The sequence below is a fragment of the Macrobrachium nipponense genome, chromosome 44 (genome assembly GCF_015104395.2).
Source record: "Macrobrachium nipponense isolate FS-2020 chromosome 44, ASM1510439v2, whole genome shotgun sequence".
NCBI lineage: Eukaryota > Metazoa > Arthropoda > Malacostraca > Decapoda > Palaemonidae > Macrobrachium > Macrobrachium nipponense.
This window is the reverse complement of record NC_087221.1, coordinates 47,229,844-47,282,495: the sequence shown is the minus strand read 5'-3', so window position 1 is coordinate 47,282,495 and position 52,652 is coordinate 47,229,844. Positions and strand designations below refer to the sequence as shown.

Below are 52,652 nucleotides of genomic sequence, written 5' to 3'. Positions count from 1 at the left end.
TGAAGGTCTCACCTTTTGGCATGGACCCCTCAAAGTCCCTCACCTTTTTATGTGACCCCTCTAAAAGTCTCTCACCTTTTGATGTGGGCCCCTAAAGGTGGCCCAGTCGCCACAAGTCGACTCGCCATACACCCGTTTAATCCCGGCCAGAATTCCCCTCGGAGTCGAGAAGAACCCGGGACAGGAGATCGGCAAGTGAGCCCTGATGGACCGCTGGCAGGAGCACTCCTCCAGATCGAAGGTGATGTTGCACAGGGACGAGGTCCTGTTCAGGGAGCAGACGATGGACATGCGCTCCTTCAGGATGTGTAGGGCGTCCTCCATGAGGTAGAACTTCCTCTCGAAAGACACGAAAAGGACGGTCACGGCCAGGACGCTTAGCGCAAGGGCCAGGCGTTTTCGGGCCGCGAAGACTGACGGCATTTTTCTGAAAATATGTCGGTAAATAATGAATGAATATAGGCGACATTTCGAGGTTTAAAGGGGAAGACTGGTCATATATGTTTTGTCATTTATCAAATTCCATCTTAAAATCGTCATATTTTGAATCGTTTACCAAAGTTGGGAAAACGTAACTTAAGTTAAATTCGTATTTAACACAGTAAGATTTAACCTTCACATTCTATTTAGATAAAGTATATCAGCTTTTATATTCATTTGTCACTCGATGTATAGATACATATTATCCCCGCTTCCATTTGTCAAACGGAAATCAATCCAAAATCTATATTCTTCGCAAATTTTTCTTATTTAATACCAAAATCTTGCGTATCTACGCCAAATCTTGGCGTAACTTTCCTACCCTTTGCGATTACGAAATTGTGCCGTACTCAACGGAAATGTACCGTGCTCAACGAATGTGTACCATAATCACTCACCTCTAATGAACACAGTTTCAAAATTAATATTTATCGTAAACCTCTATTTTATTTCTAACCAAATTAAGCGTCAGTTTCCTACCATTTCATTCACGAAATTGTATCATACTCAAGAAAAATGTACCACGCTCGACAAAAGTGTACCATACTCACCCACGTCGATGTACACGTAGTACCATACTCCGGTAGAAATCTACCATACCCAAATGTACCGTGCTCACTGCGTCTACGTAGTACCATACTCGCCATACCCATAAAAAAAAAAAAAAAAATCAGGCCATAAAAAATCTAAAAAAAAAAAAACATGACTCGCCTACTCCGCATAAATCTACCATACCGAGCAAAAAAAAACGTACCCTACTCCCTCGCTTCCGGGCCGTCAGAGGAAAATTGGGGCCGAGCTGTGACTAATAACATACGCCAGCTGAATTTCAGATAACAGTAGGGACGAGAGAGTTAATGATTGAAGAAAATAATATATATATATATATATAATGTCACAAGTGTTCTCTGAATCCAGTCTAACCCGGCTACTTCCTCATTATATGCAGAACGGCTTTTCACGTTGCAGTAAAATTATTCGATATCTCGTCTCCAGGCGAGTTTTTCTGTTTGTTTTTTTTTACTTAATGGGAGTTTTATTTATTTATTATTTTTATTTTTATCTCTGGTGAGTAGCAGTTGTATTTAGCAAGGTTTATATGAAGGCGATGAAGATTATGTATGTATATATATATATATATATATATATATATATATATATACATATATATATATATATATATATATATATATAATAGTATGTATATATATATATATATATATATATATATATATATATATACAGGGACTTTAGTAAAAAGAGAACATACATCAAAACTAACGAATCTATCAGTAGGGCAAAGAGCAATTTTGTTTAATTTATCAACTAAATCTAGAGAATTATATATATGAGAATCGGAGATGGTTCCAAGTAACGGGGACAAGATCTTAGTGATATATTTCGAAAGTTTATATGAAACTGAACCAACAGTACTGATAATAGGCCGCATAGAGGGTTATTTTCTTTGTGCGTTTTGACTAATCCATATAAGTAAGGTAGCGAAGGAGATTTGACTGACAATTTGCCTAGTAGTTCTGTTTTATCTTTAAGGATATTTTTCACTATGGTATTGAAGTTTAATATATATATATATATATATATATATATATATATATATATATATATATATATATGATATATATATATATATATATATATATATATATATATATATATATATATATATATATATATATATATATATATATATATATATATATATATATATATATATTATATATATTAAACTTCAATACATAATATATATATATATATATATATATATATATATATATATATATATATATATATATATATATTAAACTTCAATACCATAGTGAAAAATATCCTTAAAGATAAAACAGAACTACTAGGCAAATTGTCAGTCAAATCTCCTTCGCTACCTTACTTGTACGGATTAGTCAAAACGCACAAAGAAAATAACTCTATGCGGCCTATTATCAGTACTGTTGGTTCAATTTCATATAAACTTTCGAAATATATCACTAAGATCTTGTCCCCGTTACTTGGAACCATCTCCGATTCTCATATATATAATTCTCTAGATTTAGTTGATAAATTAAACAAAATTGCTCTTTGCCCTACTGATAGATTCGTTAGTTTTGATGTATGTTCTCTTTTTACTAAAGTCCCTATAGACTTTATTTTAGAATATCTTAGTAATGAACTAACTCAGCATGAATTACCTCTACCTATAAGTCACATTATTTCACTCACGAGTTTGTGCATTTGTGATTGTAAGTTTATATTCAATGGTGAATTTTATCAACAAATATTTGGCATGGCAATGGGAAATCCTTTATCACCACTACTCTCAAACCTGTACATGGAATTCTTTGAAAAACGCTACTTACCTAATATCATTTATATTCCTGTAAAGTGGTATCGTTATGTTGATGATATCTTAGCTGTTCTTCCTGTCGGTATTGATGTAAATGATTTACTCTCTAAATTAAATAACCAGGTACCATCGATTAAGTTTACTCTAGAATTAGAAAAAGACAATTGTCTCCCTTTCTTAGATGTTTTGATACATAGAGAACCATTTCAATGTAAATTCAGTATTTATAGGAAACCGACCAACAACTTAACTTATGTTCATTTCTTCTCAGGCCACCATCTTAACATAAAAATATCAATATTTTCCTCTATGTTTTTACGATCATTGCGCATTGTCAGTCCACAATATTTGGATCAAGAAATTGAATACATAAGAAAAATAGGGAAAGATTTATGCTATCCTTCACATATATTAGATATTTGTTATAATAAAGCCCACAAAAAGTTTTATAGTGTAAGTAACACGCAGAAAGAAAATTCTAAGAACAATCTCAGTTTGCCTTATTTTAACGGATTTGAAACCATTAAATCATTGTTAAAAGCTCTTAATGTCAACCTTGTTTTTTCCTATAATAACACACTAAAAAGAATGTTAATAAAAAATGGCCCCAGAGAAAGCAACAACATAATATATAAAATTCCATGTATGGATTGTCCCTCATTTTATCTCGGACAGTCTAGCAAAGGCCTAGAAGTAAGGCTAAGCCAGCATAAATATTTTGTAAAATCTGGGCAAACATCTAATGCAATATTCATTCATTTAAGTGAAAACAACCACCGAATAAATTGGGTTGGTAGTTCAGTAATTGCAAGGTCAAGAGATGTCTTATCACGAAATCTTTTAGAATCGCTTTAATACAACTTACTTTTCATTGTAATTTCAATGTTAGTCGTGGCCTTTTTCATTTAGACCCTTGTATTTGTAACATGTTTAAAAATGACCTCAAAGATATAATTACTGACAAATAAAATTCAGTTGCCTTAGAGTTATCTTTGTTATAGTGTATGTCTGACATGTATTGTGAATATGGTTTTGTTTACCAAGTTCTGAATAGCTGTCACCTATAATCCTTTAAGTGTCTTGTCCTTGTATCTGAGATGATTGTCTTAAACCTTTAATTGCACCAATTGTTTATGCTTGTTTGGGAAGGTTTCTCATCTTCCAGGTGTGTCAGATTCTAGGTACTAATCTCTTTATAATCCCTATCTGTCAGTTATACGAATCTTCTTGTATTGTCTTTTGCCCCATTTATGTCAGTTTCTGCTAAGTAAAGGACGTTTAACGTCGAAAGGTCTCGCAGATCCTCCTTCGTTTATTTTATGTATATATATATATATATATATATATATATATATATCTATATATATATATATAGATATATATATATAATATATATATATATAGATATATATATATATATATATATATATATATATATATAGCATATATATATATATATATAGATATATATAGATATATATATATATATATATATATAGATATATATATAGATATATATATATAGATATGATATATTTATATATATAGATATATAGATATATATATATATCTATATATATATATATGATATATATATATATATATATATATCATATCTATATATATAAGTATTATTATATATATATTATATAATAAATTATATATTTCTTATAGAATATAATATATATATATATATGTTATATAAGCTAAGATATGACTATATTTATAAAAAGAATATATATAAAAGGAGATAAAAACAATATAGGGATATAATAATATATAATATATAATATATATATAGATAAATATATTATATATATATATATATATATATATATATTATAGGACTATAAATATATATAATATGTATATGTATATTACAAAGATATTTCAAATGTAAAAATAAAAATAGGAGAAAATAATTATATGGATATATATATATTATATATATAATAATAATAATAATAATACATGTTAGATATTATAATAATTAATTATATATATATATAAGATATACAAATATATATATATATATATATAAGATATATAGTTCTATATATAGAATTATAAATTAGATCTAATATATCTACTATCTATGTTTATTATATATATATATATATATAATATAATATTATATATTTATATATATATATATATATATATATATAATATTATTATACATATATAACAATTTATTAATATAGATATAGTATATATATGTATATATACATATGTATATATATATGTGTGTATGTATATATATATATATATATATATATATATATATACATATATATATATACATATACATGTATACCAATGTCTCAACGCTGGAGAATAAAAAAATTTCACAGAGATATTTGTAACCCTGAATAAAAATTGCTCACCCACCCTGGGATCGAACCCATACACCCTCGATGGAGAGGACCCTTGGTTCGGTCCCAAATTTGGGTTCGAAGTTTAATTCGTCCTTGAGTTAACCATATTTGACATTCTGGGTCTAATGTAAATTATTATTATTATTATTATTATTATTATTATTATTATTATTATCTTTGGTGGTCGCGCGTGGCAACACTGCGTCCTGTGCTTAAATAGTTACGTTATGGCTGAACTTTAAGGAAAGTAAAAGGATATCTGGGTGTACATTTGCAACTGAAAAGTGTTTTAATAATTTACTGTATGCGAATTACACCGTTAATATTCGAAATAGGATATTATATAAAGCCCGGGATGCAGTGTTGCCATGCGCAAACACCATAGGCGGATGGACAGATGGAAAAAAAAAAAAAAAAAAAAAAAAAAAAAAAAAAAAAAAGAGAGTATAGTCACGTGACGTCACCTGGACCGGTAGCAGAGTCTAGATCACTCTAGATTTTCTACGCTCGTTTATTATCTTTCAACAAATGTGTCTCGTTTTTTCCGTTTCTTTCTTTCCGTTGGGTCTCATTTTCGGGTCTCATTTGAACCCGTTGCCTGTCATACCTGTCCCCCTCCCCCCCTAAAAAGTCTGCTGTGAGTTGGAATTATTTTACGAGAATCAATTTAACAAAACTTATGATTTTCTGTCAAATAATAAAAATGAAAGTATAAATTTAAAAATTTTATCACCTTTGTTTTATTTTTATTATTTTCATTTTTTCCAGTGTGTAACTTTCAAAGGAGAGGGTGGTTTTTTGGGGGGAGGGGGAGAAATGTCCCGTTTTCCTTATTAAACCAACACCCCCTACCCCACCTTAGAGTTTCTTCGTTCCTGGTAATCATTATTTTCAAAATATCTTGTTTCAGAGGTTAACACATATCTTCCATAGCGTTACGTGGAAGAAGCTATCGGCTAGTGAATTTACCCTTTATTCACATGTGGCTTAAGGTCTAGAATACTAGTGTTAACGGACAATGGCAGAATGTGCAGTACTTACAGCAGGTGGAGACAGATATAGACCAATTATTGTTTAGCTCCATTCCGAGGTCACTACTAGACATCCTAAGAGACACCCGCTCCCCTCCCCCCCCCCCTTTTTTTAACACCTTTAACTACACACACACACACACACACACACACACGCACACAGGCCGCCCGCCCAGGGGTAAACGAGTGTTGGCATAAGCTTAGCTTTACTATATACTTTGATCAAAGACCGGCTCCACTAGACTCATGGTCTGTTTGGAAGTTTAAGTAACTTTATTATTATTATTATTTTTTTTTTTTTGCTCTATCACAGTCCTCCAATTCGACTTGGTGGTATTTATAGTGTGGGGTTCCGGGTTTCATCCTGCCTCCTTAGGAGTCCATCACTTTTCTTACTATGTGTGCCGTTTCTAGGATCACACTCTTCGCATGAGACCTGGAGCTACTTCAGCCTCTAGTTTTTCTAGATTCCTTTCAGGGATCTTGGGATCGTGCCTAGTGCTCCTATGATTATGGGTACGATTTCCACTGGCATATCCCATATCCTTCTTATTTTCTATTTTCAGATCTTGATACTTATCCATTTTTTCCCCCTCTCTTTTCTCTTCACCTCTGGTGTCCCATGGTATTGCGACATTATGAGTGATACTTTCTCGCGACTTTGTCAGTCAATCGTCACGTCTGGTCTATTTGCACGTATCACCCTATCCGTTCTGATACCATAGTCCCAGAGGGATCTTTGCCTGATCGTTTTCCATCACTCCCTCAGGTTGGTGCTCGTACCACTTATTACTGCAAGGTAGCTGATGTTTCTTGCACAGGCTCCAGTGGAGGGCTTTTGCCACTGAATCATGCCTCTTTTTGTACTGGTTCTGTGCAAGTGCCGGGCATTCACTTGCTATGTGGTTTATGGTTTCATTTTTCGTATTGCACTTCCTACATATGGGAGAGATGTTATTTCCGTCTATCGTACTTTGAACATATCTGGTTCTTAGGGCCTGATCTTGTGCCGCTGTTATCATTCCTTCAGTTTCCTTCTTTAGCTCTCCCCTCTGTAGCCATTGCCAATTGTCATCGCTGGCTAGTTCTTTAGTCTGTCTCATGTATTGTCCGTGCATTGGTTTGTTGTGCCAGTCCTCTGTTCTTTCTGTCTTTCTCCTGTCTCTGTATCTGGGTCTTCGTCTACTTTTATTAGTCTTCTTCCCATGCACTCTTTAGCCACTCGTCTTCACTGGTTTTCACATATTGCCCCAGTGCTCTGTTTTCAATGTTGACGCAGTCCTCTATACTTAGTAGTCCTCTCCCTCCTTCCTTTCGTGTTATGTATAGTCTGTCCGTATTTGCTCTTGGGTGTAGTGCTTTGTGTATTGTCCCATTGTTTCCTGGTTTTTCTGATCTATGCTGCGGAGTTCTGCCTTCGTCCATTCCACTATTCCTGCGCTGTATCTGATTACTGGCACTGCCCATGTGTTTATGGCTTTTATCATATTTCCGCCGTTGAGTTTTGACTTGAGTATCGCCTTGAGTCTCTGCATATATTCTTTTCCTGATCGTGGTCTTTTCATCTCTTGGTGTTTTATATCTCCTCCTTCCATTATTCCCAGGTATTTGTATCCTGTCTCATCTATGTGTTTGATGTTGCTCCCATCTGGTAGCTTTATCCCTTCAGTTCTCGTTACTTTGCCTTTTGTATGTTGACTAAGGCGCATTTTTCTATTCCAAACTCCATTCTGATGTCCCCAGATACAATCCTTACAGTCTGGATTAGGGTATCTATTTCCTTGATGCTCTTACCATACAGCTTGATGTCGTCCATGAACATCAGATGGTTGATTTTGTTGCCTCTTTTCTTGAGTTGGTACCGGCATCCATCTTCTGTAGTGCTTTTGTCATGGGAATCATGGCTACTACGAAGAGTAGTGGGGACAGTGAGTCGCCCTGGAAGATCCCTCTCATGATATTAACCTCTGCTAGTCTTATTCCAGAGCTTGTAAGTATTGTATTCCAGTTGCGCATTGTATTTTGAGGAAGCTGATGGTATTTTCCTCTGCCCCATATATTTTCAGGCATTCTATTATTATTATTATTATTATGTAATTTCTTATTATTATTATGATTATTATTATTATTAATATTATTATTATTATAGCAGCCGTAAATAGGGCCACTTATTGACCCAATAGCCGTAAATAGAGGTGCAGGCTGACCAAGCAGAGGTACTTTAGCACATAATGCATGCGTGTGAATTTCGTTGTATCAGCCAGCACACATTGCGATAGAGATGAGACGCCATTTCTTTGTCAATTCCACACAAGTATGTGTGTGTGTGTGTGTGTGTGTGTATGTGTGTGTGTGTAGATACAGTAGAAACCTTTGTATATTTTGTTTACGATCTGTAATGCGAATCAAATAGGGAAAATAAGATGGTTCATACTAGTAAATTGTCTACATCGGCCTACACACGAGAGAACATAAATGGGCGTGTATGACTGAACCGGGAACGCGAACGTAGTACATACGTACACCTTGTGTATGTAAAACCAGTAAAAAGGTTAATCCATGATTATCAACTTTTCTCGTTTATATCACAATTATTAATTTAAATAATCATTGAACAGAAGTATACGTAGGTGTAGCCGCGTCATCGCTTAGAACGTACACAAGTGCGCAGATTAAACGGCACATTAGTTATTTGAGCGTTCCGTAATGATCCATTTTTGTTGTGTGTGTCGGCTCTTTAATTTTAACAGTTCGAACGGCTTCTCAAAGTTAAAAAAATATATCTCGAATGTGTCAGTTTGTTCACACGTTCTGAACACTTGTCTACGACTAAATAGCCTCTAAAATGCGTGTAAAGTGTAATGCACTTGAAATTACACTCACTGCACAAATGTCGACATATTGCTGCTGGTTATTTATATTTGTTTTTAGGTATATTTTGTCAGCAAAGTAACTACTAGAGTTAACTGTGTGTTAACATCGGGTTCCTTGAGCAGAATCGATACACAATGTAAGGAACAAATACATACAAAGTCCGCTAGACTCATATTCTGTTAAAGTTTGAATAACTTTTTTATTATTAGTTATAATATGTAGGCTAAAAGTATTATATATGCTAATTATAACATTTAATTGTGTACTTAAGAAGCATGTCCCTTTCAGAACTCAACCTCCAGGCAGGACAAATAGTACAGAAGGTTTTGTCGGATTCATTTTCACAACCCCGCAAACATATCCTGCGAAAGAGAAAATTTTGAACCACAAGACAGGTGTTAATCGGCTCCTCAGGTGCGTGTTCAATATCTGGTTTGAACGGGAACTTCCTCCAATTGTCGGCTCGAGCCCAAAGAGCGCCATTGTTCTAAGAGGAAGACTGCGCCATCACTTGGCGTCAGGACACAGAAGGGTCACATAGCATATTAAGAGTCGTCGAAGACTTCTATATATTTTCTATATACCTACTAGCTTCTATTTTTTTAGCATTTTCCCCCTGTGAAGTGAATAGTGAGTATCATTATTTCGTGAGTTTTTTCTGTCCAAAGCCTCATAATTTTTTTTTATTCATGTCCCCGTTGAGTGAATAGTATCATGGCGAGAAATACTTCTTTAAAAGAAGTAGTAGCCTTAGAGAGATAAGTGTCTCCCTCTAATAGGAAAGTCTTGGAGAGATAAGTGTATCCCTCCAAAAGAACAAGAAGAAGAAGATGAAGTCATTAGAAAATTCCAGGATTCTAAGGAAGGCAGAGAACAATCACTCTTCTCCCTGGAATCAGTTAGCTGGACGGTAGAGAATTATTAGAGTTACGGCAAAAAGATTTATAGCTGTAATTGTTGCTAATCTTCTTTAACAATAAAAATGGGCACAGTGCTGAATGCCTTTATGTTAATTATTGCTATTATTATTATCATTCACTCGTGGTGTGGTTATTCTCTCTCTCTCTCTCTCTCTCTCTCTCTCTCTCTCTCTCTCTCTCTCTCTCTCTCTCATTTGCAACCATGGCAGTCTCGTGCAATGGAAGATACATAAGTCTAGAGGCCTTGTCGTTAAGGAGAGAGAGAGAGAGAGAGAGAATCAACGGTGGAGATGGTGACGGATTGATAATTAATATCGTGATAGTGAATGTAGCTTTGAAACGAGTGAAACTTCATAAATTCCATTTAAATAAGTCGTTCTTAAATTGAAACATTACATTCTGTAGTTTTTTGTAGAATTCGTCCTAAAATTGCAGCGTTTTATATATTAAAGTTAATTCGTTAAAAAATAAATGGAAGCATTCTTTGGTTAATTCTTTTTAAACGTCGTTCTACAAATTGAAACATTTACTTCTTTTATTTAATTCTCTCTGAAATTGAAGCATTCTTGATTTTTTTAAGAAGTCGTTCAAAAAATTTCAGCATTTTATAGTTAAAAAGTTATTTCGTTAAAAAATTGAAGCATTATATATTTTTTAAGAAGTCGATAAAATTGAAACTTATATATTCAAATCCTTTCTAAAAAAAAAATAGCTATAACAGCTTATGAAGGAGGGTTATCAACAAGGGTTGTGGTAGCATCTAATCAACAAGGGTTATATACCCGTATATCACAAGGGTTGTAGTAACAGCTTATCAACAAGTGTTATGGTAACTTCTAATCATGCATGGTTTTAGTACTAACTTATTAACAAAGGGTTGTAGCAAAAACTTATCAACAAAGGTTACAGTAACTTGTAATCATGTATGGTTTTAGTACTAACTTATTAACAAAGGGTTGTAGTAACTGTTTATCAACAAGGGTTGCAGTAACTTCTAATCATGAATGGTTTTAGGACTAGATTAATAACAAGGGTTATTATGACAACTTATCAACGAGGGTTGTAGTAATCTGTACAAAGACACCTTATTTACTCATGACAACCTTTAGTGATGTACAGTGTCATTCCAACATGACCGGAAACATTATCTCCGATAGTGAAAGATTTTAAACTGGTTTTTGGGGGCACTGAATGGTGACCATTAGAAAAAAAAATTATGGTGAACGGGACTATAAAGTGAGATGCATATTGTGACGTGTTATGGTGACGTGGTTTAGTGTTGCTCTGGTCTTGTTGTGGAAAGTGTGGTGATGCTTTTACGTTTGTCCTTCATTCTCCTAGACTCGTGTATAGTGAGGGTTAATATCCTTCAGCTAGACTCATGTGTATAGTGAAGGAATATACTTCAGCTAGACTCATGTATATAGTGAAGGAAGATATTTCAGCTAGACTCATGTGTATAGTGAAGGAATATACTTCAGCTTTAGACATGTGTATATGAAGAATATACTTCACTACTCATGTGTATAGTGAAGAGATACTTCAGCTTAGCATGTTCATAGTAAGGAATATACTCAGCTAGACTCGTGTATAGTGAAGAAGGTAATCACTAGCTCATGTATGTTCAGAATATACTTCACTAGACTCATGTGTATAGTGAAGAAATATACTTCTAGACTCATGGTCCCAATGAAGAAATATACTTCAGCTAGGCCCATGTATATAGTGAAGGAATATACTTCAGCTAGACTCATGTATATAGTGAAGGAAGATATTTCAGCTAGACTCATGTGTATGTTGAGGGAATATACTTCACCTAGACTCATGTGTATAGTGAAGGAATATACTTCAGCTAGACTCATGTGTATAGTGAAGGAATATACTTCAGCTAGACTCATGTGTATAGTGAAGGAATATACTTCAGCTAGACTCATGTATATAGTGAAGGAATATACTTCAGCTAGACTCATGTGTATAGTGAGGAAGGATATCAGCTAGACTCATGTGTATGTTGAGAAATACTTCAGCTAGACTCATGTGTATAGTGAAGTAATATACTTCAGCTAGACTCATGTATATAGTGAAGGAAGATATTTCAGCTAGACTCATGTGTATGTTGAGGGAATATACTTCACCTAGACTCATGTGTATAGTGAAGGAATATACTTCAGCTAGACTCATGTGTGCAGTGAAGGAAGATATTTCAGCTAGACTCATGTGTATAGTGAAGAAATATACTTCACCTAGACTCATGTGTATAGTGAAGGAATATACTTCAGCTAGACTCATGTGTATAGTGAAGAAATATACTTCAGCTGACTCTGAGTGAAGGAATATACTTCACCTAGACTTCAGTAATATGAAGGAATATACTTCAGTAGACTCATGTGTATAGTGAGGGAAGATACTTCAGCTAGAATCATGTGTATAGTGAAGGAATATACTTCAACTAGACTCATGTGTATAGTGAAGAAATATACTTCAGCTAGACTCATGTATATAGTGAAGGAAGATATTTCAGCTAGACTCATGTATATAGTGAAGGAAGATATTTCAGCTAGACTCATGTATGTTGAATATACTTCACCTAGACTCATGTGTATAGTGAAGGAATATACTTCAGCTAGACTCATGTGTATAGTGAGGGAAGATACTTCAGCTAGAATCATGTGTATAGTGAAGGAATATACATCACATCACCTAGACTCATGGAAATTGGGAATATCCAAAAGGTGCAAGGAAGAATTAAAGACTGATTTAGCGGCATAGTTAGAAATGGGAATGCGCCTGGAATTCTACCAAGCGGCCGTGTCTTGACGAAAGAGAAATGCTCTTGAGGCTGGAATCACTAATGGCTGGACGTAGCCAGCTCAACCAGACAAGTTTTTCAACGTTCTGTACCAGAATTTGAAGGCAGTGTGGATGAGCTGAGAGATAACGTAGTTAGGCCTTCTTTTTGGGTGCGTTTGTGTGTGTAAGTGTGTGTAGTGTATGCGTGTATGTGTGCGTGTATGTGTGGTCTGTGTATAGCCAGGGAGTAGCAGCTGTATTCAGCATTTTATCTAGACTGATGACGAAAGTGGGTTGATTAGTTCTAGGCAGATACGTCTGCACAGCTGAGGCTACACAGCTGAAACTACCTATATATTCGTACCTTTATATAGATCCTCGTATATAGAATGCGTCAGTTATCTTACAATGTCAATTAACAGTAAACCTTAGATTGCGTTGGGCCATAAGCTTATACTTCTCTTTTTTATGAATGAAATGTTATTCTTTTAGCAAATTCAGTCCAGTTTTATTTTGGTGCCCGTTATAGGTGAACACAACACACATATAAAGTGAAGAAATACTCTTCACTTTATTTTTACGAATTTCATTATACTGGAGAGGAAATTCTTCTTCTGCTAATAAGAGCTGTACCTTATGTTATTGGACCAACTGCCCTGCGGTATCTAATTCTCATTTGCTTATGTAACTCATGAAAGTCTAGGCCTAGGTTTGAGAGATATTTTGTCAATGCGTGCATATTTTGCTTATAGGTACGCGTAACTTTATTATTATTATTATTATTATTATTATTATTATTATTATTATTATTATTATTATTATTATTATTATTATTATTATTATTATTATTATTATTATTATTATTATTTGTTTATGTAATTCATGACAGTCTATAGGCCTAGGTTTGAGACATTTTGTCAATGCGTGCATATTTTGCTTATAGGTGCACACAACTGTTTATTATAATTATTAATAATAGGTACACAACTATTATTATTATTATTACTATTATTCAGAAAATAAACCCTACAAAGCATTCAAATGCGTGATATAATATCGTAAGTATAGACACATCTCTCCTCCTCCTCCTCCCCCCCTCACCTCTCTTCTTCTTCTTCATCTTCTTCTTGCAGAAAAATGGCGCGAATCGTCTTCCTGAGCAACAAGTCCACCCTCATCATAAGCTTGTACGTCATCCTCCTATTCTTCGTGTTCGAGCGGAAGCTCGACCCTCGGGAAAGACTGCGCAGGTACCTTGGCCTCGAACTGACGGCCGCGAACGCCACTCTGAACAACGACGTCTGCGAAATCACCTTCGACCTGGAGCACTGCTCCTGCCAGAGGACCATCCAGTCACTCCTGCCGAACGGGTGTCCTGGATTCTACGCCAGCACCAAAGGCATCCTCCAGAGGATCAAGGACGAGTACGGAGAGTCCACCTGCGGCGACTGGGCGACTCTGAGAGGGCCTCACCAAAATGTAATGTTTGGGGCGGTTTTCAGATCTGTATAGTACTAGTACCTTCAAGTGTCAGGTCTTTGAGATGTCGCAGTTATTTGCATAAAGTGTCGCTCATTTGCATTCAAAGCAAAGTGTAGTAGCTACTACCAGCTGTCAGTTCTTATTTTTTACTGGAGATGTACTAGTTATTTGCATAAAGAGTCGTTCATTTGCATTGAAAGCAAAGTGTAGTACTACCAGCTATCAGTTCTTATGCTTTACTGGAGATTTATGTATTTGTATTTCAAGTAACATGTAGGTCTATATCTTTAAAGTAACCAGAGTATACGAGTCTGTTTAGCTTTATCTCGTCTCTGATGCCTAAGGATACTATAGGGCCCACTCATGAATTATAGTCTTGTTGCCTTGAAGAAAAAGGTTAATTTCTTTTTTAAGTGCATTTTGACCTGACGACATGATTAGGTACTAACATAAGACTAGCTGACAAGACTTTGGTACACTTCAAGCTACCATGTTGCTTACTCGTCTACCTCACAAGGTTGCAAATGCAACGACTATGCTAGAATTATAACTGGTTCACTTAAGGTAGATTCTTGGATGATCCCTATGCCTACGAGACGTTAGTTTGGCGGCCGCTGATTGGCTGGGAGCTGCCTACCTTCCGGTACCAGCCAATCAGCGGCCACCAAACAAACGTCTCGTAAGAATAAGGCTCATCCGAGAATCTACCTTAAGTGAATCAGTTATAGTATATATGCACAAGGTCTAATGAGAAATTTAGCACACACACATTAAACTCTATAGATTTTCTACAGGACATTGACAATATAGACACCGGTGACCCTTCTGTATAATCAAAACATGATGTATGCACTGTAGTTCTGCTACAGAAAATTGAGATTCAGTATTTTATTTTATTTTAGTAACCTTGTCTTCCTAAGAGACTAAAAAACGTCTTTTTTTCTGATGTGAGATTCCAGTACAACTGGACAGATCAGACACCAGCCTACTAGCTTATTATTGACTTTTGTTGTGTAACTACCAAAAATAGGCCTCTGTCAATACCAAATTTGCCAGAAGTTCGTTCTGATTGATAACTTGAAGACAGAAGTGACTAGAATCTTTCTATTTATTCTAATTTAAAGTTCTTGTCTTACAAAAATAGCGCATAGTATTGCGCCATCCACTGATAGGCCTATATTGTTGAATAGTTTGAAACGTCGCTCCATGTACGTGACAAATTAGTTATTTACAACAACTGCTAGACCTACAGCATTTAGAATTCTGCACATATTATGGAATCAGATATTTAAATGTCATTTCTGGCTTTTGATAAACCTTCTGTACGCGTACTTCAAACTACAACCTAAAATTCTTGCCAGTTTTATTGTTGCAGTAGGTCTAATTCTTATTACTCTTTTCTAATTCTTATTACTCTTTTCTAATTTTTATTACTCTTATCTAATTTTTATTACCCTTATCTTCCAAAATGTCTGCTGCAGGTCATAAGTTACTCAGCCTTTGGAGACTTCCCAAACGAGTACTTCAACGGGATGGTGGAGATAATGCCACAGTTACCCAAGGCATACCCGGGATGGTATACCCGGTTCTATCATCGAATGAACATGCAGAACCCCATCCATCGGAACTGGCTGTGCAGCCTGGCCTGCAAATACCCTTTTCTTGATCTCTGTGATGCAGAAAAGCTTCCAGGTCAGTGGTAATTATAATTATTTTAAGGAAATTCCTTTTTGAAAAGTCTAGCTACAGACCCGAACTGATACGTAAGTTAAGGTAGGTTTACACTTACGCACTTTTGTGTTGCGGGCTGTTACGGGGTGGGACCGCAAGAAACCGTTATGCTGTTGGTCTTGGTACTAGAAGATGTCTACTTCTATAGACTCGGATATTATAGAATAAACTGAACACTCACTTGTTACAAGGATTAGGATGTCTCAAAGACTTGTTAGTCCATCCGAGGAGACATCTGGTGCTCACTTATCTGTAGTAGCAGGTTTCACTGTTCATTCAGTGTCCTCCTAATGATTTTGTCTAGCTTTCTTTTAAACTCTTCCACACTGTTGCTGTTTACAATTTCTTTCTGATGGCAGTTTATTCCACGTGTCACATATCTTGTATGTAAAGAAGTTCCCACAGTGGGAGGTGTTATATCTTTTCAGTTCTGGTTTTCATCCATTATTTCTTGTCTGATTATCGTTTAACGTAAATAGGTTACTGTCTACTTTTGTTATGCCTTTGAGTATTTTAAATGTCTTGTCATAATAATCAAATAAATTGTCTCGCCACTTTCAATGTCAGTTTTCGGCAACGTCACCGGGTCAGTGGGCCAAGTGTGGAGGTTCACCCCCATGGGAGATGATTTCGTCGACAGATTCATGATTCGAGACTCTGATTCGGCAATCATCCAGCGAGAAGTCGATGCCGTCCATGATTGGATAGCAGAGGGCACAGTGAGTTTTTTTTTACTGAATACTGAATCGAACTGTATCCTTTATTTCAGCTAGAAGCCATATATGAAAATTGGATCAGATTTGACACGAGCAAACCTTTATAAGTTTATAACTTAATAAAATCCCATTATTAGCAAAGGTCTTGAAACATATTTGCATCTTTAAACAATAATTATTCCCACGCCATGTTACTTGGACGACTGACACAGCCAAATAATTTACAGACGATATTAATTTTTCAGGCTTGGCACAGTGGAAAGAGACTCAATTCAATATCAGACAAAAGAACTTCATTTATATTCATTTTTTCATTAATTCATTTGAGAGACAGGACGCTTTGAACCCAATTGAACGTAGATCGTGGTTCTATGCTTCCATGCAAGCTACTGGAATACAAATGGACATGAGATTTCTTACCCAGAGACCAATTTCTGTTAGACCTATATGACGCACAAACCAGCCATTAAACAGTATAGCAGTTTGTACCTGTTTAAGAGTCAATTCCGTTATTGGCTACTTTCATTTTTTTTTAAACTTACCAGTGACTGTGCACCATTTCACCTTTTAAATAGATAACTCAAGTCTTTCTTGCACCGCCCTATATAGTGTTTCCACGCGATGCGAGACCACCCACTGCACAAAACGCCCATATTAGCCGGAATGTGGGGCGGCTGCAACACGTGGAAAACCGATGTGATTGAGGTCACAAAACGCATACTCCAAGGCGCGCCCTATCCTCAGAAAACTCGTTTCGCTGATCAGCAAGGACTGACTGTAAGTGACACAACGAAAGTTTAATAATTTTACTCTGATATGTCGCAGGAAAACATCTTATGGCTATATGTATGTGTCCAATCATCAGCAGACTATGGTGTAGTTTTACTATATATATATATACAGTGGTACCTCGAAATACGAAAGGCTCAACTTACAAAAAACTCGAGATACGAAAGCTAATACAAAAAATTTTACGGCTCTACATACGAAAATTGCTCAAAATACGAAAGGTTGTTGCTGTAAAGTCCGAGATTCACCCGGACCACCGATAACAATTTTGAAACTCGCGCGCCGCCAACTGAGTAGACTCGCCACCATCCTCCTGCTCTCCCATTGGTTCCTGATGCTAGTCACCGCCATGAGATCCTTCTCTCCTATTGGTCAGCATCCCTCCCATCATGCATCTACTACGTAGCGGAGTGCTTCTTCGGCCACTGCACGGCATCATCTGTATCGTACGCACGCGGTATTCGTTCGTTCTAAAGATTTCGTTTATTAACATAAATTTGTTAGTGATTTCGTTGTAGTAGTATACTTTATTGTGTTGTGTGAGAACTTTACTCCATACTTATACGTACTACATAACATAATTACGTACAGTATATACGTAGTCATGGGTCCCAAGAAACTTGAAATTCACGGAAAGAAGAGGATGCTCTCTTTGGAAACGAAGATGGAGACTATCAAGAAGTATGAACCTGGTATGCGATTGGGTGTGATCGCCAAGGAATACGACCGAAATCCGTCGACAATAGGCACCATCCTTAAGCAGAAGGATGCCATTGTGGCGGGATCACAAGCTTCTTTTTTCTCTGAAAAACAAAGCTGGCAAAATCCCCCAAACCCCCCCCCACCCCCCCCCCCCCCCCCCCCCCCCGCAACATTAACCTAATCACTCTAGCTGCCAAATCCACCCCAGTCACACTTCCCTCTACACACTACAGCATACACACAGGACAATTGACCTACAACTACACAAAACATAAAACAAAAAAACTCAAAACACATGTACTTACCAATCAATCCAGTTACTCCGGGCTATCCTGTGCTGTCCGCTGGTTAAAGTCACTGGGACACCAACAACAACACCAACAACAACAACCAAGAACCACGACACCACAACCCAACACAACAACACCAAGGACTGCAACCCAACAACAACACCAACAACAACAACAACCAAGAACCACGACACCACAACCCAACACAACAACACCAAGGACTACAACCCAACAACAACACATCAACCAAGGACAACAACAACACAACAACAATCAAGGAACACAACCACAACTCTACAACACAGCAACCAACCAAGGAACATAACCACAACCTAACAACACAACAACCAACCAAGGAACACAACCTCACATATAACAACAAAACACAACAAAAGACCACTGCACAAACAACACAAAAAATCAAAACAGCACACAGGCACAACAACTTTAAGCAAAAACACTAACTTAACAACACCAAATAAAACACAAAACTCAATCAACTTCCAATGCCTTCAATAGACTCCTCCAACACTACTACCTATCACAGGCTCTCACCAAAGATTGACTGAAAAAAACACTAAAAACACAGAACTCTAACAATCAACAGCATCAGCAGACAGCCCAGAACCCACCAACAACCAATTCAGTCATTAACTATCCATACAGTGATTACACCCTCTCTCTCTCTCTCTCTCTCTCTCTCTCTCTCTCACAGACGTTGTCAAATGGAACTCCATAACTCCTCCATACCATCAAAGCAGCTACACCTTCCAAGGGCGTCACTATTTTGTCCAGCAAGAGGACCCACGTGCACGACGAGATGGAAAGGCTTCTTCTTGTCTGGATAAAAGACAAAGAAATCGCTGGCGATACGATAACGGAGACGGCAATCTCCCACAAGGCCAGCGCTATTTTCGGCGATTTGATTGCCCAGGCCGAAGACGACGGAGGAGAAGGGACATCAACGCCAACCCCAGACGTTCAAAGAGATGATGACCAAGGAAGGCTACAGTTCTCAGCAAGTCTTCAACTGTGATGAAACTGGCCTCTTTTGGAAAAAAAATGCCTCGTCAGACGTACATCACGGAGGAAGAGAAGAAGCTACCCGGGCATAAGCCTATGAAAGACAAGCTTACGCTTGCACTTTGTTCGAACGCCAGTGGGGATTGCAAGGTGAAGCCCCTACTGGTCTAACATTCCGAGACTCCTCGAGCCTTCAAGGCTTACAAAGTGCTTAAGGAGAAGCTTCCAGTGATGTGGAGGGCTAATGCGAAAGCCTGGGTAACGAGGCTTTTGTTCACGGAGTGGGTAAATCTGTGTTTCGGCCCGACAGTGAAGAAATTCTTGGAAGAGAAGCACCTCCCTTTGAAATGCCTGCTGGTGTTGGACAATGCCCCTGCTCACCCTCCTGGCCTCGAGGAAGATATCCTAGCGGAGTATTCCTTCATCAAGGTTTTTTATCTTCCCCCTAACACCACCCCTCTCCTCCAGCCCATGGACCAGCAAGTGATATGGAATTTTAAGAAGCTGTATACGAAACATCTTTTCAAGGGATGTTTCGACATCACCGATACCACAAACCTCACCTTGCGTGAATTTTGGAAGGAGCATTTCGATGTTGTGATATGCATCCGACTCATTGACCAAGCTTGGCAGGAGGTTTCAAAGCGAACCTTGAATTCCTCGTGGAGGAAACTCTGGCCTGATGCCGTACCCGCCCGAGACTTTGAGGGATTCGACGTGGGCGAAGCTGGTGCTGCAGATTCAGAAACAGTTGACAATCCTGAAACTGTTTCGCAACCAGATCTTGATGAGATCGTTGCACTCGGCAAGTCCATGGGGCTGGTCGTCGACGAGGACGACATCAACGACCTTCTCGAGGCGCACCAAGAGGAGCTTATGACGGATGACCTGAAGGAGTTGGAGGCCATGCAACATAACGTCGTTCAAGAGGAGTTCTCTAGCAGCGGCGAGGAGGAGGAGGACGACCCTATGACAACGGCAGAAATTAAGGATGTTCTAGCTGCTTTTCATAAAGTGCAATCATTTGTAGAAATAAAAGACACCCTGAAAAGGCTTACACAGGTCGTATGATTGCGCAGTTCGATGACGCTTGCCTGAGTCATTTCAGGAACATTGTGAAAAGTAGGAAGCAATCTTCCTTGGATAGTTATTTTTTAGAGGCCTTTAGTACTAGCAGGAGTAAGCAAAAAGGACGAACCAAGTGATACTAAAAAACAGAAAGTGGTGATGAAGTTGAAATTTTGTAAAAAAAAAAAAAAAAAAAAAAAAAAAAAAGTACGAAAAGTATAAAAAAAAGTAAAAAAAAAAAATTTAAAAATAAAAAAAAGACAAAAATGACAATTTGTCGAAAATTGCATTTTTCCTAACTATACAAACCTGAGGTCCTTTAACAATAGGAAGTAGCTAGCGGCAGCTGGAACGGTCGTAAGCTTCGAACAAGGGGAGAACGATAGTTAACTGCTTGTCCGACAGTCGCGCGCCGCGCGACTGGGAGGTAAACAAATCACTTTTGCTTTTGGCCCATGCAAAATACGCAGAGTGAGGGGTGGCATGAGGAGGGACTATATGTAAAGGACCTCAGGTTTGTATAGTTAGGAAAAATGCAATTTTCGACAAATTGTCATTTGTTCCGATACGTATACAAACCATCGGTCCTTTAACAATAGGAAGACTCACTTCTTGGTGGGAGGAATCTGAGTCTTTTGATGAACAGACTGGTGTTCGTCCATCCCTGGAATGCCTCCCTGGTCGTAAGAGCGAGGGAGGGATCCAAGCCTCTGTCCGATTGATCGGGGTGTGCACCGCAGGATCAATGGTCAGACCTCTGGGCCGAGTACTAAGAGAGAGGCAAGCGTATCTCTTCGTACCAGCAAGCAAGAACTTGTTCCTGTTTGCAAGAGGCAACATAAAGTATGGGTTGTCTCAAGCTGGCATCCACTTCCTCCCCTTGTTGGAGGAAGTGGTGGATATACGCTCCTATCCCTAGTGAAAGGGATAGGATGGGGCTCTGTTGAGTAGCTCACCTGCATCTTGTCCTTATCCAGCAGGGTGACGACCGTGTCCCTCTAACCACAGGTAGAGGGGAAGAAAAAGATGGGAAGAGAAGCCAGTCACACTCTCATTCACTCATCCATTCTTACGGTCACACCAGGACTCGATGCTGTTCAGCCTGCGAGGGTCTGGGTTCGCTACACAACGTGTTGAGCAGCCACACGGGTCCCAAAGGAAAAAGGTCCAAGGACCTGTGGGCAATATGCCCGAATGTAGAAGGAAGGGCATGTGGTCTGGTTGGACCAGACCCCTGCCTTCAGTACCTGCGCCACGGAGAAGTTCTTGCGGACAAGGCAGCATCTCCTTCGCATCGAAGGCGGTGAAGTCCATTAGGGAGGGGATTGTGAACGACTCGAACCAATCGTCAGGGACCCGAAGGGGTTCTGAGTCTTGCGCTACGAAGTTCGCGGTACGAAAATCGAGCGGTCACGGATCCCCATCCCCTGGATGCTTGACTTCGCAGGAGAAGTCATGCAGTTCCTCAGAGGAAAAGAAGGAAATAGTCGCATGACCTATCCCTCTTCTCTACTTCGGTGATGTCCAGTACCCATTACTGGTCTGTCCGTTTGCCACGAAGTCTCTCGCATCCTCCTATCCCCATGCAGCGAAGTTCTCGGTAGTGGATAGGACACCGACACTCCATGGTGGGTGTCAATGGTATGGGTACTGTGACAAGCTATTAAAACGAAGTAATGGTTGCTTTGTAACAACCGAACTAAGTCAACAGCATAGTTCGTAACTGACTCGGGCGCTCTGACAGCTGCCGACTGACTGCGTTCGGTAGGAGGCAAGTTGTCAAAGCATCCGAGTAAGTCACGTGACCTTCGCCTTTAAAGGGTTATGCCGAGAGACCAAACAAATAATGTATTTGTTTGTCACCAATGCCGGACAGCGAGGTGATGATTCTCTTAAGGCATGTGCCCAACAGGCGAAAGTCAATTGCCTTCTAGAGACCGAGGTCCCTGAAGGTAAAACATCTCATGGTTGTTGAATCTCAGCTAAGGAGAAACAACACTATGTACAGTTGAAGACGAAGGTGGATATTGAATGCAACCTACGTCTTCACAGATGAATCGAGAGAAGGATTCTCAAGTTTCATAGCCTGTGCTTACAAATGACTGAAAACGCTAACCGCTATTTCATTGCTGTCCGGTGAGAAGTCGTAGTTGCAATGAAAGCGGGGCGTTCTTCAGTAATGAAAACACAGGGGAAAGCCGCCTGAAGAACTGCTTCTCATGGGCTGAACATTTGGAAGTAAGGCTGTCAGGTCGGAGAGTAGGCGATGTCTTCTGACACATCTCGTAATTCGGGTTGAACAATGAACAATTGTACACCTACGAATACGAGATATTTTGAAGACAAACTCAGATGTCTGCAAAATCATTCGCATTATCGCAGTGCGATGCAGCGGGAGACTTGTACAGATTCTGTTACCGTGCGGTAAACAGAAAGATGAAAGAGTCCAAGAGATATCTCTGTTGAAAATTCTCGCAATGTCGAAGGCGATGGAATCTAGCGTCACAGCAGTAGATGGTCCTTCATTATTGCGAGAATCCCGTTAATCAGAGACTAAGTCCATGATTGTTGGGCAGAGATACGGTTCGGTAGTCAATCAAAGCAGGGGAGAGAGAGACATACATGACCGTGAATTTCGGAGGCCCAGCTGATACTGAGCTGCTATCAGGCAGTTCAATACGCAGTAGTTGAGCCTGAGCTCTCGCTGACTCGTCATCCTGAGTTGCCAGGTAATCCATTATTCCACGAAGGAATGCGTTCGGCTAGAACTACCGAGCATAAAAGATATGCTCGAGCAATTATATTTAGGCGAAACGAATTTCGGTAAATATAAAAGTTGAAATGGTGTTGTCGTGACAAAAACCATAAGTATATAAAATTGAAACTGAAAACTCCTGGGAGGTTGCAGGCAACCCCGATTTGCAGTTCAATTAGAATACTTCTCTTATAAGTCGCAATCCGTAGATTAACTAGGATATGCGCCTACCCCTCGGACAATTCAACTGCTTAGTAGAATCATGTCGCGAGGTTAATATACGTAGTATATTTGTAGGATTCTGAACAACGATCTCCGTCCTAAATTCTTTCCTTCAAGAAAACAAAATAAGGATTGGAGATCGACCACCTTCGTTCTCTATCAAAGAGAGTGAAGGAGAAGTCTTCCTCGAAGGAAAGCTTCAATGGTGAACAGAATACTAAGACGATAGTTCAAGCCAAATTGGATATTCCCGTCCGATCTCCTCTATTCCAGGTTGGTCGCCTACTGTGAGATAGTTTCTTTCAGCAGCAGTCTTCTTCCCAATGCTAGAAATTCCAGGAATTCGAGCATAGGCAAGGTTCCCGATTATCGTGTAACATATCGGGGATTCTCGTCTCGCTCACTTTGGACCGTGGTCTCGCGTAAGTGTTTGGAGATCGTAAAAACTCGAACACTCTGAATGCGCTAGAAATTCCGTAGAATTCTAAGCAGTCTGCGAAACCCCCACCGAATTCGTCAAACGATATCGGCTGGTGGTCCTCTCGATTCCCGTAGAAATCGAGAATGGGGCAGGATTCCTCCTCAACGACCGGGGCTTACGTCAGGTAGGACCCGAAGGTCCCCCCGGTAGCGCAGTCCCGAACGTGGGATCCTACAGAGAAATCTCTGTAGGATCCCTCCCCTTTCCCTCGTAGCCGTAAGGAGAGAGGGAATGGGGGAGGAATTGGATACTCGCTCGCCTTCCCAGTGGAACTAGCAGTTGGAGAAGAGTAGGAACAGCCATCGCCTTGCGGCGATGGCCTCTCAGAGTCTGGGAAAACGTATCGTCAGGAGAAAACGTTTTCCCGCGGAGGGTTAAGAACTCTCACTGTAGGTAAGGGTCTGCCGCCACTGTGAACGTCGTCTGGGTGGGGCTGATCGACACCTGACAGGAGAGAGCCGATACCGTCCTCCGACTCATTCCAGTCCTCGTCGAGGTCGAAACCTCTCAGGAGGACCGAAGGAGTATTTAAATACGGTGTCCGAAGACACGTAGAAACGCCGCTGTTGCAGTAGAGGAGGTGGAAGTAGCTTGATCGACCGGCCAGAACTGAGAGAGCCTTCTTGTCCGGAGACGAGAGACTCTGGTTCGAGACAGAATCGGCAAGCTCCGATCGCGGCAGACCCACCGTCGGTTTGGGTTCCCTCTCGGGCCCCAAAACGACTCGAGCAGAGACGTCGGCTCTGCTGGTGGGAGCGGCAATCCTTCCGCAAGGTCTTTATGCTGACAAATCAGCTTAATGACTTCTACAACTTCCTCTGTATCTCGGGAGTAACCGCGTCTTGCGGAGTAGGACCGTCCAGTCCCTCCAACAAGAACAGATCCCAAGATACTCCTCCTTTAGAAGGAGGAACAGCGGCAGGCCCCTGACGGTCGCCTCCAGCTACTTGCGCGTATGTCCTGGTCGGTCCTAGACCCGTGCCTGGTCCATACGGCGTCATAGCGGGATCGCGAGCGGCGCACCTCTCGCGATCAGTCGTAGGTACCTCGCTCCTCCCGGTGTAGCCCGAGGAGGTTGAAGGTACAGGAGAGGCAGACCTGACGCTCCCCCCTAGCTCGCTGGCAGGACCAGCGTGCTTGGAGGGCTGCTGCTGATCGTCAACCCGCGGTGGCGATCGAGTAGCAGGCCTAGCCTTGCCGCTCGCCTGGGGCGAGAGGCTCGGCTGAGAACGTTGACACTGATCTCTAGCATCAGGCGAGCTGTTGCTGGTTACCGTCTCCGCCCGGTCCCTATGGGAGCGGCAGTCAGGTGACATGCTAGGCTCTCTGTCGCGGCGAGACCGGCCAGCGTCCTCTCGGCGCGTCAAGCCGCTGGTACCAGCCGTGGCTGGTACCGACGGCCGCGGGGACCCCTTCCTCGCCTCAACCCGTGGCTGGTCAGCGACCGTCACGTCAACCCGAGCAGCCAGTTGGGTCGACTGCGAGGAGAGTCCCACTGGCCTGGCGAGGAGTCGTGTGGGGGCATGACTCTCGCCAGTCTTCTGCTCCGCGCCGCGGTTTTGACGGCGAGCGAGCTCGGGCGTCAAACTTTGGCTGGTCGGTCTCCCGTGGAAGAGCGTCCACTCGGTACTTCTCGCGAACGAGAAGCGGCCGAGACGGAACCTGATTTAGCGGCAGGACCGCTAACACCAGGTGAGGACGTACCAGTCGAAGCTGGTACACCTCTGGTCCCCGTCGTCTTCTTCTTTGCAGAGGAAGAGACGGGCCCCGTTCCCGAAGGAACAGGAGGACCAGCAGAAGAGCTCCCCGACTCGCCTGAGCGAGACGGGCCCTAGAAGATCCCGAAGGAGTCTTCTTAGGGGGGAAAACCCGGGTTACCAGCTGGTCGCTGCAAGAGCGGCCGCTGGCCTGGCAAGAGTCACCCGAGCGTCTCTCACCAGCCTTCTGCTCCGTGCCGCGTCTTGGCGCCGAGCGAACTCTGGCGCCGAAACTTGGCTGCACGGTCTCCCGAGGGAGAACGTACACTCGGGATCTCTCGCGAACGAGAGACCGAGCCGGAACCTGGCGTAGCGGCATCGCCGCTAGCACCAGGCGAGGAAGTACCAGAGCTAACCGATACTCCTCTGGTCCCCGTCTATCTCTTCCTTACGGAAGGGGAGACGGGCCCGCTCCCGGAAGGAGCAGGAGGACAGCAGAAGGACCCCCCGTCCCACCGGGGTGGGACAGGCCCTTAGAAGTTCCCGAAGGAGACTTCTTAGGGGGGAAGGCAGCCTTCTTCTTCTTCAGCTTATGGGCCTTAGAAGTCGAAGGGGAAGAGGCAGCAGCAGACGATGAAGACGAAGATGACAGCTTCCTCTTCTCCTCTTCCTCGTCAGCTCACGCAGGACAGTCGTCAGGTCCTCCATCCAGGCCGGAGCCGGGGCTATTGCCGAAGCAACACGGCCCGACTGCACCTGTCCGGAAGGACCTGGGACTGGGGAAAACACACCGTGGGCAGGACCAGCATGGACAGGCTCAGAAACCAGGAGCGACAGGAACAGCAACCAGCTCAGGAGCGGCAGGAACAGCGGCAGCGGTAGACCCAGAAGGGACAGCCAAGCCAACAGCGGGAATCACATCAGCGGCAGGTACGGCAGGCCCAGCGATCGCCTCGTAGAATCATCGGCAGCCAGCCGGAACCTGGGTACTGGCGGCCTTCCCAGGGGCGAGCTGCTGGAACAGCGGAAGTCTGGGGCAGGCAACACGAAGAAAACAGGCGGCGGCGGCAACACCCCCTCGGTACGGCGGCGGCCCTAGTAGCGGCAGACGGCATCACCGACACAGCATGGGGAGTGTAGACCAGGAGGGGGGGGAGCAGCATAAGCGGCCGTGGTAGTAGTGGAGACCGCCCCAGACCTCGCTAGACGCTGCAGCAGCCCGTGGATGCTAGGCACGCCCTGCCGCCGCGGTGGTCCATACCTGTCCAAGGTCGTCTCCCACAGATGTAGCACCTGCGGTAACATAGATAGATTAGTAAGAGGGGTTCCCTCACGCACGGGGGAAGGACATGCCCCACCTCGAACGCAAGGAAGACCCCAAATATAAAATACAACGAAGAAGCTGAGCGGGGGGCAGGAAGGAAGACGAAGAATCGGATACCAAGGGAGTCGCGGGAGAGCTTTCCGACGACTCCCTGGCAGACCTTCGCTTCCCCTACCCCCGCACAGCAGTGAAAAGTAATATGAAAATGAAACAGAATACTGCCCTTGCGATTCACTTCATAGAACTTAAAGGGGAAAAGATCAATTCCCGGGTAAGAACGGAAACTTGATCCAAATAATATGATGCTATCATAAATTATATATGAAAATGAAACAGAATACTGCACTTGCGATTTCACTTTCACATAAAAAACGTAAGGATCAATTCCCGGGTAAGAACGAAAATTGATCCAAATTAAATTCATGCAAATAAATAAATGAAAATGAAAGAATATTGCAATTGCGAATCCACTTTCATTGCATTCTATTATACAAAATAAAAGGCTCGTGCCGAGCGCAATCACACTCTCGGTAACGAACGCACAGGGCAAAATATAATGAAAAGAGTACTTACATTTTTCAATTACACACTTTCGCCCAAAATACATGACTCGGCGCGAGCGCGCCCGCCCTCGGCACCGAGAGATAATTCAAGGGTTCAATTCATGAAAAGAGAGGAAATCGCCGCATCTACGGCGATAGCTCCATGTTGGTTCATAATTAAGTAATGAAAATGAAAACAGTGTACTTACAGTTTCATTTTCAAGTTAAACAAACCATTAGTAGAAAACACAATATAAACAAAGCATACGACGATGAAGCGGGCAGAGAGCGATGACGAACACGTCCTTCACACCCGCGGCCGAAAGCAAAAAAAGTGATTTGTATAAATCCCAGTCGCGCGGCGCGCGACTGTCGGACAAGCAGTTAACTATCGTTCTCCCCTTGTTCGAAGCTTACGACCGTTCCAGCTGCCGCTAGCTACTTCCTATTGTTAAAGGACCGATGGTTTGTATTACGTATCGGAACAAAAAAGAATTTGTTCCGATACGAATACAAACCATCAGTCCTTTATAATAGGAATGTAACTTGCGGCAGCTGGAACCGGTCGTAAGCTTCGAACGAGGGAGTTCGGTAGTTAACTGCTTGTCTGACAGTGCGCACACCGCGCGACTGGGAGGTGAAGATCCACTTTGCTTTCGGCCGTTTTGGTGGATGGACGTGTTCTGCATATCTCTCTGCCCGCTTCTTCGGCGTATGCTTTGTGTTTTCCTTCAAACTTGGTTTACTTTGTGTGTGTGGAAATTCTGTAAGTACGTGTACTTGTATTTTTCCCATTGATTATTGATATGGATTCCCATGAATTGGAGCTGTCCCCGCGGGCCCCCATCAGCCGCAGAGTTTGCCCTGATGTGGAGGGCCGTAATTGCGGGGCCTTCCGCTCCTTCCCTGAAGTGGATCCTCATTTATTGTGTGCTCGGTGCAGGGGGCATGAATGCTCTCGGGCCGAGCCCTGTGAAAGAGTTCGCCCCTGGATCTGCCACCGGTACCCAGGATGTCGCTGACCGCTGCCCCGCCTCCTGCTGTACCTGATGTGCCTGCCGCACCTGCCGCTCCTGCCGTACCTGTCGTGCCTGGACCAGCCCCTGCCGACGTCGTTCCTGCCCGTGGTGTTGCTGCCCCAGTTGCGGGTCCTTCTGGACAAGTGCAGCCGGGCCCTGTTGCTTCGGCAATAGCCCCGGCTCCATCCTGGATGGAGGCCCTGACGTCTGTCCTGAGGAAGCTGACGAAGAAGAAGAGGAAGGTGTCGTCATCGTCTTCGTTGTCGCCTGCTGCCGCCTCCTCCCCTTCAACTTCCAAGGCTTCCAAGCCGAGGAAGAAGAAGGCTGCCTCCTCCCCCCCTAAGAAGTCTCCTTCGGGAGCTTCTAAGGGCCCGTCTCACTCCAGTAGGATGGGGAGTTCTTCCGCTAGTCCTCCCGCTCCTTCGGAAGCGGGGCCCGTCTCTCCTTCCGCAAGGAAGAAGAAGACAGGGTACTTCCTCGCCTGGTGCTAGAGGCTCTGCCACTACACCAGCTTCCGGCTTGGCCTCTCGTTCGCGAGAGGCACCAAGTGTAAGGTCTCCTGCGGGCGACCGTACAGCCAAGGCTCAGGCAACTGAGTTCGTTCAGCACCAAGACCGAGGCACAGAGTGGAAGACTGGCGAGGGTCACTCAGGTGACTCCCGCCAGGCCAGCGATCACTCTCGTAGCGAAACGCAAGCTACCAGGGTTGACGTGACGGTCCCAGACCGGCCACGGGCCGAGGCTAGGAAGAGGTCCCCTCAATCGCAGGAACCAGCCTCGGTTGTTCCAGCAGTTCGACGCGCCATGAAGACAGGCACTGCTCCCACCGCGACAGTGGTCTCTGCAGGTCTCCTGACCGCTGCTCCCATCGGGACCGGGCGGGTAAGGGGACCAGCAGCAGCTCCTCTGATGCACGGGACCAGAGCCGCTGTTCTCGGTCCAGCCGCTCTCCCCAGGAGAGCCGCGCGACCAGGCCTGCAGCTCGATCACCACTGCGGGTTGGCGATCGCCTGCAGCCCCCCAAGCACACGGGATCTGCCGGTGAGCGAGGGGTGAGCGTCAGGTCTTCCTCTCCGATCCCTTCAACTACCTCGAGTTACACCAGGAAGGGCGAGGCGACCCGGAGTGATCGTGAGGAGCGCACTCCTCACAGTCCCACCACGACCCCCTACGAGCCGGGAACGGTCTTAGGACCGACCAGGTCGTCTGCGCAAGTGGCAGGAGGAGACCAGGAGGGGTCTGTCGCTGTTCCTCCTTCTGAAGGAGGAGGGTCTCGAGAGGCGTTCTTGTTGGAGGGACTTGGCGGTCCTACTCCTCAAGGCGCAGTCACTCCCGAGATCCAGAGGTTGTTTGCAGAGGTTATTGCGCTGATTCGTCAGCACAACGACCTCGGGGAAGAATCGCCGCTCCCACCTTCTAAGCCCACGTCCCGGCTCGAGTCGTTCTGGGGTCCTAAGAAGAAACCCAAGACGACGGTGGGTCTGCCGCGATCAGCTCTGGCCGACTCGGGTGGTGGGCCAGGTGGACTCGCTTGTCTCCGGACAGGAGGGTTCGCTACGGTCCGGTAGGTCATCCAAGCTACTTCCCCCACCTCTACTGCGACAGAGGAGGTTCTACGTGCCTTCGGAGGATCCGATGCCACCCAAACAGGTTAACCCGGAGCTAGCTAGGCTAACTCCGGGAGTGTCTCTGCAGCAGCTCCTGTCGGAGAACTTGTGGTTCTCGCAGCAAGAGGCACTTGCACTGGAATCCACCGCCATGGCGGCGTTCCAGGCAGTCTCCTGGTTGGACATGTGGTCCCTCACAGTGTCCAAGGTCGCGGCCACCTCGGGAAATATCACTCCTGAAGGTGATCCGGCTTTCGGGAGGCTGTGCCAGTCTGGAGGTAGAGCCATCTCTTACCTCGCCCACCAGACGGCAAACCTGTGGGCCAACCTGGTACTTCGGCGTAGGGACGCAGTCCTCACCCGAGTGACCAGGGCGGCTGGGTTTGAGGCGGCATTTGGTCTTCGCAACGGACCAGTGCGGAGCTCCTCCTCTCTCATCCCAAGAGAGGTGGTGGACGCTGCAGTGGAATGACGGCGCACTGATGACAGTGACCGTCTATTCCACCAGGCAGTCTCGAAGGCGTCTGGGCAGCCTCGATCGACTGCGGCCAAGCCCAAGAGCTTGGTTAGTGCTTCCTCGGCGGTTAAGATGATCGCATCGTCGAAGCCCCGGGGAAAGACTCTGCCTTCAACTTCTGCCAGGAGCGGTCACAATCAGCCCTCCTCCCAGCCCTCCTTCCCTCGAGGGGGAGCCGGGAAGAAGTCGAAGAGAGGTGGAAAACGCTAAGGACTACGTTCCCCCTCACCTGCTGCCGGAAGTGGGGGGTTGCCTGGCGAGCCATTGGGCAACATGGCAGCGCTACGGAGCGGAGACCTGGATAGTAGACGTCCTTCGGGAGGGGTATCTACTACCCTTCGAGTCTCGGCCACCCCTCACCTCCAACCCGGTCCATCTTCAGACCTACGTTCCTGGAACACCAAAGGACGTAGCCCTTCGACAGGAAGTCCAAGCCATGCTGAGCAAGGGAGCTGTGGAGATCGTCAGGGATCGGTCACCGGGCTTCTACAGCTGTCTTTTCTTGGTGGAGAAGTCTTCGGGGGCTGGCGCCCAGTGATAGATCTCTCTCCCCTGAACTGATTCATTCGCCAGTCTCAGTTCACGATGGAGACAGCACATTCCGTGCTCTCAGTGGATTTGAAGGACGCGTATTTCCAGATACCTCTCCATCAATCCTCCAGGAAGTACCTCTGCTTCATCCTCGACGGGACAGTGTACCAATTCAGGGCACTCTGCTTCGGTCTCTCAACCGCCCCACAGGTGTTCATGCGAGTGTTCACTCTGGTGTCGGCTTGGGCCCACTCGTCAGGGACACGTCTTCTGAGGTATCTCAACGACTGGTTAGTCCTGGCGAGCTCCCGCTCGCAGTTGCTACGTGACAGGGATCGACTCCTCGAGTTCTGCCGCAATCTGGGGATCATGGTGAACTTCGAGAAGTCCGACCTTGAGCCCAATCAGAGGATGAAGTACCTGGGTATGCTGATCGACACGGTAGCAGGGCGAGTCTTCCCCACGGATTCACGGATCAGCAGATTCAGAGAGGTAGCCGACCAGTTCCTGTCTCGGCAGGAACAGTCAGCTCAGCAGTGGCAAGTCGTGATCGGTCTCCTGTTGTCACTCGAGAAGTTAGTCCCTCACAGGCGTCTTCACCTGCGGTCTCTTCAGTGGAGACTAAAGGAGAGTTGGTCACAGGCAGGAGACCCACCGTACTTCCCTGTGTCCCTCACGGAGGAGGTGAGGCAGGACCTAGCCTGGTGGCTGGATGACAGGAACCTCTTAAGAGGAGTACCTCTCCGCACTCCCCCCCCCCCCCCGAGAATTGTTGCTGTTTTCAGACGCGTCTACCGAGGGATGGGGCGCACACCTGGAGGAGTTGCTGGCTGCAGGAGTGTGGGTTCATCACGACAGGCACCTTCACATCAATGTTCTGGACCTCAAGGCAGCGTTCCTTGCTCTCCAAGAGTTCCAGGACCGCTTGATGGGATACTCGGTGGTGTTGATGTGCGACAACACTATGGTAGTGGCATACCTCAACAAACAGGGGGGTCTAGTGTCCCTCCCGTTGCACCAGTTGACGCTGCAGGTGCACGAGTGGGCCGTGGCCCACTCGGTAGAGCTGTCAGCCCACTACATTCCAGGCAAGAGGAATGTAGTAGCAGACAAGCTCAGCCGTCAGGATCAGGTGATAGGGACCGAATGGTCCCTACACCCAGACGTGGCGGAAAGGCTCTTCAACCTGTGGGGGCGTCCAGTAGTGGATCTGTTCGCCACCCGGCACAACAGGAAACTTCAGGTTTTCTTCTCAGCCGTGCCGGACCCATGGGCAGCTGCAGAGGACACTCTTCAACACCCGTGGGATAACCTCTTCACGTACGCCTCTCCACCGTTCTGCCTGATTCGCAAAGTGATCAGCCAAGTGCTGGCCACCCCGAATCTCCGGATGATCCTGGTGGCTCCCAAATGGCCCCAGGCCATTTGGTACCCGGACCTGCTGGCTCTGCTTGCAGAAGCACCGAGAGAGATTCCCCCTTGGCACAACCTTCTCGTCCAGCCACACGTAGAATGGTACCACCAGACAGTCCAGTCTCTACATCTTCACGGCTGGATGTTATCCACCATCTCTTGCGAGTGAGAGGCTTTTCTCGCTGAGCAGCAACAGAGATGGCTGGGTACGTCAGACAGTCCTCTGCAGCTGTGTACCAGGGAAAGTGGGCCGTCTTCTGTGGTTGGTGTCGTAGACGGGGTCTATCTCCTCTCGGAGCCACTCTTCAGCAGGTAGCGGATTTCCTCGTGTTTCTTCGCCGAGACAAGCTCCTCTCTGTCCCCACAGCCAAAGGATATAGAGCCGCCCTGGCCCTAGTCCTGAAACTGAGGGGAGTGGATATCTCTAATTCGTTCGAAATCTCCTTGCTAACGAGAAGCTTTGAGAGGTCTTGCCCACCCAGGCAACTCAGGCTCCCGGGGTGGGATGTGACTCTCGTCCTTAGGAGTCTGACTCGAAGGCCCTTCGAGCCACTCCGAGAGTCATCAGACAGGGATCTGACCCTCAAGACCCTCTTCTTGCTGGCCCTGGCATCGGCGAAGAGAGTAGGGGAACTTCATGGTCTTTCCTTCGATGTCAAGCATACCAGGGGATGGGGATCTGTGACGCTCGATTTTGTCCCGAACTTCGTAGCTAAGACTCAGAATCCTTCGGTCCCTGACGACCAGTTCGAGTCTTTCACAATCCCCTCCCTAATGGACTTCACCGACAACGATACGGATGAGATGCTGCTTTGTCCTGTGAGGGCGCGACGGCGCTATCTGAAGAGAACTCGGCACCTCAGGCCTGAGTGTCGACGCCTCTTCGTTAGCACCGGGGTGACCAAGAAAGAAGTTTCTAAGAACACTCTTTCTTTCTGGCTGCGTGAGGTGATCAGGAGGGTGTACGAAACTGATGGTAGCGACGACATCAGTACCCTTTGTCCGGGAGCCCACGAAATCAGAGGTATTGGTCCTTCCCTTGCGTTCCGCAAGTACTTCTCCGTGGCGCAGGTCCTGAAGGCAGGGGTCTGGTCTAACCAGAACACCTTCACCTCCTTCTACCTTCGGGATATTGCCCACAGGTCCTCGGACACTTTTTCCTTGGGACCCGTGGTGGCTGCTTAACACGTTGTGTAGCTTACCCAGCACCCGAGCGGATGGAACAGCATCACATCCTGGTGTGACTGCATGAATGGATGAGTGAATGAGAGTGTGACTGGCTTCTCTTCCCCATCTTTTTCTCTCCCTCTACCTGTGGGCAGAGGGACGCGGTCGTCACTACGCTGGAGCAGGAAACGATGCAGGTGAGCTACTCGACCGAGCCCCATCCTATCCCTTTCAGTAGGGATAGGAGCGAATATCCACCATTTCCCCCAACAAGGGGGAGGAAGTGGAAGCCAACAAGAGACAAACCCATGACTTCATATTGCCTCTTGCAATAGGAACAAGTTCTTGCTTGCTAGTTTTAAGAGGTACGCTTGCCTCCCTCTTTTTACTTGGGTCCAGAGGTCTGACCATTGATACTGCGGTACATACCCCGATCATTGGGCAGAGGCTAGGATCCCTCCCTCTGCTCTTACGACCAGGGAGGGAACCAAGGTTGGGGGAACACCAGTCTGTTCTTAAGACTCGGATTCCTCCCACCGAGAAGTGAGTCTTCCTATTGTAAAGGACCGATGGTTTGTATTCGTATCGGAACAAATAACAATTTTTCGAAAATTGTATTTTTCCTAACTATACAAACCTGAGGTCCTTTACACATAGTCCCACCTCATGCCACCCCTCACTCTGCGTTTCCTGGGCCTAAAGCAAAGTGGATCTTCACCTCCCAGTCGCGCGGTGCGCGCACTGTCGGACAAGCAGTTAACTACCGAACTCCCTTATTTGAAGCTTACGACCAGTTCCAGGTGCCGCAAGTTACATTCCTATTGTAAAGGACCTCAGGTTTGTATAGTTAGGAAAAATACAATTTTCGACAAATTGTTATTTTTAATTTTAGTTTTTTGTAAAGTTAAGTGTTACAGTTTTGTTAATGTGCTTCGTAAACTTTAGTTTGTGTGTGTTTTCCTTACATTTTTTTGTGTGTTTCGTAAAGTTAAGTGTACGTACGTTTCTGCCGTTTGTCCTCCTCCTCTGTCGCCACTTTCGGAGATAGCCTCACTCGAAAGGTAAGCTTCCACATTTTACTACATACGTACAGTATTTCTTGTATACCATGTACACTAATACACTTTATTTACAGGTAATTAGCAGTACGTATTAAGTTAGGTATTGAATGGTCCAAATTGTTGTAGTATTTCATTGTTTATAGGTCAATTTAGCTTTATTATGAAATTTACTGGTGTGTTTTTGGAGGGCTTGGAACAGATTAGCCATTTTATATGTAAAATGCGGTCCAAGATACAAAAAGCTCATGATATGAAGGCCGCCTCGGAACGGATTAATTTCATATCTTGAGGTACCACTGATATATATATATATATATATATATATATATATATATATATATATATATATATATATATATATATATATATATATATATATAATATATATATATATATATATATATATATATATATATATATATATATATATATATATATATATATATATATATATATATATATAGATCTAGGAAGCTGGCCCAACCATCAGTAAACTATGGCAATTCAGGCTGTCTTCATTGGCATATTCTCGCTCACTTTTGAACCAGGGCCTCTTCTGATATTGTCAGTCTATTATTTATTGAACTGCTTTTATACTCGAGTATTCCCCAGCCTGCATTAACTTCTCATCATTAACACAATTCAATTACTTTCGCAGAGATTACTGTGGAATATGGCAATAGGGAACATGACAGTCCATGCCGCCTACTTGTGCAAGAAATACGGCGGTCCTGCGAAACCCTTCCCAACGCAGAGAGTGAACTTGACCTACATCGGGGAAAAGACCTACATAAGCGACGCCAAAGCGCTCTACAAGATAAATACACCGTGCCCCAAGGAATGCCGCCCGAAAGATCATCAAGACTGGCAGTATTGCTAAGCCTGGGGAAACGTTTTAAAAGTAAAATAGGTCGTGATAAGTCCAACCCTTCACTGCTGTTAAATGTATCATATTGTGAGAAAGTTGTTGCCAGATGCTTACATTACGTAAACTAAGTTGGACGGGTCTCCTCAATATGTTGCACCTTGTAAATATGCCCAATCTATGTTAAGTCTTAACCTGAAGAGGCATTGATAGCTTTGTACCACATCTGTTAGTGCCACAGATGTATCCTGCAACCTATTTATTTACATGTAGTATTTAGTGCCACAGATGTATCCTGCAACCTATTTATTTCCATGTAGTATTTAGTGCCACAGATGTATCCTGCAACCTATTTATTTCCATGTAGTATTTAGTGCCACAGATGTATCCTGCAACCTATTTATTTCCATGTAATATTTAGTGCCACAGATGTATCCTGCAACTTATTTATTTCCATGTAGTATTTAGTGCCACAGATGTATCCTGCAAACTATTTATTTCCATGTATTATTTAGTGCCACAGATGTATCCTGCAACCTATTTATTTCCATGTAGTATTTAGTGCCACAGATGTATCCTGCAAACTATTTATTTCCATGTATTATTTAGTGCCACAGATGTATCCTGCAGCCTATTTATTTCCATGTAGTACACAGAAGTGTAGCTATTGTTACACCAGATTGCATAGCCACCTGTCTACTACTATTTCCAGTGTTTACCTAACTTTTTAATGGCAGTGTACAGTACTTACTTTCATACCTTTAACATGTGCTCTTGCACCCTTTCTGCAATATTCAGGTCATCCCTTACTCCTACCCTGAGCTTGTAGTTCCTCTCACTTTCAAGTATGCTTACATTTTTCGGAATACAGGACAGTGTATCAGATTAACTCTCTTTAACACATCAAGCAGTATTGCCGGCCTGCTGGATTATTTACACAAACACTCCATATTCCCAAAGGTCTGCAAAATGAACGGTTTTCTTATGCCTTATGCATTAAGCATGTTACTTATCAAGTGTAAATACAACATACGTGTACATATCCTTAGAGTTCGCTAACATTTATGCAAGAGGGCACCATCTTTGGAGGTATACATTGCTTCTTCAATTTCCTTGGATAGATGATTCTGGTATAAAGCATATGTTAAGGGACTCGCACCATACCAAAGCATCATGGCATAACTAATCAGTTCTTGGAGATCTAAGCTGGTTGGTTAACATTTTCTTTCAAATATGCTGGGTCCAGTAGACCGCGTTATTCATTCATTTGCTGCCCTTCACTGGACTTCTGACCTCATTAGGGCTTATTTGACCATCTTTCAGTATCATGTAATTTCTGAAATTGGCAATCACTGATACTACAGCTCTTTCAAAGACAGGCCAGTCTCTTGGTTACTATTTTAGAGTTGGTTTATTTCAGAGAGATTCACAACAAGTTCTTCTCTTGATACAAGGTGACGCAAGACCAGAAAAACTTATCAGGAACTTGGCCCAGATGAGGTAGGGAGATAGCCTGGGGAGAATTTTATTATGTTGGCCTCAGAATCTGATAAATCAGTGTATCGACCTGGCACTTCGTCTCTTCTTGTTTTTCTTCATGGTCAAGATGCTTTCATTACCATAATCTTGCTTCCAGACTTACATAGGGTCTGTCTCAAGGATCTGTGTAAACATAAGCGAGTAAGTCGACTATTATGTATTAATTACCTTTCATTTTTTGTAGAAATTTTAGTTTTGTTTATACTTTTGCTATATCCTCCCTGATGTTTCTCCATACATCAGTAATACATGTATGCTGATTTTCACCTGTAAATTCCACATACATCATGTTTTTTCTTAAGTCACTATTAAATATGGTATCGGATAAGGAAAAGCATGTAAATTCACTAAGAAAGACCTTGAGTACATTAGGTTCATGAATTCTGATCACTTGGAGACATCAGTCAGTCACCCTTGCACAAGTTCAGAAAAAAATGTTCATCACATGAATGTTGTATGTGCATACATATACTTTTGTACTCCATATATATATATAGCAGTCACCTGTCATACACCGTTCCAACACCTGGGGTTTCAGTCAGTCGCGGCTCACCTAAGCCTGAATAAAAATGAAATGGAACACTCCATAAGCAGAGCAAATGCTTCGTGTTACAGCAGTTGATCAGTGTTTCCAAAGTGCATTAACAGTGATGATGGTAGTGTCTCTAAGCCAAACATAAAGTGTGAAGTGCTTCTTCTTAGTGAGACAAAAGTTTTTGATGTAATGAAAGCAGAAAAAATAATCAAGTTGTCCGAATGTATGACATAACAAGTGTAAGTCTTCAATTTGTTTACTGCTACAGCATTAAGAAAAACTGTTAATACCGTGTAGTAATGTAAAATGTTCTTTATGAACTGTGTATTGTCTTTGTGTACATGTACATATGACTAATTAGTGTAAAGAAATAAACCGTAACAAAGTGTATAGCGATAAGGGAATGTGATTCTGCATAGGTATACTTGTATATACATATGAATTTTTATCACATCACCGTGACTTCTTTATATTCACAAACGTTAAGTTAAAAACTTTGTTTAATGCATAGTTTGCTCTACCTGGGACATAACACCAATGGGGAATTATATTTGATAAGTGATGAATCACTCATTTCACTTCGGCATTATGCCCCAGGTAGAGGGAACAGAATGGTAACCAGATGTATATACAGTACACGAGTTGACATAATACCTGTATATACATACATAGTAAAATAATGTAGGTGAATATAAAGAAATATATTTAATGAACACAATACAAACATTGTTAGCAACTCTCAAAAATAATATTGATAAGGAAAGCCATCAAGAATCCAATGAACTACTTTCAATTTAAATCTTTAAACCTACTACCAGATCTCCATGTATTCATGAATATCTTGACTGCTTATTCCCCTATAAATTCCACTTAAATATTTCAGTACTCTAGAATCTGCTTGTTGAATACTTTAATCCTGACACTGCCTGTAGTTATACTTTAACAGTCTACTCTTTCGCTTTATTTCTCCTTAATGTATATGTACAGTACATAATTACATCACAGTATATATCTATATACACCTTAATTATTTTCAAATTAGAGAACCACTCCTCACAACATATCTACATGGACTGATCTTCCCAGCACAAGAATGTTTTTGATAGAAACATCCCTTGCCCCCTAAACCACAGGTAACACAACACTTCATACAGTAAAAGTAAATGGAACAAAAAGAAAAAAAAGAGGGAAGGCAGAATTAAGACTCCAAAATACAGACTATAAATATATTTTACATAAATGTAACATGGTCATGATTCTTAACTGACAAAACCCACTTCAGGAAGACCTCCTGAATTTCCGCCAGTCTCCAGACCAAATAGTAGTTTGTACTTACTAGCTTCACATTCCAATATAAGAATGAAGACCAACCATGTAAATTGAAAAATGTAGTCAGTTACTTCCTTCGCAAGATACACTAAAATTCTTTTGAATGGGACTAAATTTAAGTTGATAAAAATAAGGTTTTTGCAGGTTTTCTTGACAAATAACAGCTCAACAACGCTATGGTAGCAGTCTTCTCTTCATGGAAATAAACTTACAATGTAATGACAAGCATGAGAGCATGAAACAAGAATGGAAAACAAATATATTTTCAAGAGCTTGATAACAAGCTCTTGGTTAAATGATACAGGCATAATTTTCAACGGTATTTGTAAAACTAGTACTGTTTTCACTACACTCGCCTACAAGGGAGGAAAAAGAACACATGAATTAACAGAACTTGAAAAAAAAGTGACAAAATTACACCGATGATTTGAAGTAGCCATTTTTTTGTTTAAGAGAATTACACTTGCAGTCACTAATAGAGTAACAATTGGCAATTATTACACGGGAGGATTACCATGCTGTCATTTTTACTGAAAGGAAGGAAGTTTGGCAGAAAACGTTGAGGTAAAACCACACCAAAATGAGATCTAAAATCTGGCGATTATTACTTTTTGCGATAAAGTATTCTGCTATTTTATCAGAATTTCAACTTCTCTATTACTATAGCTTGTTACAAAAGACAAAGATACAGGTCGTCTCCTTAATTTATTGCAAAGGCATAAGCTTTCATAAGCTTCACATAATATAGTGCCTTCATCATACGAAAGGGAAAAAATATGTTGCAGGTAAGCCTTTGTAACATTTTGGCTGAATTGTTTAGTGAAAATAATTTAATGCTGAAAAAAATAAGGTAAGAAAAAGCCCAACAACCCACCATCTTGATAAAATGCAAACGACAAGCAGAAAAACTCACTGAAATTGCATTTCAATATTTTCCAAAAAAAGTCAAAAATGTAATCAAGCTGGCTTAATTACATCAAACAATGACAAAAGAGCTGCCTTATAAGTGAACAGAATTTAAAGACTCCCACAACCTTGTAAGATTCTGGGAAAGTTAAACTACGTATACGTTACGATTAATGAAAGCCCCTTGCTTGGCAAAAATATTATTTCCAGATGTTTTGTAAGTAGCCTTCACTACAGAGAATTATTCCGACCATCTTTGCTGAACTCATTGCAATTTTTCCTACATAATCCACTATTTGAGAGATTTCTTTCCTAACACAGGTAAAATCACATAAAAGAATTAATAGCTTGAGGGCACAACCTATCATTTCGTACGCATTAAAATGCAGCGTCTTAATCCACTGTTATTTCCATCCCCTACTCGAGACAAAACAGTACTATTCTTTACATATACCAAACATCAAATAAAAAATTAGCATCTAAATAAATTAAAGAAACACATATCTTCGGGTTTTAATAACTAACTTTAGCTGCAATATGGAACATGTACATTATAAAATCCCAATAAATTAAATTTAAAAACTATGTTAGAAAAAGTTTACAAAATATATTAGGAAATTGCAATTAAAAAATAACTACTCAATTCTTTTTTCAATTTGTGGTATCACAAACACTAGGCAAATTATTATACCAAACATTTCCTTAAACCTATATCATAAGTTGACACACAAACTGATTATGTACAAAAGTTGTTTAATAACATACAAAATTGATATATGAAAAACGCTTGTAGACTTCCATTATAATAGCTTCCTAAAAGTAAATAAAAATGGCATGTTTGTTCAGCAAATACAAACACTATGCTAAAATGGGATTTAACAAATTCTTGCTGTCTTGCAGTTACAAACAAAAGCTTCTCACTTGACAATTTCTCAATAGAGCATATCCTAAGTTTTAATCCTATTCCACATAGTAATTCCAAAACTAATTCACCTAGATAGCGTACTATCGTTAGAAGCAAAGATCTACAGACCTTAATATGGTAACTAGATTCTTCCTCGTTTATCATCTTATTAGATGTATACACCTGTAGAAATGTGGAAGTTCTTTGGTACCTAAGTAATATCAATAAAACATATCTACCTTTACTTACATCAAAACAGTCACTGTTTAACACTAATAAACAACACTGAACGGCTATGAGAATTCCGAGGAGATTACACATGAAAAGTTCAAAGAGACCAAGGAAACACATCAAGACATCACTCAAGCACTCTGACTCGCCGCACGCTTCGGAGCGCAGGGCCACGAGAGAGTAAAAATAAATCAGATGTTGTTGACAAAAACAAACCTTACCGCCCTGGCCCATTCCAGCAACCATAATGTCCCTAGTGAGGTGACGACGACGGGCAGCGGCAACATAGTAAGGTTTGTACCCTGTGGATCAGTGGAATCTATATTGCTTGCCCGGTTTAAGGTGTACATATGTCTTCTTCATGTCAGTTGCTTCTTCCTTCTTAATTTCAGTGTACCTCTCTCCCTTGAGACTCACAACCTTGTTGTCGCGGTAACGGATCATCTTCTTGCCTTCCTGAAAAGCATTGGAAAACAAGACAAAAGTCAATGAAATACCTGAAAGTACAGGAGGCAAATATCCACTTTCACCACTATCTTACTCAAGAACTTTAGTTTCATACAGAAGAGATGACAATATAAGAGTTTGGGGTAATAAACATGCAAAAGTGTGTGCAGTACCATACATTCATGTAATACTCAACATAAGTGCAATATTTAGACCCTTTTATTACCCAAAAATGTTATTGTTAGTATACAATAAGGTTTTGTACATACTTACCTGGCAGATATATACTTAGCTTTACGTCTCTGACGTCACGACAGAATTCAAAACTCGCGGCACACGCGACAGGTAGGTCAGGTGATCTACCTTACCCGCCGCTGGGTGGCGGCTGTAAGAACCAATCTCCCTTTCCAGCCAGAAATGACAATTTGTCGAAAATTGCATTTTTCCTAACTATACAAACCTGAGGTCCTTTAACAATAGGAAGTAGCTAGCGGCAGCTGGAACGGTCGTAAGCTTCGAACATGGGGAGAACGGTAGTTAACTGCTTGTCCGACAGTCGCGCGCCGCGCGACTGGGAGGTAAACAAATCACTTTTGCTTTTGGCCCATGCAAAATACGCAGAGTGAGGGGTGGCATGAGGAGGGACTATATGTAAAGGACCTCAGGTTTGTATAGTTAGGAAAAATGCAATTTTCGACAAATTGCCATTTGTTCCGATACGTAATACAAACCATCGGTCCTTTAACAATAGGAAGACTCACTTCTTGGTGGGAGGAATCTGAGTCTTTTGATGAACAGACTGGTGTTCGTCCATCCCTGGAATGCCTCCCTGGTCGTAAGAGCGAGGGAGGGATCCAAGCCTCTGTCCGATTGATCGGGGTGTGCACCGCAGGATCAATGGTCAGACCTCTGGGCCGAGTACTAGAGAGAGGCAAGCGTATCTCTTCGTACCAGCAAGCAAGAACTTGTTCCTGTTTGCAAGAGGCAACATAAAGTATGGGTTGTCTCAAGCTGGCATCCACTTCCATCCCCCTTGTTGGAGGAAATTGGGTGGGATATACGCTCCTATCCCTAGTGAAAGGGATAAGGATGGGGGCTCTTGTTGAGTAGCTCACCTGCATCTGTTGTCCTTATCCAGCAGGGTGACGACCGTGTCCCTCTAACCACAGGTAGAGGGGAGAAAAAGATGGGAAGAGGAGCCAGTCACACTCTCATTCACTCATCCATTCTTATGGTCACACCAGACTCGATGCTGTTCAGCCTGCGAGGGTCTGGGTTCGCTACACAACGTGTTGAGCAGCCACCACGGGCCAAGGAAAAAGATCCAAGGACCTGTGGGCAATATCCCGAAGGTAGCAAGGAAGGGCATGTGGTCTGGTTGACCAGACCCCTGCCTTCAGTACCTGCGCCACGGAGAAGTTCTTGCGGGACAAAGGCAGCAATCTCCTTGCTTCGAAGGCGGTGAAAGTCCATTAGGGAGGGGATTGTGAACGACTCGAACCAATCGTCAGGGACCGAAGGGTTCTGAGTCTTCGCTACGAAGTTCGGATACGAAATCGAGCGTCACGGATCCCCATCCCCCTGGATGCTTGACTTCGCAGGAGAAGTCATGCAGTTCCTCAGAGGAAAAGAAGGAAATAGTCGCATGACCTATCCCTCTTCTCTACTTCGGTGATGTCCAGTACCCATACTGGTCTGTCCGTTTGCCACGAAGTCTCTCGCATCCTCCTATCCCCATGCAGCGAAGTTCTCGGTAGTGGATAGGACACCGACACTCCATGGTGGGTGTCAATGGTATGGGTACTGTGACAAGCTATTAAAACGAAGTAATGATTGCTCTGTAACAACCGAACTAAGTCAACAGCGTAGTTCGTAACTGACTCGGCGCTCTGACAGCTGCCGACTGACTGGCGTTCGGTAGGAGGCAAGTTGTCAAAAGCATCCGAGTAAGTCACGTGACTTCGCCTTTAAAAAGGGTTATGCCGAGAGACCAAACAAATAATGTATTTGTTTTGTCACCAATGCCGGACAGCGAGGTTGAATGATTCTCTTAAGGCATGTGCCCAACAGGCGAAAGTCAATTGCCTTCTAGAGACCGAGGTCCCTGAAGGTAAAACATCTCATGGTTGTTGAATCTCAGCTAAGGAGAAAACAACACTATGTACCGTTGAAGACGAAGGTAGATATTGAATGCAACCTACGTCTTCACAGATGAATCGAGAGAAGGAGGTTCTCAAGATACATAACCTGTGCTTACAAATGACTGAAAACGCTAACCGCTATTTCATTGCTGTCCGGTGAGAAGTCGTAGTTGCAATGAAAGCGGGGCGTTCTTCAGTAATGAAAACACAGGGGAAAGCATCCTGAAGAACTGCTTCTCATGGCTGAACATTTGAAGTAGAGCTGTCAGGTCGCGAGAGTAGGCGATGTCTTCTGACACATCTCGTAATTCGGTTGAACAATGAACAATTGTACACCTACGAATAAGAGATATTTTGAAGACAAACTCAGATGTCTGCAAAATCATTCGCATTATCGCAGTGCGATGCAGCGGGAGACTTGTACAGACTTCTGTTACCGTGCGGTAAACAGAAAGATGAAAGAGTCCAAGAGATATCTCTGTTGAAAATTCTCGCAATGTCGAAGGCGATGGAATCTAGCGTCACAGCAGTAGATGGTCCTTCATTATTGCGAGAATCCCCGTTAATCAGAGACCTAAGTCCATGATTGTTGGGCAGAGATACGGTTCGGTAGTCAATCAAAGCAGAGGGCAGAGAGAGACATACATGACCGTGCATATCGGAGGCCCAGCTGATACTGAGCTGCTATCAGGCAGTTCAATACGCAGTAGTTGAGCCTGAGCTCTCGCTGACTCGGTTCATCCCATGAGTTGCCAGGTATCCATTATTCCACGAAGGAATGCGTTCGGCTAGAACTACCGAGCATAAAAGATATGCTCGAGCAATTATATTTAGGCGAAACGAATTTCGGTAAATATAAAAGTTGAAATGGTGTTGTCGTGACAAAAATGATATTGTTAAGATACAATAGTTTTGTACATACTTACCTGGCAGATATATACTTAGCTATAGACTCGGTCGTCCCGACAGAATTTCAAAACTCGCGGCACACGCGACAGGTAGGTCAGGTGATCCACCATTCCCGCCGCTGGGTGGCGGGGTCTGGAACTATTCCCGTTTTCTAAGCCATAATTTCTCTTCCACCTGTCTCCTGAGGGGAGGCTGGGTGGGCCATTAATCGTATATATCTGCCAGGTAAGTATGTACAAACTTTATTGTATCTTAACAATATCATTTTTGTACAAGTAACTTACCCAGCAGATATATACTTAGCTGATTGGCACACTTGGTGGCGGGCAAGAGACAGCTAAAACAAAAACAATACTTAAACTAAATACATAAAAAACAGGGAAAAAACAACCTATGTTCTTGGATAACATAATCCATAGTTCCTACCTTATTGGCTGAAGACTTCATGACTACTGTCGATGAGTCTGCTTGCCTCAAGAGTTTCAACGAGGAATGAACCTATGGTTGAATAAACTCTTTGGATCGTGTCAATGGGGGCTAGCACCCGCTTACGCGACAGAGCCTATACTGGATCGTACCAATGGGGGCTGACCCACTTACATGGTAGAGCCTTGACCCCTTTTGTCATATCAATGGAGACTCGCCCTCTTACATGACAGAGTTAAGGTTATCAAACAAATCACAAAGAGCACTGAAGCCAATCCCGATCACCTGACCATGTTAGTCTTGTTACAATCTATGAATTGTAAGAGGGTCCCTATTCCCTCTGACAATTAACCATAAAAACAACCACCACCAATAAACAGTAATTTAAGCCTTAAACTAAATAGGAAGGATTAGCCTCAGCCCCTTCTCCCAGCACTGAATTCGCCGAAACATACGCTCCCAGAGCAAAGCACTTTTTGTACGTACGAAATTTTAACATCTCTTAGGTAATTCGAGGCGAACACCGAATTACAAATCTCCAAAATGTCGACATCTATAAAGAGCCTGAAGCGACCATGTTTGTGAAATGCCATCGACGTAGCTATGGCTTCTCACTTCATGAGCTCTCACTCTGAGAACCTTGAAATGCTCTTCTTCGCATTTAAGGTGAGCTTCCCTTATTACATCTTTATGAAGAATGTAAGGGCATTCTTAGAAATCGCTCTTTTCGGATCTCTTACAGAGCACCAAAGACTTTATTTTCTTCTGTACCTTTCAGCAACTTCTTCTTCTCCAGGTAGAACTTGAGTGCCCTGACTGGACACAAAGTCCTTTCTAGTTCTCTCCCTGTTAATGAAGATATTCCTTTTATCTCAAAGCTTCTTGGCCAAGGCTTGAGGGATTTTCATTTTTCGCTAGAAAAATGGTTGAAAGGAGCAAATCGCTGAATCTTTCTTAAACCCCACTTTACCTTCCAAAGCTTGCAACTCGCTCACTCTCTTGGCTGTGCTAACGCAAAAAGGGAATAAAAGACTTTCTTGTTAAAGTCCCTAAACGAAGCTGCGTGAGACGTACGAATTTTTCCGACATAGGAACTTGAGGACCACATCCAAGTTCCAGCTAGGCTTCTTGATTACATGTTCTTTCGTGGTCTCAAAAGACCTTATAAGGTCATGAAGATCTTTATTGTTTGTCAGATCTATTCCTCTATGTCCCGAAAAACTGAGGCCAGCATACTTCTGTAACCCTTCACTGTTGAAACTGCCAGGTTACAGTCTTTTCTCAAATATAGGAGAAAATCTGCGATTTCAGTTACAGAGGTACTGGTGGAGGATATTTTCTTTTCCTTACACCATCTTCTAAACAAACTCCCACTTCGACTGACTATACTTTAGAAGTGGAGACTCTTCTTTTTGGCTCTTGCAATAGCCTTCGCCACTTCTCGTGAAAAGCCCTTGCTCTGACAAGTCCTTCGACAGTCTGAAGGCGGTCAGACTTAGAGCGGGGAGGTTTTTGTGAAACCTGTCGAAGTGGGGTTGTTTGAGAAGATCGTTCCTTAGTGGAAGCGATCTTGGAAAATCACTAACCACTCCAGCACCTCTGTGAACCAATCGAGAGCCGGCCAAAAGGGAGCGATGAGGGTCATTCTTGTTCCTTCCGCAGCGGTAAGCGAACTTCCTCAACACTTCTCCTACTATCTTGAAAGGAGGGAAGGCGTACGCGTCCAAGCCCGTCCAATCTAGCAGAAAGCTGTCTACTGCCTACTGCTTGAGGATCCGAGATCGGGGAGCAATAGGTTTCTAATCTGTGATTCTTGTTGGTCGCGAACAGGTCTATATTGGGCCTTCCCCACAGATGCCAAAGTTGTTGGCAAATCTGAGGATTGAGAGTCCATTCCGTGGGTAGGACTTGTTCTTTTCTGCTTAACAGATCTGCCCGGACATTTTTCTCTCCTGCACAAACCTTGTGAGGAGAGAGATCTTCCTTTCCTGTGCCCAAATCAGCAGATCCTTTGCTGATTCGTACAGGGAAAAGGAATGCGTCCCCCCTTGCTTCTTTATATAAGCGAGGGCTGTTGTGTTGTCCGAGTGAATCTGAATCCCAGACCTGAGACCTGTTCCTCGAAATGAACCAAAGCTAGATGAATGGCTGTTAGCTCTTTCTGTTGATGTGCCAGGACACTTGTTCTCCTTCCCAAATGCCTGACACTTCTTGCGAACCTAGGGTCGCTCCCCACCCTGAATCTGAGGCGTCTGCAAACAACGCTAGGCGCGGGTTCTGTAAGCGAAGGGAGAGAATTCCCGTTTGCTTAGTTTCTGTGGATCTAACCACCATAACGGATATTCTCCTTGATCCGTTTCGAGAATTGGAAAAGTCTCTCCCAGATTGTTGGACTTCCAATCCCACTTCTCCTTCAGATAAAATTGAAGGGGTCGTAGGTGAAGTCTTCCTAAGGAAACGAACTGTTCCATCGAGGAGAGGGTCCCCAGCAAGCTCATCCAATTCCCTCGCGGAACAATGTTCTTTCCTTAAGAAGACTGACACCTTTTCTAGGCAGCGTTCTCTCCTTTCCTGCGAAGGATACGCTAGAAAATCCCGAGAATCCATCTGAATCCCCAGATAGACAATACTTTGCTGGGGAGTCAGCATGGATTTCTCGTGATTTACTAAAAGTCCTAAGGACTTTGTCAACTTTAGAGTAACTAAAAGGTCCTCCAGACAATTTTTCTCCAAGATTGGGCTCTTATTAGCCAATCGTCCAGATATAACGAGATCCTGATCCCTTCCAGATGTAGCCAATAAGCTACATTCTTCATGATGTCCGTAAAGACTTGAGGGGCAGTCGAAAGTCCGAAGCACATCGCTCGGAACTGGAACACTTTCCCTTGGAACATGAACCTCAGATACTTCCTTGCTGCCGGATGAATTGGCACATGGAAAATACGCATCTCCAAGGTCCAGGAACACCATCCAGTCCCCTGGACGAAGAGCAGATAGAACAGAGGAAGACGTCTCCATTGAAAATTTCTTCTTCAAGACAAGAAATTCAGGGCACTGACGTCTAAGAACTGGTCTCCATCCCCCCGATGCTTTCGGTACCAGGAATAGCCGCCGATTGTAGAATCCTGAGACTGGAGATCTTGAACCAGTTTCTACCGCTTCCTTGGAAATCATCATGTTCCACTGCTTGCAAACATAGCAAGCTTTCGGACCGGATCCGAGTATCTGGCGGTCAACAACTCCCATTGGAGTTGTCGTAAGGCAAGGAGGATTTTCCCGATGAAGGGGATCAAGTATCCTTTTTTCAGGATAGAGAGGGACCAGGAGTCCGCTCCCTTCTGCGCCCAGACTTTGGCAAAGTGGAGTAGCCTGGCGCCTACTTTCGTCTGGAGGACTTGCTGTTCATCTAGACTTCCCGAAGGACCTTCTAGATGGTCTACTCTTTCTCTCTGGTCTTCGACCTCTAAGGGGAGGGGCTAGAAGAGGAGGCCCCTCGAAAGGGTGGGCTGAACAAAAGAGGGTCTCTCTTTCTTCTCTATCGGCACTGCCGGCCTAAACTTCTTGGCTGAGTGCGTGAGGAGATCTTGAGTTGCCTTCTCCGTAAGAGATTTCGAAACCTTTCTAACCGTCTTCTTGTGGAAAAAGGTGCGGGATAAAGGAGCAAAAAGAAGAGATGTCCTTTGCAAGGGTGATCGCTCTTGCTAAGAAAGAGCTAAAGACAGATCTCTTCTTCAATACTCCCGTTCCAAAAAGAGAGGCAACTTCCACAGAACCGTCCATGACCGCTCTGTCCAGGCAAGCCAGGACGCTCGAAAGTTCCTCCATGGAAACAAAGTCCGTGTCCTGAGCTCTCTTCGCTAATGCTCCTAAAGCCCAGTCCATAAAGTTGTAAGACTAGGGTTTAAAGAGGCCCTTTAGAAGGTGGTCCAGCTCACACATGCCCCAAGTCGCCTTAGCAGACAGCAACGACTTCCTCCTAGCAGAGTCCACTAAGGAAGCAAATCCGCATCCGCGGAAGAAGGCAGACCTAACCCCATCGGCTCTTTAGTCTCGTACCACCTTCCTGGTTTGCCTGTTAACTTGGAAGGAGGCAGGAAAAAACTGTCTTGCCCGCTTCCCTTCTGGAAGTCAACCACTCTGAAAAAGTTTTCAATGCCTTTTTCATACAAAAGAGCGGGGCGCATCTTAACGAAGGAAGACGATTTGAGAGCTTTATAGTGCTGGACATCAACGATCCTGGTGAAGGAGGGTCCAGGCAGGATGAAGGGAGTCTCCGAACTCCTTTAGCAGCAAAAGAGAAAGTCTCTTGTAGTCCGAAACTGCTACATCTACAGGCTCTTCGTCTTCCGATACCTGGTCCAACTGATCTACAGAAGGAGATCGTTTTGGAGTGATCTGGCTCTTCCCGGCAGAGAAGAACTCCTTTCCCGAGAAGGGGAGCGCGGAACATTAGCACTCCTATACGAAGAGTGAGGCTCCTGTCTGTCGGCAACACTCTTGTGCCTACTAGACTCTTGTTGTCTAGGTTCGTCAGGGTTCGTGGCGCTTGCTAGGCTCCTGGCGTCCTGATTCAGGGCGCTTGAAAAGATCCCCGCGTCCTGATTCCTGACGCTTAACAGGCTCTTGGCGCCCTAACACTTGACGCCTAACGTACTCCTGGCGTCCTGTTTTCTGGCGTCCTAACTCCTGGCGCCCTGACTCCTGACGCCCTGACTCCTGGCGCCCTGACTCCTGGCGCCCTGACTCATGGCGTCCTGGCTCATAGCGTCCTGATTCCTGCCTTCTAGCAGATCCTGACGTCCTGAATCCAGCGTTCTAAGAGGCTCTTGACGTCCTTTGTCTTGCGCCTCTTGCTGCCCTCTTTGCGCCTGTCTGGCTCCTGTGGTCCTGAAGACCCAAGGGATCCTGATACCTAAATCGGTTTTCCGGTTCCTTGCACCTAAACCGATCGAGACTTCTGCTCGATGCGCTGTGTCTAAGAGGGCGCTTCGGGGAAGACAGCCTATAGGGCGAAAGGGCTCTTCTCTCAGGAGAACAACTCCTATCCGACGAGTCTCTCGACGAAGGCGATAAACGCCCTGGAGATCGTGAGAGTTCTCTCCTATACGAAGAAGGACGCTTAGCGGAACTCTTAACAGGGAGCGAGACATCCTTCCTCCTTGTAGAGTCCTTAGCAAAAGAGCCTACGAGCGAAGCTAACTGCTCTTGCAGATTAACCAAAAACTTCTTGGTCGGATCCTGAAGAGCAGGCTCCTCTTGTCTAGTCTTCTTAGGTCCCGAAGGCCAATCCTCGGGAAAACGCTCTGGGCTGGAGTCAGCAGCGTCTCCTTTAGGCGCCTTCCAGGCTCTCTTCAAAGGGCGCGAACGGGAGGCCGAACTCCATCCTCGTTTAGGAGAGGAAGAGTCTGAGGCCGAAAAACACTCCTTTAGGACGCCTTTTCTGCGGCAATCCGAGGCAGCCTGGGACTTAACAACAGGATCTGCCGAAGGGACGCCTGACCGTTGGGGATGTTCTGCATCCTCCCTGCGGCTTTCGACATTCCTCCTCCCCTGGTCCTGGGAGTTTGGAAGAGGTCTAGGCCTAGGAGCAATGAGGAACCGGTCAGACGCCCCCTCCACTGCACTGGGGACACTGCACAGTCACTATCACCACTCTTACCTTGGTTTAGAGCTCGTAGCTGAGCTTGAAGTTTCTTAATTGAAGCTTTTACATTTTCCCTCTCTGACGAAGAATCTTTGGATTCAGAACAGGGAGAAGCAGCTGAGGCTAAGGGAAAATTGTTAGATGGAGAGTTAATTTCTTGTTCTAAGGAGCAAGATCTACTAGATGACCTAGCTGAAGCCTTCCTCACTCTATCTCTCTCAAGCTTCCTAACATATGATGATAATTCCTTCCATTCAAGCTCCGTAAGGTTCTCGCATTCCACACAGGTGTTAATAAAAGAACATTCATTCTCCCTGCATTTAGCGCAAATACTATGAGGATCCAATGCCGATTTAGGCAGCCTAACCTTACAGTCTTCCCCTACTGCAAACTCTAAACATAGGTGAAGCCTTAGCGTCAGAACATCGTGAAAAGAGTAGTCAAAACCAAAGTCGAAAAACAGTCCACAATAAGGCGTATGCCAAGCCAGAGAAAAACAGAATACGTCACCAAAAAAAACCAATCCAAATTCTCGGCAAACGAGTTGAAATCCAAGATGGAGGGGAACGAACAATAGGTGTTGTCCGTTCAAACCGACAGAGAAATTATGGCTTAGAAAACGGAATAGTTCCAGACCCCGCCACCCAGCGGCGAGGGAATGGTGGATCACCTGACCTACCTGTCGCGTGTGCCGCGAGTTTTGAAATTCTGTCGGGACGACCGAGTCTATAGCTAAGTATATATCTGCTGGGTAAGTTACTTGTACAAAACCATAAGTATATAAAATTGAAACTGAAAACTCCTGGGAGGTTGCAGGCAACCCCGATTTGCAGTTCAATTAGAATACTTCTCTTATAAGTCGCAATCCGTAGATTAACTAGGATATGCGCCTACCCCTCGGACAATTCAACTGCTTAGTAGAATCATGTCGCGAGGTAATATACGTAGTATATTTGTAGATTCTGAACAACGATCTCCATCCTAAATTCTTTCCTTCAAGAAAACAAAATAAGGATTGGAGATCGACCACCTTCGATCTCTATCAAAGAGAGTGAAGGAGAAGTCTTCCTCGAAGGAAAGCTTCAATGGTGAACAGAATACTAAGACGATAGTTCAAGCCAAACTGGATATTCCCGTCCGATCTTCTCTAGTCCAGGTTGGTCGCCTACATGTGAGATAGTTCTTCAGCAGCAGTCTTCTTCCCCAATGCTAGAAATTCCAGGGAATTCGAGCACAGGCGAGGTTCCCGATTATCGTGTATATCGGGGATTCTCGTCTCTCACTTTGGACCGTGGTCTCGCGTAAGTGTTTGGAGATCGTAAAACTCGAACACTGAATGCGTTAGAATTCCGTAGAATTCTAAGCAGTCTGCGACGAACCCCCACCGAATTTTTGTTCGTCAAACGGATATCGGCTGGTGGTCCTCATCGATTCCCGTAGAAATCGAGAATGGGGCAGGATTCCTCCTCAACGACCGTGGCTTACGTCAGGTAGGACCCGAAGGTCCCCCCGGTAGCGCAGTCCCGAAACGTGGGGATCCTACAGAGAAATCTCTGTAGGATCCCTCCCCTTTCCTCGTAACGTAAGGAGAGAGGGAATGGGGGAGGAATTGGATACTCGCTCGCCTTCCCAGTGGAACTAGCAGTTGGAGAAGAGTAGGAACAGCCATCGCCTTGCGCGATGGCCTCTCAGAGTCTGGGAAAACGTATCGTCAGGAGAAAACGTTTTCCCGCGGAGGGTTACGAACTCTCACTGTAGGTAAGGGTCTGCCGCCACTGTGAACGTCGTCTGGGTGGGGCTGATC

At 43.5% G+C, this 52,652-nt stretch overlaps 1 protein-coding gene across 2 annotated transcripts; it reads left to right on the top strand.

Annotated features, from left to right (window-relative positions):
- The first annotated feature begins 9,622 nt into the window (after window positions 1-9,622).
- Window positions 9,623-37,561, top strand: LOC135204299 (uncharacterized). 2 transcript variants are annotated; one of them, XM_064234454.1, is made up of 6 exons: window positions 9,623-9,755; window positions 13,969-14,314; window positions 15,799-16,009; window positions 16,616-16,767; window positions 17,374-17,541; window positions 35,631-37,561. In XM_064234454.1, exons 2-6 carry the CDS (start codon window positions 13,973-13,975, stop codon window positions 35,850-35,852), a joined length of 1,095 nt encoding a protein of 364 aa, XP_064090524.1. In that variant the 5' UTR covers window positions 9,623-9,755; window positions 13,969-13,972; the 3' UTR covers window positions 35,853-37,561. The 2 variants fall into 2 exon arrangements, with proteins under 2 accessions (XP_064090524.1, XP_064090525.1); XM_064234455.1 differs by lacking the exons at window positions 16,616-16,767; window positions 17,374-17,541.
- Window positions 37,562-52,652: the final 15,091 nt, after the last annotated feature.

Bases quoted from the DNA above. Each gene is read 5' to 3' on its own strand.
- LOC135204299 (XM_064234454.1), top strand. From the start codon at position 13,973: ATGGCGCGAATCGTCTTCCTGAGCAACAAGTCCACCCTCATCATAAGC. The intron at 16,010-16,615 runs GTCAGTGGTAAT...TTTCAATGTCAG, and splicing joins TGATGCAGAAAAGCTTCCAG to TTTTCGGCAACGTCACCGGG. The intron at 16,768-17,373 runs GTGAGTTTTTTT...CGCCCTATATAG, and splicing joins ATTGGATAGCAGAGGGCACA to TGTTTCCACGCGATGCGAGA.